At 38.0% G+C, this 72,089-nt stretch overlaps 1 protein-coding gene across 3 annotated transcripts; it reads right to left on the reverse strand.

Moving 5' to 3' along the window:
* Positions 1-14,101: 14,101 nt before the first annotated feature.
* Positions 14,102-28,242, reverse strand: ARRDC3 (arrestin domain containing 3). Of its 3 annotated transcripts, XM_007197430.3 has the most exons (8): positions 27,751-28,242; positions 23,724-23,805; positions 21,636-21,783; positions 20,481-20,583; positions 19,873-20,129; positions 19,382-19,544; positions 18,957-19,111; positions 14,102-16,847 (listed from the first exon to the last, which is right to left on the reverse strand). In XM_007197430.3, the coding sequence occupies exons 1-8, from the start codon at positions 28,028-28,030 to the stop codon at positions 16,791-16,793; spliced, it is 1,245 nt and encodes a 414-aa protein (XP_007197492.1). In that variant the 5' UTR covers positions 28,031-28,242; the 3' UTR covers positions 14,102-16,790. The 3 variants fall into 3 exon arrangements, with proteins under 3 accessions (XP_007197492.1, XP_028018468.1, XP_007197493.1); XM_007197431.3 differs by lacking the exon at positions 14,102-16,847 and having other exon boundaries at positions 18,963-19,149; XM_028162667.2 differs by lacking the exons at positions 21,636-21,783; positions 27,751-28,242.
* Between the last annotated feature and the right edge of the window lie 43,847 nt (positions 28,243-72,089).

The following is a 72,089-nucleotide window of genomic DNA, read 5'->3' on the forward strand; positions in this document are numbered from 1 at the left end:
TCTTGTAAACAGAAAAAGGAAAATAGAAGCCAGATAATTAGTTAAGGTATTCCTAAAATTTTTTGGAGTCAGCCTTTCAGATTCATTTTAAAAAAAATTTTGTTTATTTTTGGCTGCATTGGGTCTTCGTTGCTGCACACAGGCTTTCTCTAGTTGTGGTGAGTGGGGGATACTCTTTGTTGTGGTGCACGGGCTTCTCATTGTGTTGGCTTTTCTTGTTGCCGAGCATGGGCTCTAGGCATGCGGGCTTCAGTAGTTGTGACACGCGGGCTCTAGAGCGCAGGCTCAGAAGTTGCAGTGCACGGGCTTAGTTGCTCCTCGGCATGTGGGATCTTCCCGGACCAGAGCTCAAACCTGTGTCCCCAGCATTGGCAGGCGGATTCTTAGCCACTGCGCCACCAGGGAAGTCCCTTCAGATTCACTTTTGAATCAGATTTGTCAATTCCTATGGATGTTGATGCAGCATTTTCAAAAAGACTGCTTTACTGTTGTCATTATACATTTTTCCCCCAAGCTTCTGACACCTGCTTACAAGTTTTTATGCTGTAGCTTTTTTCATCTTACCAAAAGACATCAACAGAAAGTTTTTAGACAATAAGCACAACTCAAGTGGGCCTAAAATGACATGAGTTTAGAACTTTTCCAGTCTTGCCATCAGAAGTAACTAAAAGTCTGTGCACAGTCAATAGCAACTGCATCACAGTTCCTGCTTGGCCAACAAAAATTGCAAGATACTATCCAATTTCAAAGACTGTAAAATATGAAATAAAAGTGTGTTTTTTAAAAAATTTTTTAAAAATAAATTTATTTATTTTATTATTTTATTTATTTATTGTTTCTGGCTGCGTTGGGTCTTCGTTGCTGCACGGGCTTTCTCTAGTTGCGGTGAACGGGGGCTACTCTTCGTTGTGGTGCACAGGCTTCTCATTGCGGTGGCTTCTCTTGTTGTGGAGCACAGGCCCTAGAGCTCGCGGGCTTCAGTAGTTGTGGCACACGGGCTCAGTAGTTGTGGCTCGCGGGCTCTAGAGCACAGGCTCAGTAGTTGTGGCGCACAGGCTTAGTTGCTGCATGGCATGTGGGATCTTCCCAGACCAGGGCGTGAACCTGTGTCCCCTGCATTGGCAGGAGGATTCTCAACCACTGCGCCACCAGGGAAGCCCAACAGTGTGTTTCTTAAAATCAAAATATGGATTTAAAAACCTAAATGAGGTTGTTGTGAGTCTGTAAAATGACTTAGTAAATTTTAAACATCCTGTCTCTGTGATGCTTTTTTATTTAGGTATTCCTGTGTTCACTGAAATAATAATAGAGTTTGCCATTGAGAATATTATGCCTGCTAGGTTTTGGAAGAGAAATGTCAGACTCAGAGTCCAAGGCAGCTCCTTGAGGGTTGCTATTATTAGGGATCAAAGTGGTCACCTTGCCCTCTAAGTATCTCTTATATCCCTGATAGAGTCTCTGAAATTCCAAAGTATTTAAATTCGTTTAGGGAAGATGCATGTTAAAAACATAAACAGTCTGAAAACAGGGGTATGTTAATCTATTATTAGTCAATAACACCTTGGATTAAGGTTGTTTATCAGAATAATTATGAACTCGACAGCCCAGTTAGAGAGAAACTAATCCATAGACGTGTAATAAGAAGAGAATAATAAGTAAGCAAGTACCAAGTGGCAGAGTGTGGCACAAAGTAAATATGTACATGCTGTGCATATTAACAGGATCACAACCTACCTACCCCCAACAAATGATCATCTTAACCCACCTTAATGGTCTTGAGATGGACAACTGATTCTGGAAATGTTTTCCAAATGTATCAATTCATAACTTCAGGGTGTTTAAAGAAAATTATTATGTATTTTTTAAAGATGAGGATATGGTAGCATAGTGGATAAAGAATAGGTGGCTTCCTTAGTGTGACTTTTGGAAATTTCCTATACTTGCTTGATCCCTCACCTTCCCCTTTCACAGTGGAGATGGTAACCATACCTACCTGCGTCCACGTGCATGCCTTTCACTTTGTTCTCTTTGGCTTCCCTCATGGTTGCCAAATGAATGCTGCAGTTTCTGGCATCACATCTAGCCATAACAACAGACAGTGCAAGAAGATAGGATGTTTCTTTCTTCTGTTTTACTTTAAGGGAGAGGAAACACTTCCTAGATGCCTCTTGGTTCACTGGTCAGAGATGAATCACATGCTCTTCTTTAACCCATCGCTGGCAAGGTAGGAGGGTTTATTGTGATCACCTTACCAACTAGAATTCACTCCTGAATCACTTGTAAGGGATGGATGCCCTGAGTAGATAGGAATTCTGTCAACAAAGAAGTAGGTGGGAACAGGTGTAAACTGGACCACCTAACAGTTCTGCTATACTATCCCACTGGATTATTAGAAAGCTAAGTGATATGACTCCTACGAAGTACTTAGTAATAATAATGACAATGACAAACACTTCTATGACACTTGCTGTGTGCAATACGTTGTCCTACACATATTCAGATTTATATATACAGCAATCCTCACAAGAGCCCCATGAGGCATTTGTATTACTGTTATCTCTGTTTTACAGATGTGGAAACAGAGAAGTTAAGTAACTTGCCCAAGTTTCACAGCTTTTAAGTGGCTTTGCTGGGATTAGAATCCTGCAGTCTTGTCCAACAGCACATGTGCTTAACCATACTCCTAAAAAATAGAAATGCTCAACCCCTGTTAGCTATTACTATCATCTCTGCTGATCTACATTCCTCCAGCAACATTTACAGGGTTTTTTGTCTTCTTGTTCTGTTCTTTGAAGGATGGAAAGATACATTAAAAAAATGTAATATAAGGGGTTTGAATACAAATTTAGTGGAAGTGTTTTTCAAGCTTTGTATCATCACTTATTAGTGGGTCAAAATAATTCTTTAATGAGTAATGATCAATATTAAAAAAAATACAATAGGCTAGAATAAAACAGTGGAATCGGATAAAAATATAAAGGTACACTCCATAAAATAATCTTTGTCTCTGTTTCAATTATATGTCTGTTTTGTATATGTTCTAGGTTGCCAAGTAAAATGTATTTCTTATTTTAGACTGTGGTCAAGAAAAGTTGGAAAAACCTACTCTAAAATCTTGCTACTCAAAGTGTGAACCAGCAGCTTTGCAACATCTGGGAACTCCTTAGAAATGTGACTCTCAGGCTCCGCCCTAGACCAGTCAGAATCTACATTTTAACAGGATCCCCAGGTGACTCTCATTTGCACTTTGGAGGTCAAGAAGCCCTGTTCTGGGGCTGGCTGTTTTCTGCCTAATGACACCTTCGAGGGCGACTCTCAGGTGTGGGGGAGAGGAGATGTGAGAGTAGTTTGAAAATGATGCTCAGATGATCTGTTCCTCAGTCTCCTTGAAGATGACCTCTCCAAAGGATACCTTACACTGACTTTCTTTTTTCCCCTCTTTCTTTTCTTCCCCCTCCTTCCTTTTTTTGGAATGAACACTGATTTTCTTTTTCTGATTAGTTACTTTTACAGACACACACGCACACACTCCATATACGCACATTTTCAGCTTCTCTTGAAAAAATTGGAAAATCCGACAACACAAGGGTAACATTTCTATAGGGCAACAAACTTCTAGAGCTCAGTAACCCCTGTGCACTTTGAACAGAGCACTAACCTCAGCCCTCTCCACTCCCCACTGCTCACAATTCACTCATGTGCAATACCTGCCTGGTCACTGGTGGCATTTGATTTTTGTGATCTCTGAGCTACATTATTCCGGTTTTAAACTTTCCTTCGTAGATCTTCATCTGCAGTCGTTAGATCCTCTTTGGACTTTATTATTTTTTTAATTATTATTATTTTTTAAAAATTATTTTTAAAAAATTAGGCTTCTGACCAATGAATCAGCAGCAGAGTTTAGTTAGTGTATTATTGCAACCATGACAAAAGTATATGGCTCTGGACCTCTTGTGTTTGCAATTGGCTTCCACAGTTTTTACACTGCTGACTCCCATTTTGCTGCTAAGAAAGCGGGACCCAGGCCTTTCTCAATGGTTTTACAATTATTTCTCAATTCTTCTCCATGGAGTTTCGGTTCTTCTAATATATGCCCCTGCTTTGCTTCTTCAATTGTTCATTCGGTTGTTCTATTTATTTTATCAGAGACATTAGTTTGTTCTGAGAGGACAAATTAATGTAATTTCTATCTAGTGTACTCAGTAAAGTGCCTCAGGCTCTGGGATGGGCCAACACTCACAGAGATACAGTATTGGAGGGTTAGGACAAATGTCCTTACAAAAACAAAACAAAACAAAAAATGTCCTTACAAAGCATTTGGGGGATGAATTGGATCAGATTGAGATACAAAGTGAGGTCTGAATTTTCTCCTGTGGATAATAATTTCCTAATTGTAATGGGCTTAGCTCTCCTTTCTATAAGAAAGATATTTCTGGTTGCAAGTATTTGAAGGCCAGGCTCACACTGACAATGAAGGAAATTTATAAGCTCACAGAACCAAAAAGTACAGGGGGAGGTCAGGCTTCAGGTGTCATCTGATCAAGGCTCCAGCTCTACTTCTCTTCTCTCTCTCACCTCTGCCCCTCTCTCTGGGTCTGCTTCATTTTTAGCCTACCTTCCCACACAGTAAATAAACAGTCAAAGCAATTCTACACACAACAACTTAATGTGAAGAAAGAATAGCTGTTCTGACAATTCTTTGTTGAGAGCAAGGAAGTTTCCAAAAAATTCTCACAAAATTCTTCTTATGTCCCTCTGGTTGGTATTGGATCATTTCCTCTTCCTTGAAGGATTCACTGTGGTCAATGTAACAAGACTAAGCTAACCAAGGCTTACTCTTTATTAGTTTATTCATACCTTGTGGCTAAAAGGTGTTGGGTAGCAAAATAAGATAGACTGGGTGACTTAAACAACAGAAATTTATTTTCTCACAGTTCTGGATGTTGGGAAGTCTAAGATCAGGATGCCAGCATGGCTGGGTTTTGGTGAGAGCTTTCTTCCAGGTTTGCAGAAGACTGCCTTTTGGCTGTGTCCTCACATGGTACAGAGAGAGAGAGAAAGGGGGCAGGAGGGAAAGAGAGAGAGAGAGAGAAGGAGAGAGAGAAAGGGAGAGACACAGGGAGAGCCCTCTCATCCTCTCATCTCTCACCCTAAGGCCAGAGACCCATCAGAACAGAGCCCGACCCGTAGGACTTCATTTATCCTTAATTCCCTTCTGAAGACCCTATATTCAGATAATGACATTGGGTGTTAGGGCTTCAACATATGAATTGGAGAGGGCGGGGCACATTCAGTCCATAGCAGTGCCCAGACATTAACCATTGCCTTGTATTTTTTGAGCATCTGTCCTGGACCAGCCTGGACCAGGCATTGAGAAAGTTGGGAGTGGGGTGGAGTGAAATACTCATTGGAGAGGTAAGAGCAGTAAATCACAAACTAGAATAAATGCTGAGGGAACTCCAGAGCAGCAGAGATCAATGAGTGTTTGGAACAGTCCAGAAAACTTTATGAAGGAGTTGAAGCTTAAGCTGGGATTTTCAAATGGGTGGAAGGAAGAAAGAAGTGTGTGACAGGATGAAAACCTAGACCAGGAGGGTAGCAATGTGAATGGAGGAAGAGGGACAGGGACCTTACCCACGTCTTACCATGAAGACCTTCTTGGTCTTACCGAGAAGACCGAGAAAACTTCATAACTTACTGGCCTGCAGAAAACCTCAGTAATTGAGGCATGGAGTAAATGGGTGAGGAGAGTAGTTCTTTTAACAGAGATCAGAAATTCCAGAAAAAGGGAGGGTAGGGGAGTGGTGGTAGTTAGCTACCTGGGGAAAGATGACTTCATTTTAGAAATATCAGGGGTTTTTTGTTTTTTTTGTTTTTAATTTTTTCATTTAATTTAATTTATTTTTTTATACAGCAGGTTCTTATTAGTCATCAATTTTATACACATCAGTGAGAAATACCAGTTTTTAGGAACTGAAGAATTTACTAAGTAAAATAACTGTAATGTCTTTGAGATTAAGAGCAAAGAGATGAGAAAAAGTAGATAATGGAGACCATAGATAATGGTTATTTGAATCATTATCATAGAGGTGATAACTGAAGCTAGGGGAATGAAAGGTTTCTTTGAGAAAATATGTAGAGAGATGTATGGAAAGCAAAGAGCTATTAGCCATCATCATTACCCTTAAAGATCTAGCAATAGCAAATGGCGTAGTGGTGTAAAACTATTGAAAATTTAATGGACTTAGTTCTGATATTTCTCAGGACCTACACAGCACTTAGTGCTACACAGAATGAATATTTGTTGGTTGGCTTGATGATTGAATGAGTGAATGTTAGAGGTTTAAAATCCAAAATGCCTAGTGGGCATCAGGGATGTTTTGAAGTCAAGCAGCTTTCCCACCTCCATTGAACTGAGTGTTCTGAGCACTATTTATTATTTATTACTCCTGCACTGAAGAAATGATTAGCTGAATGAAATGAAATTCATTTTCGAAATTAGCTGAAGAAATGATGAGTTCTGCCATCACATGAAGGGATTAATTAGCTCAGTTTTCAAAGGAGTCATCTGACTGTCAGACGAGTCCAGGTACATTCACTGAGGCACTCCCAGCGGGCAGGGAGCCTGGGACCTAGTTTTCCCCTTGGAATCAGGTCCTGTCTCCTGGGCCTACTGTGGTCTCTCCCCCTGGCAGTTCCGCTCTCACTGACCTTTCTCCTGTACTAGTAGCTGCTGCCGACAGTCGGGCTCTGGTTCCCTCCGTGAAGACAGTGTGTAGTAGTCTGCCCTTAAACTTCCTATTCCTCGCCTAGGAGCTCAGGGCTGCCTACACCTGCACCCAGCATTTAGATCCCCCAACCACTTCTGCCTTCCTACATGCAACATTTACCCTTCTAGTGTCTAGTTCTTCAGGGCTCCTGGTGAGGATGAATGCTAACTGGGAGCTTTCTGAAGACAAAGCCTTGGTTCAGATAAGGGGTTAATTAATAATATACGTAGTGTTATAGCAAAATGCCAGGGCTTTAAATCCAGACAATCCTGGATGTGAATCATTGGTCTTTAATGTGACAGGTGTGTGGATGGAGAGAGTTGCTCAAACTTTCTTTAAAATGGTTTCCCCAACTAAAAAATACTACATGTAATAATTATCTTTGAAAGTGGCTGGAAGGATGATTAAGATAATATACATAAAGAGACCTTGCACAGTACCTGACACATTGTAGGAGCTTCGTAGGATGGTATTTACAAGACAGGCCAAAGAAAAATACACGTGTGCCGTTTCTACACTTCACAAATCATTCTACACAGGTTTAGGAAAAAGAAGATTAAGGCAGACAGACATACAATCTTTCCCCTAATTTAGGAATATGTACTCCAGGTTCTACCTGGTCAGAGATTTTCGATTTCTATGATGTTCTTTTGTAAGCTAGTGCTTCGGCATACAGAAGAATAGTACCTTAGAGAATGAAACGAGTTAATAGATTTTCCTTGAATTGGAGCAATTTTCTTCTCCTTTATTGAATCAAGAAAGCTAACTGTCAAAGAGACATAGAATGGTGTAGATAATGCCCTAAGGTAACAAAACTCTATTATGCTGTATTCCACCGAGCCAAGGGTATTTTGGAAGGAAATTTCGCTGTGTAATAAGGGGGGATTGTAGCTCAAACTTTATACTGCATTTTTCCAGGTTTTTCTACTTTGTACCATAGTAACATTGTCCCAAATGGAAATGTCCCAGGTTAACTTTTTCCTCTTGAAAGAATCTCATGTTAACACTAAATTGGATATTATCTTTGAAGTAATCTACATTAAGGTGAACAGAGAAATATTCAATTTCCCTTAGAAGGAATGTTTCGACTTATCATCTTCCTCCCTTCTTTTATGGAAGCCAGGGTCACCAGTGTCTTCACCATAAATAAGCAGGCAGGTGGCCTTGAAGCTGCTCCTGAGTACTAGCCAAATCTTCTCGGGAAGTTTTACTCTCTTCTGACTCTTATACCAACTAAGACTCAATGGCTCTTTCTATGAATTAATGTTTGCTGTCATAAATCTTATAAAACCAAATATATTTCTTATTTAATAGTCATATCCTAAAATTTTAAAAATTATATCCCTATCTTAGCATTAGGAATACATATTAAAATTGCTCAATGCTAGGTAAAAACACACATCGTTGTGCTGGGATTGGGAAGATTCTAGTTACCTTAAGTAAGAAAGAGACTTATGCCTTAATAATCGAACCCATCCCAAATCACACAGTTTGATTATGTGGTACTCTGAAAGCAGGGTCTCACCCGCATTTCATACCCACTGAATAAGAAAGAGGTATGTCTAGAAGAAATGGCAGAAGTCATGGAAAAGTTTCACTTTTACTGTTGGGGAATGAAGAAACTGAGGTCCAGAGAGTTTACTGATGTGTGCCCTGTGATCATCTAGCTAGAGGAAGACTAGGATCTAGGATTCTCAATTCCTGACACAGTGTGCTTTCTAAACACAGTGGCTATTCGATGATATCCTGGCTAGCTTTAAAAGAAAATGGTGAGTTTTACTGTTTTGAAATAAAGTAGTGGCCTACATACTACTACAAATTATTTTTGAGAGTGAAATTCAATTGTATAAGTTTTAAGCTACAGTATTGGTTTAAATATATGGAAATTATAAATTTTGTAATAATTATAAAATCTTGAACACCAGAGCCTGAACACAAGGCTAGGTATTTTCACTCCGTTATATCAGGTAACCCAAGTAGAAAGGTATTGTTGGAAGGGCCCCAAAAGACTTTTGTTTCTTAAATGAGGAAACAGGAAATGGGGGCCCCAGAAAACTCAAATGACTTGTTCAAGTTCATTCAGCTACTTTGTGTCTGTGGACCAGAATTTAGGTTTCTTATCTCCCAGATGAGTGCTTGCCTACCACAGTATCTAATCAGGAAAAAAAAAAAAAAAAAAAAGTAGTAGCTTTTCCTTATAAATACTGCATTGTTATTATGGTTTCATTTTTGAATGGAAGGAAGATGGTATGGGTTGAATTGCATCTCCCAAAAAGATACGTTGAAGCTCTGATCCCCAGCATCTCAGAATGTGATCTTATTTGGAAAAGCGTTCTTGTAGATGTAATAGTTAGTATAATAAGGTCATACTGGAGTAGGGTGGGTCCTTAATCCAATATGACTGTGTCCTAATGAGAAGAGAGAGTCAGAGAGAATGCCATATGAAGAGACAGAGATACACAGAGAGAAGATGGCCATTAGATTACAGCGGCAGAGATTCCAGTGATGCATCTACAAGCCAAGGAAGGCCAAAGACTGCCACCCGCTACCAGGCAAGGAAAGATTTTCCTCTCCAGGCTTCAGATAGAACTTGGCCCTGCTGTGATTTTGTACTTCTAGCCTCCAGAACTGTGAGCGAATACATTTCGGTTAAATCTGGTTTGTGGTACTTTGTTAAGGCAGCTGCAGGAAACGAATACACAGGGCAATGTAACAAGGCAATTTATTTGGCTTTTTCAGATCAGTCTGCTCAAGGCACTCATAAAAGCTCACCAGCCTGAGGCATTTGTCTACTGCTTCCCTACACAGCATGTACTCCTATGGCTATTTCTTCACAAGGGTTTTGTAGAATTGGCTTTCCAAATGGGAGGAAGAATAGTGAAGGGGAAGGAACATTTTCTCTTCTGCTTTTGTAATTTTGGAAGGCAGCTATGCTCACCACTATACCACCAACGCTGCTTTTGTAATTTTGGAATTGACAATTTGGAGAAGAATGTCTGTGTAATTTTGTTGTAGGTTCTGGGTATGCTTTTGTAGGCTGCCAGCATACTGTTTTGTTTGCAAGATCCATGTGCTGTATTTGAGTTTCCTATTATTTTCCTAATATTCTAAACATCTTGAGTACTACTTTTTGGGATTCAGACCTGTCAAGATGTCTAGATTATCAAAGTGGGCCTTGTACTAGAAGATGGAAATATTGATTTTCTTTAAAAAAAAAAAAAAGGCAGAAACTGACTGCTTATTCTAACATGTTTTTGCATTTCTGTCATTGTTTAAGCTACTAATTCATGTGACAAAATTGACCTAATAAATCCAAATTCCTATACTCATTAAGAATCAGATAGCTTTTGCTTTTGACAAAAATTCTTATCATCTAAAGTAATAACAGTGTAATACTTTGACTTTCACTAGTTGTATCATCACTGTTAGACATACAAGTTGGCAAACGTAACATCATCTTACAAGGTTAAAAATTAGGGCAGTATATTTTAATTTTTCACAACCTTCTGCTCACTGTTAAGACTGTTCTGTGTAACTGGTAAACAGACCTCTAAATTATACAAAGTGATGTTCTAACTCATTATTTTAACTTTATTAATGTTCCCAGAGACTTACCAGTGCCAGAGGTAATAATTATTTTGTTTAGATTGGAAATTAATGTTGAGAGCGTATGTAAGTCTTGAATTTAGAACTAGCAAAAACCCATTTCCGGTTAGAATTAGTTATGATGTATCACAAGTTTTTAATATAGGTGTCAAACATATTTGTTTTCTTGAATCACATTAGACTATACACTTTTTTTAAAAGGGATGATTTTTTAGAACTAATTTTTAAAAATTATTTATATTTATTAATATTTAGGCTGTGTCAGGTGTTAGTTGTGGCACGCAGTATTTTCATTGTGGTATGTGGACTTCTTAGTTGCGGCATGCGGATTTCTTAGTTGTGGCATGTGGACTCTTAGTTGCCACATGTGGACTCTTAGTTGTGGCATGCATGTGGGATCTAGTTCCTTGACCAGGGATTGAACACCAGCCCCCCCTGCATTGGGAGCGCAGAGTCTTACCCACTGGACCACCAGGGAAGTCCCTAGACTATACACTTTTAACATATAAATGCTATAAACTATTCTAAAGCATCTTTATTGCTTTTTGGCTCTATATATTACCTTGACATTATTTATCTAAGTTGATATTTGTGAAGCTAGTTTGAAAAAAAAATTCTTCTCCTTTTATGTTTACCTTTGTGCTGTTCAACAGTCAAAGACAGCAATACGGGTTCCATTTCTAGTTGGGCATGTGCTTTTGGATTTTTAAACTACTAGTTGTCTTGGATTTGAGGTGACCTTTCCATATTCATGTGTTTACCACATCTCTGGGTTATTTCCCTAAAATTTTTTTCTTCAGAAGATTGCAGACTTACATTCCTCAAAAGTCAAAAAAAAAAAAAAGTCAAAATAAATTTTCTTATATCAGTAATTCTTTTCTCATGAATTGAAAAATGTATTTCCCCTCTGTCTTGATTTGATATCAAGAAATGAAAAGGCAAATTTCATTATTCGGTCATGCAAGTTTTGAGAAATGCCGATTGTTGACATGGGAGTTCCAAAGGTATAATAATTGCGACCAGGGACTTCCCTAGTGGTGCAGTGGTTAAGAATCCACCTGCCAATGCAGGGGACATGGGTTTGATCCCTGGTCCAGGAAGATCCCACATGCCGCGGAGCAACTAAGCCCGTGAGCCACAACTACTGAGCCTGGACTCTAGAGCCCACGAGCCACAACTACTGAGCCTGTGTGCCACAACTACTGAAGCCCGCATGCCACAACTATTGAAGCCTGTGTGCCCAGAGCCCGTGCTCCACAACAAAGAGAATCCCCCGCGATGAGAAGCCCGCACACCACAACGAAAAGTAGCCCCAGCTCGCTGCAACTAGAGAAAGCCCGCGCACAGCAACGAAGACCCAATGCAGCCAAAAATAAATAAATTTAAAAAAATAAAGAAAAAAAAATTGCCACCATCTCAGTAGTTACAAAGTTCTATCTCAAAAATATCAAGCCGTAAATATGCCTTGGGATTTTAAATGGCATGGTTATTTTTCACGTATTAAGTGGCCCAAATCCTCAGCTCTGTTACACCTTGGGATTCATGAAAACAAAGTTGCCTATTGTTTTCATCTCATACGTTTGTTTGGTGTGCTGCAGTTTCTCAAACTTTGCTGTACTTATTGTACAAATCACCTGGGAATCATGTAAACAGGTGTTTTGGGTCAATATTCTGTGATAGATCTTGATATTTTCCTCTTCTAATGAGCTCTCAGGTGATGCCATTGTTGCTGGTTTGGACAACACTTGGAATAGTAAGAATATAGTGATCTCTTTTCTCCCTTCTTCTGGAAAGAGAACTCTTTTTATTGGGAAATCCATTCTAGGTAGCATGAAACATGACCCAGGTACTGGCCAACCAGGATTTTCCGTAACAAGTGATTTGGGGGCTGAGATAGTATTTCTTCTGTGAGCTATAAAAGCTGAGGTCATCTTTCCTGACCCATCTAACATGAAAGAATAGGCTGATAGGAAAAAATAATGCTGATATGAAAAAGGGTAAGTGAATGGAGATGAGAGATGAGTGTGTCCCCAGAGGATTATTTGGATTTCTGGATCCAAATGTGCTTAATATAGTTCATCCCTGGAATTGCTATTTAATACATTTTACTTAAGCTAGCTTGAGTTTCTCCCTCTGTTACACTCAAAAGTCCTGATAAATATACCAATGTTGGCCATTCAATAAATTATAATTAATGACAAAGGGAGTTTGATGAGTATAGGTGATGTAACGCAAAAATTAGACCCAGATAACTGTCTTTTATATAATTTGAGACATGTACTTAACTGTCTAAAAGTATTCAAATGCAAATTTAGAAGCAGCATGGTTAATTTCCAACGTTTTAATAATTGACATAGAGCATTCTTTCTTTACCTAAATATGTATTATAACCTCATATCTGCAGTCACGAAAAGGACTTTGGATAGCTACTTTTCCACTTTGCAGATGAAGAAATCAAAATTCACACGTCTTGTTCAAGGCTACATCTAAAGCCATAGAACCCAGAACCTAGGTCTCCCCTTCTCATGCTGATTCCTCTTCTTCTAGTCATTTTTCTTTTCTTATCGTATTATTATGTAGATTGCTGTTAACAAGGTTGATAGTATAGTATTTCTATAAAATACAATATAAATGTCTGTCTCTAAATGTCTTTGTAACACTTTTTTCCACGTGTGTATACATTTAAGACTGGAGAATCATATACTAAGGCGCATATACAACTTGATAGCTCATCCGTGAATGTATAAACACTGAAAGAAGAGAACTTCTAAATGTGATTCCAAATGTACTTTTTTTTTAGAGATGGAGCATGTTTTGGTTTTTTTTTTTTTTTTAATTTATTTTTTTGGCTGTGTTGGGTCTTGGTTTCTGTGTGAGGGCTTTCTCTAGTTGTGGCAAGCGGGGGCCACTCTTCATCGCGGTGCGCGGGCCTCTCACTATCGCGGCCTCTCTTGTTGCGGAGCACAGGCTCCAGACGCGCAGGCTCAGTAGTTGTGGCACACGGGCTTAGTTGCTCCACGGCATGTGGGATCTTCCCAGACCAGGGCTCGAACCCGTGTCCCCTGCATTGGCAGGCAGATTCTCAACCACTGCGCCACCAGGGAAGCCCCAAATGTACTTCTTAATGTTACAAATCACTATAAAATTCAGACATTCTTTGAGAAAAAGGACGTTTTAAAATTTAGAAAAATTGTTTTAAGATTAGATTAATACAATTTTTTAATTTATGTGCTCTTAAAATACTAGAAACTTGGACACATCACAGAGAGAAGGAATTAGTACCTGAAACTATACCTGGTTAAGTTTGGTTCATATATAAGATGGAAATTTATATATCTAACTTTATTTTTTTCTAACTTTTAAATTTTATTAAAAAAATCCATAGCTTAATGAATCATTAAGTAAAACGATAATTTGTACTAAAAATTCCTTTAAGCCTTCAGTAATTTTCTTTAGCAGAGAGCTAGAAACAATTCTTACCCAGAATGGCTTAAAATAAGAGTTTAATTGTAGTCTTCATTTTATTTTTTAAAAATTTTTGGTAATGCTGTGTGGCTTGCGGGATCTCAGTTCCCTGACCAGGAATTGAACACAGGCCATGGCAGTGAAAGCACTGAATCCTAACCACTAGACTACCAGGGAACTCCCTAATTGCAGTCTTAATTGTGTCTGCATGTATGATGAGTTACTGATATGATCAAGATTCAAATAAATCTCCAAACAAGTTTACAAAAAGGAAAAAAACCGAAAACACTTTTATTTTCCACAAGGAAGAGCAATAGGAAAAATTAAATCATTTCCCACATATTGTTTTCTTAAAACAGCCTACAAGGACATATTCAGCACCAAATAAAAAAGAAAAAAAGAGAGAAATTACGAACAGCCACAGAATATAATCTATAAAGCAAACATTTAATATTGCACTTCGTTTTGCTAACATTTTGGATTTTACTTTTCCTAATTGAAAAATCAGGAATCTATCTTGAATACTGGAATACACCTGTGAACCTCACATCTTGTATCAAGAATTGACCAATATTTAGAAAGGAGTAATGCCTCTAAGTAAGAAAGTAAAGGAATACTTTAATGGGGAAAATAAAACTTTATTTGATAAAGTTTTATATATTTAAAATTTTATCACATTTTGTGACCCAGTGCCAATTATCAGAATATTGGTCATTCTTTCCTCATGTGTTATTTATAAGAGTATATGGTGATAAGTATTCCAATGCTATGCATATCAATAATTGTTCCCTAGTCAGTTAGACATAAGAAGAGAAAAGAAAAGGGATTTTCTGACAATCCCCCCGCCCCCCGCCCCAACAAAAATAAAACCACCAAATGCCCTTTATGCCAAATATTCCATTAGCTTCTTTTGAGGGGGACATTCACAAAATGATTTAACAACAATAAAAAAATATTTCACCCCCATTTCCTTATTATCTAGTATTAGTTTGCTACGGGAGCCCAAACCCTTTAACTGAATCACTTAAAACGCGATTCATTTTTACATGGGCTTTCTTCACCCTGTCAGCATTTTTCAAACATGAATTGTCTTCCATGTTTTCTTAAAGGCCACTTATGGAAAAGCCTATTTGTTTTGTATGAAGCTTTAAGACAGTATTTAACCAGGTCAAGCACCAAGCCAGAGTTACTATCATTTTCAGCCACTTTATTAACTGTGGGATTAAATGGCAGGATAGATGTAAGACCCATTTCACGCATATGTTGCAACACCAGAGATGCTGATTTTCATTAAGATACATCAGAGCTGAATTCCTTCTAAAATAAGACAATCAGTACAACTTGGTTCCTTGGAAAATGCAGTTTTAAGTGTCTTCATGAATGCTGGTATATTTATGAGCCAACTGTAAATTATCTTTAATATAAGCTATAATTTACTGATGTGATCGTTCTTCATAACTATATATACTCAAAGTGAATGATTTCTTATGCTTAGCAAAATCTTCTTTAGGTAATGGAAGAAAATACTTTCATTAAAAGAACCACAAAAATATAAAAGTTATTATTCCAGCACATATTCTAGTATTTGTAATTTTGAAGTTACACACTTTTAGAATAAACTTGGGTTTTCAAGCTCTGTCAAGCTTGAGCAGGATAGGAAATGTATAAATTGAGCTCTCTGATCATAATCTGAACATATATATTCCTGCTCATGAAAATACTCTGCACCAGCAAAAACGATTTCCAACATATGTGTTTTGGAGGTAATTAAGTAACTCTGTATAAAAATAAATGCACTTTCTCCTCCTTTCCAGTGACTGGAAAACTTCCATACTTTTAAAATAATAATAAAAAATAACAATAATTTTTAAGAGCAACAGCCCTTAACTCTTTGCTGGTGCCTGCCATACTGCCTCTCTTTACTCCATTCTTAGCTCTGCTAGTTTCTTCTCATATGTAATGATAAAAAGGCAATGCGGGTGGGTTATCACTTTTGTGTATGTCCCTTCTCCAAATTTCCCTCTCCAAAAAGCCAACCAAACAAACAAAAAAACTCAACAGTGCAACAAAACACAAATAGCATTCCAACAGTTTGGCAAGTGATGCGTTCACCTGAGATTAAGTGATTTTAGGCAGTCAGTAACAAAATGCTGCTTTGCTGTAATAGTAGAAAGGCAACAAACTCTTAAAAGAAACCAAGAAGGTATACAATCTTGACAAAGTCTCTTATTAGCTTCCTCCTCCTATCTCTTTTCCCACATATCTGTTGCGTATCTACTACAGTAGGCTGCAAAACATACAGCAAGAAGGATTGGCTTGAAGGCATTTGATGTTTGTAAATAAATCCACAATAGGATCCAAGCTGAAGAGGTGATACATGGTCAGCCTAGTAGGACAATTCTGAGCATGTGCATACGCAGGTAAAGTCCAGGCTATATTAAATTAAAAAAAAAAAAAATGTCAGTGCGTTTTTTTCATGTTAAAGTTTTTTTCAAAGCTTTCTTTTGTTCCTTGTTGTGCTCACTGCAAACAAGTTTTAAGAGTATCAAGAGTCTGGCATAAATGGAAAAAAAAAGCTGTAGTGACATGGAACCGCACAATGTAAGCATTGAGCATGTGCAAATTTTCAAATCAAAAGAAGGAAATCATCCCTCTTTACAACGTGGTGTCTTGACACGTATGACCATAGGCTAAGAAGACTGCTCTTAGTATGTGCCAGTTTTAAAGGAGAAAAGCTTAGATCTTCAAGCATGTTGGAGCAGTCCCAGAATGTTGCTGTAGGCTTCTAAAGCATGATCACTGGTTGTTTCATGTATTCGCCATTTTTCTGGGCAAAAGCAATTCCACTTCCTCTGAAAACGTGTCTCCTATATACTTCTCTGTCCTCAGCCGGGAAGGGAAGAGATACAGTTCGGAACCCACATCAACTTGATTTAATCAAGTATTCCTTCAACGAGACGGGCAGGATGGTCTATCATCTGCTGACTGATCAGGATTTGGATCAATCTAGAAAGAAAAGAGAAAAAAACCCCAAAACCAAAGTTAATTGATAAGGTTTAGTAAGAATGCAGCAAATAGGGTAATGTTTTGAGTACTGGTTGAGAAATGTAATCGGAAAGAACATACAGAGTTTGTATGGGGAAGAAAGGGTATTAGTATCATCTATAAAGTACTTGCTATTCAATTACTAGATTAACAAATTTAGAAAGGTATGCCGGAATAGTTTTATTTGATAAAAGCTAAAGGTAACGTTCTATCAGAGAATGGAATTTTACTCAGCACTTAGTCACACTTAAGACTCAAATACACAATTGGCCAACATTTTCATAGCAATGATTTTCTTCTGTAAAGTATCCATTTCATCCTGTTACAGAAAAGTCAACTCATCTTTTCCCGAGTGGGAAGAATGTAGTTGTGTAAACAAAGTTCTTGGTGCTTACGTGAGGTAATAACTCATGGGTGTAAAGGCCTAGGGAGGGCCTAGGAATACAGTGTGTATCAAGAAATAGGAATGGTGAACCCAAAATGCTCTAGAGGCTTCCCACCTTGCCTCTTTCTGTAGTGACTTTCATATGCACATACACTTAATAAAAGTGAACATATTTCAGTTGCTTCTCAGGTACAAAGAGAATGGGCACAGGAAGGCAAATTGTTGGGTTTAATACATTTCTTTTACTGAAAGATCTTTTGGACAAGACCCATTTACAATACTTTCCCCCCTCTATGTGGCTAGATGTTAAATAATTAAATCACACCCTGAACCAATTTAGGGTTTAAAAAGTTATGAATTCTCTTAATTATCTTTAGTTCATTTTAAAAGAAGGAGGTAGATTTTATGACAAATTGCTTAAAAGTGGATACTTAGATTGCCATTCTTTTAAAATGCCTGTCAGATCAAATCACAAATGAGGGACTTAATAAGCAAGACAGATATGTCAGAATAAAAATGTAGTGACAATGTTTCTAAAAAGTGGGAGGACATTTTTAGCATCTAATAATTTTATGAATTGAAATAGTGGGATAGAAAAAATTATGTCCAATCAAGAATCTGCAGAGAACAAAACAGATTCTCAACATCCTATAATCAATGAATAAAGTGGATTTCATATTAATCACATCCAAAGGAAAATTGACTCTTCTAGTCATGGTATTAAGGGGGAAAAAAAAAAAAAAGCAATTCGTTGAAGAGTGAAACAATCCTTTTATGTCTTTCTTGGGAGTAACATTTCACTGTTAAATAGCTGTCTCAACTACAGCAACCAAAAAGAAAAAGCTGATGCTAGTGATTTACAAAATCATTTGGTATTAAATTGGTATCAAGGCCAACTCTAAGGTCCCTACAATGTGTTATTATGTATATATATATTCTGAAGTATCCTGACATTGCTGGATTGCGCCCTACCTCCTTTCCTTTGCACCTATTTTTCTTCCTGTCTGGAACATTCTACATTTTGAGAATACTTACTCTTCAAGAATTAGTTTAACAATCACCTTCTTAGGGAAGCCCCTCCTGATTCTCAAGACCCAGCAAGCTGCTCCTCAAATGAACTGTGCATTACTATTACATTGTTATGTAATATTTTGCTTCTAAGTTTGTTTTTCTCACCAGTCTGTACGCTTCTCCCAAGGGCCATATTTTATTCATGTAAGTGCTTAGTTACTTGAGATGAATAAAAACAATCTAAGAGTACAGGAATGCTGTTTAAGATGTTATTACAAATGTTATTTTCCCTTATGACTGAGAATGTTAAAATATGAAAATTAAATTGGAAAAGGATGATGAATAAGATAAATTCTAGCTATTTAATCAATGACTGTAAAATGCCAGCTCTATAGATGCTTTAAAAGATGAATTATTCCTTTAACTGGCATTTTGGAAGTATGAGGTTAGATCATTATCTTTATTTCCCCAATAATATAAGAGACCAGTCCTACCTCTGGGTCAAACTTAGTAAATAGTGACAACCTTATGATCAAACTTTTAATCTGTTGTTCAAAATTATTTGTTTTTCTCTTATCATGATAATCAAAACCTAACTGTGTTTTTAAAAAGTCTGCAATACTGTTTACTAAGAGAGTCACAGCCCATTTTGTACTTGAGGGTTTGATGCTTACCTCTGAATAAAGAGGTGGAGGCAAGAAACGAAACTCCTGAATATATGCAAACAGTGGTCCCTGAAGCGCTCTCTCAAAGTCATCACAAGCACTCACTGGTGCAAGATTATTCCGCCTTTGTTCCTCTGTTACCACTTCTGCATAGCTGGGTGGTGCTGAAGGAAAAAGATACACGCAATTCGAACAGCACGTTCTTATGCATGTCAAAATACACAGAATAGAAGGTATTAAAAAGGAATGTCAAGGTAACATAATAATAATTTGTCTTGTGATCAAAACTAGGGGGATATATGTTTTAAACCTAACATTAGGGGCACATCTACTCTCTTCAAGTATAGACAAACTTTAATCATAAAATATCAGAAGCAAAATTATGTTCTTGAAAATAATAGATTAAGCTTAGATATGCATTATCAAATTATTACCTTCAGGTCTTTCAGGTAGGGATAAACCAAGCCAGTTCATATTCATGCTACACTGACTGCTTACACTTGAGGTTCTGCTACCAAACGGATGTAGAGGAATGGTACCAATGACAAGTGGCAAATTAAGAAATAAATCCATAGCTCCAGGAATATCCACATATACCTAAACAATGAAAGGAGATGTTAGGTTTAGAATGCCAAGTACTATTTCCTTTAAAAAAATGAATAACCCAATCTAATGTTATTTGAGGCTCTCATTTACTTCATTTTTTAACTTATATACCTATGATATACTTGAAAAGTTTCTCCATCGTGTACATTTACCTCAGGTAAAATTAGTAATTATATTCCAAACCATATAAAGAATTGCATATAATTATATATATCACACATGGAATAAAAAAAATCAAATCCTGGATAAGACAAAATGATACCCTTACGACTTTAAAACCTCAAAAAACACCACCCCAAACCCTTAAATCTATACATACCATTAGTGAATATTCCACACGGATTATACTACAGTCGAGGATAGAGGGAGAAACTGGTGGAATTTTCAGCAACTTGCCATTCCACGTCTCTGTCTTTCCAGATGATAAGGATTCCCCACGCAAGTTAGCCACGAGCTGTTTGACTTCCTTCATTTTCCCTTTGGCATAGAAGGCCTGTGTTTGGTAAATGGCTGCCTTTGGCACCACCATTCGGGAGGAGCAGTTCTCAATCTCAGCAAATATCTGAATTGATTCACCTACAGGAAAAAAAAATATTATCTACTGTTAAAAACCAACCAACCAACCAACCAACCGCAAAACAAATGTAGACTCTCAGGCTAAAGTCTGAAAGTTCAGTGAACTACATGGATAAAAAGCTTATCCTAAGAGTGGCAAGTAACTTATAAAAATAAATTACACATTTACAGTAGCAATTTAAAAAAGAAGACTACATTCCAATTTATAAAAGGAAACTGAATAAGCACAATTTATGATATTTTACCAAAGAATACTGTATCATGTTTGCATTTAGTAGAAATAATGTAAATTCATACACAAGAGTTAAGTGAAGAAAGATCGTTTTTTGTGGGAATCCACCTCATACATACCTGGCGTATAGCCCTTCCTTTCAATTTTGGCACTTAAGGATATTGGGCCTGAGGTACAGAACCAGCAACAGAGAGTCTTTTCTTTTGTGCCTGCTTGGGGTGACTGTAAGAAATAAATTTACAGAAAAAGATCAATGTATGAATTGAGACAGTAATAGAATGCTTTAAAATACAATCTTAAATTCTTGAAGAATTTAACATTAAAAGTAGTGTTGGTTTTTTCTTTCAGTATCCAAATATACTTTTCCACTAACCAATGGCTTCTGATTTATATTAGTATTTTTGTCTTTATACAAGTTTCCATTCAATTAAAGAAAAAAGGGTGCAGGGTTTAGCACCATATTTCATAAACATAGTTTTAGCCCAGGTTATTTACATACACAGTAATTAAAAACCAACCAAAAAAACAAACAGAAAAAAAAAAAACCCTTTCCACATTCCATTTAAACTGCCTTAAAAAAAAAAAATTAAAAAAAATAAAGGCAGTTTGGAAAGCAACTTGGTTATAATCCCAAATGATAACATCTTTCTCTGAGAATGTAAAACTCAATAAGTAAAAAAAGAAAACTGCTCATTTTTAAGATTAATTTTACTTGCTTAAAGATGTTATTATTTGTTTAAACCAAGTAAAGTTTTTGAAGTCAAATTTGAATCTTATGAAAAAATACAATTAAAAAAGATTTCCTTTAAAACAGAATTTAAGTTTTTTCATGAAAATAATAATCTCCCCATCATTAGACAACTATCCCTATATTGGAATAATGCAATGCAGTACAAATTTTAGATTATGATATTTTCAAGTTAAGTGATATTGTTATAATAATAATTGATACTACTGTTCCTTTTCCACTAAAGTTATTTAGGGAACAGATCTACTCTTTTGTTATTGCTGTTACCTTCTGAGGAAGATATTTCATACCAAATACTGGTCTTACTTTAAAAATTTACTTAAAGTTATTACAGTATCAGAAAATGTGAGCATATTCTGCATTAATTTGTGTGCTCTTAACTATTTTTTTTTGAAAATGGTATTTATGTAATTCAAAAATGAAGTTACTATTTAAAAATTATAAAGAATGTGTATGTAGTTTAGGTGATTATTCTTTAGTATTTATATGCCAAAAACAAAAAATGAAGAATTCAGTTAATTCTTACCAGTAATGAAGGAGTGTTGATATCTATATGCTCAAAGACTGTAAATTCCTTCTTTAATTTTACTGGTAGAAGCCAAGGCCTGTGCAATTCGGCTTTCACCCAATAGCGCACACTGCCATGTCGGCCTTCGAATGAGGTAGCAAGTGGTCTGTGCAGAATATAAAGGTCAATATATTAATCTTACACCTCTTTTTAATAATTATACAGTAGCTCAGCATAGAAGTGTTAATATATTATATGTTTATACATCAATGAGTTATCAAAGGCATAATTTATATTTCCAAAGGGATAAGTCATTGGGGAAAAAACCTTCTGTTTCCAAATAATAATACATAGTTGTTAAATATTACAGAAATTTGGTTAAAAAAGCCAGAAGAATACAATCTCTTTAAACTAAGAAGAGGCTACTTTTAATGCTGGTGGCAAAATTACGAAAGTCTGGAAATGAACAATTCTTGAAAAGGTCAAGACTTTAGTTTAAAAATAAAGTTAAGAATGGTTTAACTATTTCTATTGAGATATTCTGGACACTGGTTAAACAATCAGACCAAACGACTCCCTACGGCACTCCATTTTTCATTAACTAAGAATTATTATTATCTCTTATTATAGTAACTAATTAAGATTTAGAAAAGGCCTGGAATAGTCGTTATAGTTTCAAAAGTTTTTCACATTTCATTAAATCCACTGAAACTCTAAAAAAAGACTTCTACATTTCCCAGTTTACTTATGTTCTAACTCTTTTTGGCCATGCTTTCTAACTATACTATAGACTTAAAAAGGAAAAGAATCTTTTCTGTTGACCTGTATCAAGAGAATCAGAATTCTTTTTCAACTCTCCCAGATTTTATTACTTGTGGAAGATTTTATTTTAGTGAATTTAGTCTCTTTTTCATAATTTCATTAGAAAAATGCACAAGGTTCATTTATTTACAAGGTAGAGTGCTAGCTTTTTATGAGGAGTAGTGGTGTTTTACTTTTTGTTTTGTATTTTAGACTTCTGTATTAACTTGTATAGCAGAGAAATAAAACGCAGGATCTATGCTAGTCTTCTAGAGTTTATTTTAAATGACTTTGGTTTATAGATAGAATTTTTAAAAAATATATTAAGTTACTTCCATCCTTTGAAAACATTCAGGCCCAAATGTATTAGTCCTATTGTACTGAGACTTAAAATATTTCTCTCAGAAAGTAATTAGGGCATTATATTAAAAATCATGTTCTTAAGCAATGATACACAGGATACTCTGAAAAATACCCTTTATGAACTCTATCCATATATAACAAGTACTAGAATTTAAAAAAATACAGAATTATGTACCTTTGGCACTTGAAGTTCTTATGTAATGCCAAGTTTACCTTTCAGAACAAACAGTACAAGTGCCACTTCGCATGTTTTAATATCTGTTAAGGCATTATTTCAAAAATTACTCTTTGTATAATTTCCTCCAATGATTTATTATTACATTAAGAATATACTACTTTCTTTCTTCCTTTCATACTAGATTCCAAGCCTTAGATTAAGGTATCTCTGATGGATGTTTCCTTTTAAGTCCAGGTCATAATATCTCAAGTGACCTTCTCAATAGCTCTTTGCACAGAAGCTAATGAATTCTATCAGAAAAAAACACATCACTTCTGAAGTTAGGATATTCTTAATTATTTTGACTTTCTTAGCTTACTGCTGTTGGGCAGCATCAGTAGAAAAAATGGATCACTGAATTTTTATAAACTACTAAATGAGAGACTTGTTATGTTCTACCTTTTCTGCTAATGCTGATGATAAACTAAGTATTAAGTGCTTACTATTTCACTGGCACCTTCCAATTCACTCACTTTAAATGAAATACTATTCAAGTTTTAAAAACCATATAAAACTTGAGATAGAATACTAAGAATTGAGCTTTGCTTTCTATAATATTGCCACTCTAGATTAAAAAAATAGCTTCTTTTTTGAGTATATGTTTTCCTCTAGCAAGTTTCAGTAATGAAAAGGGTTTTTTTTTTAAACTAAAAATATTTAAATTTAGTACGTTTCATTTTAAAAGAATGGATGTTTATGAAAAATGCGTGTCACAAAATACTTACGTCTGTGGAAGCTCGAAGCTGAATGCATATTCATGCCTTCCTGAATGAATAGTGTTGAAGCCTTCTTCGGAATTATCATCATCTAAAACAAACAGAAAAAGAAAACAAAAAACTTGTTAATAAACCTTTACACTCTCTTCCTGGTGGCAGAACTTTAAAGATGCTCACATAGTAATTAAGGCCACAAACTTTAGAGTGTGAGAGATCTGAGTTCTAATTCCAACTTCATCACTTCCTCTGGGTAAAATAAAAGTCCTGTCTTCAGTTGCTTCATCTGTAGAATGGGGATAATTAATACTTATACCCCATAGTTGGTTTTTCAATGGAAAACAACCTAAACTGCAAAGCATCTATGTGTGACAATACAGGCTCAACAAAAGATTCAGATTTCAAATCTCATACTAAGATGTTACCTTTCTCTTCATCCACTTACTTAAATTTATCCTATTAAGACTATATATAAAATGAAAACTGTTCATGTAAGCCTTTTAAAATATGTCAGTTTTGATACGGAAGATGTGAATGTTAAAGCCCTAAAACCATTAGAAAACTCTGTCAAATAGATGTTGGAGTTAAAAAAAAAAAAAGGAACAGTGATTTTAATGTCAGTTTCATAGCTAAAAATAAAAATTCTTATTGAACCTAAAATTATGACCTCAGTCTATCCTAGCAACAGCTAAAAATTCGCATATATATAAAATATACCTTAGATTTGAAAGGTGCCTGCTTAATGGGAAACTGTCACACATCCTTGAAAAATGAAGACTAGGTTTGTTTCCCATTGCTAGAAAAAACGGAATGACTTTATTTTACAACCAATTTCTTTTGCTCAAATAGGTTATCTCCAAAACAAATATAACGAAATGTGGGAGGGTTTTCTGGATTCTTAAAATGATTTTCTAAAGCGTTCTGACCGGTTAATTTAATTACATAAACGTCTATTAGAGCAGTTTTCTCGGTGTAGAAACCTTTATCATTATTAACCAGGAGACTAAGAGAAACGGGTATTATCATATTTAACTTTCCCTCACCAAAGTAATGAATTCACACAAAAACCGTGATGCTTCCCTTCCATCACAGGAGAAAAGGAAAAAAGCGCCTATATGTGGAAACTTTTATTCAAAAAAAAAATCACCAAGACTCGCTTCTATCTCAGTAGTGTTTTCTTCTCCCCCCGTGCAAATCCCCTCTACGGGATTTCAGCACCGAAAGCCCGCTGATGAGCTGGGGGCCATTTAAAATCGCTCCCCCCGACGGCGCCCAAAGTTTGTCTCTCTCTCCCTTTCTTCCCGTCTCGCTCCCTTTTTTGTGCCAGCTCAGCAGTCTCATCGAGGCGAGCGGCGGCGGCCGCGCCGTGGTAAACAAGTGCCGGGCTGTCAATCAAGAACTAGACCGGAGCAGGAGAGGACCGGCCTAAACCGGCGCGAGCAGATCCCAGCCGGCCCGCCCGCGCGCCGCCGCCGCCCGCGCGCCCCGCTATACGTACGGCATATGTCACACAGCGCTCGCGCTCGCGCTCGCGCAGCCTAGCCTGCTGGCGTGGGGCGGGGCGAGCACGCTGCGGCGCTTCCGCTTTACACGCCCCGGCCGGTGACCGGTTCGATCTGGCTCGGGCCACCCTGACACCTTTACAGTTGCGGCGAGGGAAACTGGTGGGGCGGGGAAGGGGGTTGCGGGATGCAACAGCCCCAAAGAAACAATGACAAGGGGGCAAGGAATAGTCGCCGAAGCCCCCACCCCGCTTTCAATGATAGTGTCACTTTCCCTTCCCCGTCCCAGCCAGTCTTGGCGCGCTCTCTCCCCTCGGGTCATATCAAGGTAGCCAGTCTGGTGACTGCATAGATCGGGAAACACGCTGTTTCAGCTAAGAGGAAGACAAGCGTTCACAGAAACTGCCTGACAGCTTCCACCCGAAAACGTGGAAAATGGGGTCCTGCTAACCCTGCCCACCCAATTTCCCCGTGAATGGGATTGTCAGCTAAAAAGTTGCGCCCAGGGCCATCCGGCACCTGTAAGGCCGGCGGAAGCTTCTCCTCTCCACTCTGTTGAAACCTGTAGTCGTTCTTTTCGGGGCTGCAAGCGGGCCCAGGTGAGGGGCAACAGAACGGTATGTGACATGAGCCCCGCGCGCCTCCAGAAGCCCGGGCAGGGATGCGAGTAGGGGCGGGGGCCGCAGCTCAGGAGGGACCTTTACCGGCGCACGCCGGTTCCAAGCCTCGCCCCAGCCGGCGAGCCCACTCTCCCCACCCGCCCGCGCCCAATCCAATCAGAGCCTGGCATCGCCTTAGCAACAGGCTAACAAACCCGGCTCCGCCTATCGCCGGCCGCCTGGGGCGGGGTCTCAGTTACCAGGCTAGTTTGAGAGGTCCCAGTTTTAAGTCATTGAAACTATTCCAAGCGAAGCTCGTTCAAGCTTGCAGGGGTTGAGGGGTGTCTCGTGGGGGTGCGGGGCACATAGTGTTCTTTACTATGAAATCGTGGCGCAATTAATGAAATTGTCCCCATAAGTCGTTATTCTACTTTTACCCCACTGCAAACCTCAACTCCTTAAAAACCTTTGTTTCTTCTCACTCATCTTATAAAAAGCTGCCAGTCCAGGAAGGATCAAATACAAACTCTTGTGTGTCCTGTTCAACAAATACCAGGACTGTCATTAGGCAGTTGCATTTCTTATCACTGTCACTGCTTGGAGAGGTTAACTAAAAATTATTTAAGGATGCAAATTACCTATGTGTAACTGAAAACCCAACTAAAGATTGATTTCATCTTAATATTTTAAAAATAATGCATTCATGCTGTAACTCAAAGCACCCTACGTTTCTACACTTGCCTTAGTTCAATTAGCACTTCCTCGTGGATGTGTATTTTTTAATTAAAAATGGAGGTAAAAAGTGCTCTACTCTTTGAAAAATCAAACATTCGAGTTAAATACTGCATTAAAAAGGAGAAGGACAAAATTACATAACCAGTTTTAACATTATATTCTTCTTGGGCTAGGAATTAAGTCATCGCCACCACCTGACGCGTGTAACCAATCTGCTGAGAGCAGAACAAGCGCCCCTCCTCACCACCCCCCAGAACTGGTCCGAAACAGGATTGAACCGCTTCTAACAAAGGGTGGAAACTTAGAAAAACAAGCTTAGAGTCTGCTATATTTCCACAATGTAACCATTTAAACAATAGATTTGAAATCTCAGGACCCCTTCTCCCTTGGACAACCCTTTATCTCAAGTTTCTAACCAAAAATCAAATCCAATGAGCCGAATACTTTTCAATTCCATTTGACTGGCACGGGTTTCATTGAATGCACGTTCCAAAGTTAGGCATGATGCTTGGAAAAGAAAATTTCTGACCCTAAATGGCTTCTAAAACTGATTTTAAACATATCATAATGATAGGTGCTGTCCTTTAAAATAGAGAATGCTTGATGTAAATTTCTAAAGGAACTGGAAAGAATAGGGAAAAAACACGTGGGGTGTTGATACCATATGTCAAAATAAACCACAGAAACCCATTATCAAAGAACAACGATCAATTCTCTGAAGTCTTTTGCGTGTCAATATTAAAAATGAAATACACCTATTAACCCACTTAAAAATGTTACTCCATTTCTTCACTGAAGCTTAGTTTTTAAGATCTAAGGTTGCAGAGTACAAGGAAAAACCTAATATTGGACTGCAGCTTTTAGCAATTCATTTTAAAACATATTAGTAAAATTACTGAATCGGATATAAGCAGAATTTATACGTAAGGTGGAAATGGACTGCAAGTGTGTATGGCACAGACCAAGCCGGGTATAGAGGTAGTGGAATAAGTGCAGTTTGCAGTCACTTTGCAGATGCCTGCATGCATTACGGCTTAACACACGATGAATGTCAAGGAGAATTCAAATCTTCCACCTTTCCAACCTTTATCAAACAGCTATACGTTATGGTAGGAGTAGGATTACATTAATTCAGAAAAATTGAAAAGGTATTTTGCCAAAGAAAACAGGTCTAATAATTTCTGAATAATGTAAAAAACTTACCTCTTTCGTGTCCAATTAAGATGTCTTTATGGTTGAAATATTCTACTTCTTCAGTGTAATTCTGTGTATAGGCAGTATTGGAGCCGGCGTTTCTCGATTCGGTCCAGCGTACTTTCGCATGTCCTCTTGCATGAATTTTAAGAGATTTTACTCTGATTTCCCCAGTAACTTCTAAATTCACCCTTCCTGAGACTGTATCCCCACTAGAATACACAGGGACATTGCTGTCATTAAGACAGTCAAAGCTTATTGTCAAACTCTTTACCTTTCCCAGCACCATGTTTATAACAAAATCTATAAAAAATATAATGTAAGACAAAAAAGTCAAGATCACATATAAAATGTGATCTTCACTTAACACTGATCGATGTCTTTGCCGTGCAAAGAGCTTGCAGGCAGGATCAGTGATTCTTTACAAATAGTTCATTGAGATTTCTTAAAAAGTCAGGGCAGCACAGAGGCTGCTGCTCAGCGATCCTGCTAGTCTCAGTGGTCTCCTTACAAAGACGGGCGGCTGGAAGCTGCCAGCTCACTTTAAGAGCAGCTTTGTGAAAAACAACCCCAGTGCGCATGCGCACGCCGCGGCTGCTGTCGGCCCTCCCTGCGCGCCCCCTCCCGCGCCCGGCTCGCTCGCGGGTACAGTAGGTGTACAGCCAGGGGAAGAAGACACTGGGGCTGCTGGGAGGCTGAACCTGACTTCTCTTCATTGTAGGCTCCTATTGGTAGGCAGGCTACCGTAAACCCTCGACGTGCTAGCTGGAGTCCCTTACTGAGCACAGTCTAGTGGAAAGATAATGGCCGAGGGAGGGAACTGGGGGACAAGGTTGGGTGGGGAACTGTTTGCAAAGCCAAGTGAGGATAAACTGCTGAGTGACCGGTCCGAAGCGTGCGTTCCCGGCACTGCAGTGTTTTGCCCACTGCCCTGATGGGAGGAGGAAAAAGTGATGTGTGTAGAGATGGGGGAAGGGGAGAAACCGGTTGGGCAAGGGCTGGTTGTTGAGCATAATCTAACGAATTTCAAAAGAAAATGTAATAAAAACCAGAGAAGAGATAATGTTCATAGACAAGAGCATTCTTGGCTTGGGTTTTTTTCTTTTTAAAACCAGTGCTTTGTAGGCAGGGTGGAAATGAGCCCAGTCGAGGTCAAGTCGAGACCTTAAAAGAGAATACTATAAGGAGCAAGGAAGAGAAGCAAGTATAATTTAATCAGTATATTTTGCTTTCTCCTGTGCTTTCTCTTCCATCTCTTAATTCGATAGCAACGAAAAACAATCAAGTTTTTGCCTGATGACAAGAGGGAAAAAGAAGGTTTGACCACTTCCTAGAAGGAAGAAAACGTCCTTTTTTGAGACACCACCTACCGCTAGATTTGCAGGGTATGACATGATTACAACTCCTGTGTCCAGAGGATTAAGAATAGGATTCGGCCTAAAAAAGTATCACCTTATAAAAGGCAGCATGACATAGTGTTTTAGCTGACATAATGTTTATAACAGCGTTGAAAAATCTTTGTTAGAAGTTAGTGAAGTGCAAAAGATGGTTTTTTAAAAAGCATGGTTTGTTATATAAATAGGGCTTAATTCTGTAAAGCTTTAATTTTAATTTTCAACATAATAATTCTCATTATACATCTTTCTTAAGGACAGGTACATCTGTCTCTTTACTGTGAACGTTTTGGTAACAAATTGCAGTGCTTTCGTAAAATCACCCTGGGATTCAAGACATAACAGCATAATTATCTAGATTTTTTTACAATCAATGAAATTGCTTATAGGAGAGAAATATAGGGAAAAAGAATATGAATCTGGAAGTATATATACATAACCAAATACACTTTGGAATATTCTTGGCTGTCTGTGTCTAAGCCGTTTTAGATTCTTTTGTGCAGTGTATTTGGATAGGTTGAAACTATGAGTCACAATACATTGAGCTCATTCATTGGTCTTGCTGTTTTTTTGTTGTTTTTTTAAAGAAACTAAATTTTACTTAGCTGTGTTTTAGTTGAAAGGCAGTATCTTGGAGTCAAGAGCATTGTATAAATTATATAGAGTATAAATATGCAAACTATTTAGACAGTTAATGGACAGGGCATTTACCTCTGATAGAGCTTAGATGGTTGTGCTTAAAACTATGAATTTTTGTATTTGAGTGGGGAGAATAGTCTTTTTTTTTTTTTTTTTTTTTTCCTCTCTTGGATGACACCTGGTGGCTATTTTAGTTGTTCAAGTACTTGGGATCTTGTACTAGCTTTGTTAACAGATACTATTTGGGTTTTTTCGCCACCTAGTGGTAAAAGTGGTGAATTTGTTAAAGTGTTAGCGTTAAAGTCAAATATACTAACCATTCAAATAACTTTGGGCGTGGATTTAAAAGCGCGGTTCACAATGATGCCTTTATCACCAAAGTTGTTTTAAATTATTAAGGGCTAGTGAACAATTGCTGAATTCTTCAGAATTTTTAGTAAAATCTCTCCAGTCGGAATAACTTATTTGTGAAAAAATAAGAATCAGCTGTTTAAATCAAACTAGAATTCCATTTAACCAAAAAGTACTCTTAAGAGATTTACTCGTAGTTTGGAAAATTGTTTTAGCACATTAAATGATTCAACCCTGTCACTCTATTACATTATTCCTTCTGTTTGAACCCTTTAGGATATTATAAATCATTATCATTATTTATTTTTCTACTTCTCTTTATTTTCTTTTTACAATGTCTTCCTAAACACTTTAGTAACTGACAAGTTGCCAAGAAATTCTTATCCCCTATCATTTTTACTTAAGATCCTCCTCACTTACCCTAATTATCACCTTTTTTCTCTGGATTCAGTCATGTGACTATTTCTTAAACACCTAAACTTGAGTCTACTTGCTTCATTTTGTTTTCCTCCTCCTATTTATTCAAACTATGAAAACATCAGAAACAACCAACCAACTCTGGCACCTCTAAATCCCTGCTTGTGTTTTCATTTCTATGAAAACACTTGGACTAAGTTTTGAATGTTTTATCTCATGACTTTTATAACCTCCCCTTTTCAAGACTCCTTATCTAAATATCTACCCTGTAGACAGCTTGAAATGCTGTACTGTAGCCATTATTTGCGGCTTCTGGACTTGCTTTACTGGGCCTTTATTGTATTTTGCGTGAAACTGAAGCTGTTCATCTTTACCACCAAGGCTCTTTCCTACCACACCCCAGCCTACGTCTCATATGCCATCTCCTCCTACTCATCTGCTAACCCTCCCTACTGTCAAGTACATCTTCTGTCCCCTTTGTTAGCCTGTCTCCCCATTGCCAACATGCAGTTACAGGCTGCTTTCCATGCCGAGAACAGTATCCCACGGCTGTGTTGTCTCCCTCCTTCTAACCCTCCACTAGATCACCTGGCACAACTGAATAAAACTCTGACTAGGCAGAGTAACCAGTTCCCCTCCCCTTTTTATAGCTGCTTCAGAACTTATATGGGAAGCTCTTCTTATGGTATTTGTTTCTTGGATTTTAAACTCCATGGCTGTTCCACCTTACTGTATAAAGGTTTAAACTCAATCTCAAGAACTCTGTCAAAAACAGACAAATGATAATTGCTATCACGGTATATAATACTGAGGCAACATGTCAAAACTACTGCCAAGTCTGGAGTTTTTCACATATTATATCAAAATGCTCAGTATCATTAAAAAAAAAAAATCCATCTCAACTGAAAGTTTCACTGTGTGGTTGTGAGAAAAACCGTATCAGCAGTTGGAACCTATTTCTTTTTTTTTTTTTTTTTTTTTTAAAGGATTTTCTTATTTATTTATTTATTTATTTATTTATTTATTTATTTATTTATTTATTTTTGGCTGTGTTGGGTCTTCGGTTCGTGCGAGGGCTTTCTCCAGTTGCGGCAAGCGGGGGCCACTCTTCATCGCGGTGCGGGGACCGCTCTTCATCGCGGTGCGCGGGCCTTTCTCTATCGCGGCCCCTCCCGTCGCGGGGCACAGGCTCCAGACGCGCAGGCTCAGCAATTGTGGCTCACGGGCCCAGCTGCTCCGTGGCATGTGGGATCTTCCCAGACCAGGGCTCGAACCCGTGTCCCCTGCATTAGCAGGCAGATTCTCAACCACTGCGCCACCAGGGAAGCCCCTGGAACCTATTTCTTAAGGAAAAATATGAAATCCATGCTTACTCCTTATTTTAACTAACACCTGACAGGCTTGAGTGCTGTAGAACTAAGGGAGGTTTAGTTTGTTTGTTTGTTTTTTAAGTCTTAACTCTGCCTTTCAAGATTTTGCAACTCTGGCTTAACTCTTTAACATCTTCAAGATGCAGCAAATTTGACTTTGATGTGGAGATTAGAGGTAAGATGTGCTATACATAGTATTAGCAAAATGAGTAAGATTTGTTTTTTATATTAATTATATATATGTTTGTTACATTCTTTGTACTTAATAAATGTTTTAATGTCTTGTGGATTTTGTGATAAAATTCAGTACCAAATTTGGTTTCTGTTTTCCGTCGTTAAATAGTGTAGTATGTGTTATGTGAATGCCATTTAATCTTCTTATTTTTGATTTTTGATTTAATATAAAATCATTCGTAATTCTACTATTCACCCGGAGATGCCACTGTTAACATTTTGGTACATTTCCATCTAGATGTACAACTAAGAAAGAAAAGCATTACCAGTTAAGCAATGACAGTGCTTCTTATCAAGTACACTTTTTAAACTTTAAAAAAATTACATAAGTTTTAGGTGTACAGCATTATAATTTGACATCTGTACACACGACAGAGTGATCACCACCACAAGTCTAATTACCATTCACCACCATCCCCTTCCCCATTTTCACCCACCCTCCAAACCCCCTTTCCCTCTGGTAACCACTAATCTGATCTCTGTATCTGAGTTTATTTTTGTTTTATTTTGTTTGTTCACTTGTTTTGTCTTTTTAGATTCCACATGTGAGTGAAATCATAAGGTATTTGTCTTTCTCCATTTGACTTATTTCACTTAGCATAACGCTGTCCAGGTCCATTCATGTCGTTGCAGATGGCAGGATTTCCTTCTCTTTTTATGACTGAGTAATAATCCACTTTGTATATATAACGCACCTTTATCCATTCATCCATCTGTGGACACTTAAGTTGTATCCATATTTTGGCGATTATAAACAATTCTGCAGTGAATATGAGGGTGCACGTATCTTTTCAAATTAGTGGTTCCATGTGCTTCGAGTAAATACACAGACGTGGAATAGCTGGGTCTTATGGTAGTTCTGTTCTTAATTTTTTGAGGAATCTCCCTACTGGTTTCCACTGTGGCTGCACCAATTTACAGTTCCACCAACAGTGTATGAGGGTTCCTTTTTCTCTGCATTCTCTCCAACATTTGTCACTTCTTGTCTCTTTGATAGTAGCCATGCTAACAGGCGTGAGGTGAGATCTCATTGTGGTTTTTGTTTGCGTTTCCTGATAATTAGGAAATTATCTGCCTGTTGGCCACCTGTATGTCTTCTTCGGAAAAATGTCTGTTCAGACCCTCTGCCCATTTTTTAATCGGGTTGTTTGTTTTCTTGTTGTTGAGTACAGTAGACTATTTTGACAACAGATTTGATTAGTGTCTCCAAGGGTATAGTCTCTTCAATTAATTTGTAACACTTAGGGCCTGCTAAGTTAGATGAGTTGAAAAACTTTATTCATCCAGGCTCAAAGTGGCATCAGGCCTACAAGAAGGATCAGAAATGCTAAATTTCTGTTCTGAACTATTTTATGAGTTTTGACGAGGCACAGCATTATGTAATGAGGGTAAAAGAATTCTAATTATAATAACTAATATTTTCTGATGGATATTGAGTTTTAGTGGCAAAGTGTAATTGAAAGGAACGAGTTCTCAGTTTTTTACATCAAACTCATATTTGGCTAACTGGAATTTCATGTTCAATATCTTACTTGGAGAATTTTGCCCTTCCAGTCATCTACATTTTTGCTTTTGATGTCGAGGATCATTATGAATGATTTAAAAAACCCAAAACTTGTTATTTACTGCCACTACCTTCTCAATACTGTTTAATGGAGGCATTTTCCAAAGGTCTGCCATCTAAGGTTAGTTTTATTTACTGTGGTTAATTATTATTAATATCGTAATTTAAAAATTGTAAGAGAATTCTTGCTTCTCACCCATCTGTAATCAGCTCAATTTTCATGTTACTTTCGTTTCTCTTCTTGGGGAATTTTACTTGCTACCACATTGAAGAAGTAGCTATGATGAAGGAAGTGTTTCCTGTGAAAAGCTATAAGGAGGAGGGGCAATTTAAGCTTAGAAGTTTGCTGAGGACTCACTGTCTCCAGAATTTTACGAGTTTCAAATGACCTTTTGTTTCAGGATTAGGGAACAGGTTAGGTGATAGGTAAACCTTAAAATCACAGTTTCAGTCTATGACATAGTAAATTCATATGTGGATCACCAGCAATTAGCTTTATATTTGTTGTTTTTGTAACATAAACATCTTTGTAGTTCTTGTATAAACTTCTTAATACATTTCAGTGGAAACATGAGGCAACTAAAATTTTCTGCCTCAACTTGCTATAACATTTTTGTAGTCAAGTAAGAATTTCAAATTATTTTGCTGCAGAGAATCTGATTGAAAGAAATTTAATGCTTTAATATTTTGGACTTTGAAACATATATGAAGGATTTTGTTGGCATGGAGGTACACATGCTGTTGTGAAGATGTATAAAGCAAAGTATCCAAAGTGAGGAACAGAATTAAATCATGAATAATTTACAAATTAAAATAATACAGTCTGTCTTGGTTTTTAGAAAGTGGGAGTAGTGCTTAGATAAAGCCAAAACAATTTTGTAAGGTATCTGTTAAAAACAAAATTTGGAAGCTAGAGTAGATGCCCTTTTACCCGATACTTATAATGTCCAAATCATATCTTTTGCACTCTTAGAAATAAGGAACACTTAGTTCTACCAGTGAGCCACTTGAATAGGGAAACATCTTTTAACTTTAATTTGTCATTTATTATTATTATTATTTATTGCTATCATTTGAATCTGTTTTGGTGAAACTTGGTAAAAGCCGTCAGAAAGGTGAATGTGTAAGAAGAAATTGAGTTGAGCCCTGCCCCTCCTGTAGGTCTTTCTGCAAATGAATAGGAGGGAGAAAACCTTTCGGAAAGGGTCACTTGATAGACAACTGGCCAGTGGGAGATTATCGCAGGGAAAGACCTGATTGTAAAATAGAGTCATGATCCTAAAGAGGATAAAGTAGGAAAGAACAAAAGACCCAAATGTTATTCTTGGGCTTCCCTGGTGGCGCAGTGGTTGAGAATCTGCCTGCCAATGCAGGGGACACGGGTTTGAGCCCTGGTCTGGGAAGATCCCACATGCCGCGGAGCAACTAGGCCCGTGAGCCACAATTACTGAGCCTGCGCGTCTGGAGCCTGTGCTCCGCAACAAGAGAGGCCGCGATAGTGAGAGGCCCGCTCACCGCGATGAAGAGTGGCCACCGCTCGCCGCAACTAGAGAAAGCCCTCGCACAGAAACAAAGACCCAACACAGCCAAAAATAAATAAATAATAAAAATAAATAAATTAAAAATACACACTAACTTGTTGGAAGCCCTGAGAGGTTTAACAGGGAAAAAAAACCCTACTTATTTAAAAAAAAAAAAAAAAGTTATTCTTTTTCTAGCACTAGCTTTTCTCAACCTCACAAAGCTTGATGATTTTGTTCTAATCACATTTTTTTTTTCCTGTCTCTGCAATGATGATAACTCCAAATGAAATGAAATGTTGGCCACTGGCTTGGAGACAGTGGTGGCCAATAGTTAGAGGGCAAAGCTGATTAAGTGAAATGCATAAAAATCACCAAAACACTGGTAAGAAAGACCCATCAGAGACTAGTGTGGGGCTGAAAGCCAAGAGATCTGTCTCCTGGTGGATATGGGGCACAGTAAAGGATGAGAGGAGAGTGGTAGTGGACAGGTAGTCCAGAGATGCCTCAGTGGCCAGACTCACGTTCAACGAATGGGCATGGCACAGGCATGTCTGGTAATGACAACAAGTCAAGCAGACTTTTCAGGGGACTGGGAAGCCTGGATGATAACAGAAGATGGGGGTGAGGATGGAGCAGTTTTTTCTTTTATAGCTGTGTGGCACATGCATACATTGGCCGAGAAGTCCAGAAACTACCAGGTTGTACACTGAGTGGGGTGTGTATGTGAGAGAGAAAGAGATCATCATTATAACAACCAGAATACTAGCATATCTTACGGCAGCCATTGTGCTTTCTACTCTTATTTGGTGTTTCTACTCTTACCTTATTTGGTCCTCTTAACAGCCCGATGAGGTGAATACTATTATAGCCATTTTGTAAACAAGGAAACAAGCTTGGGATGATGAAGTAAGTTGTCCAAACGTATGCAGTTGGTAAAAGATGGTGCTAGGATTTGAACCTGTGCTCTTAAGTCATTAGGCCATACTGCAAGCAAGTCAGTAGGCTTATTTGTTAATAACTCCTCCAAGAAGGCTCCTGTAACCATCCTTTCCTCCCCTAGTTTGGGTTATATATTTCTCTTCTTTGTACACATCACCTTTTAAGACCCTGTTCCTTAACAATCTTTTATATAGTTTGTACATTAATTGTTTCTTGCATAATAATCCAAACCTCTCAAGGGCAGTCTCCATGTCTTATCTAGTGCTCAAGTGTTAATCATTTTTATATCTCCAGCACTTAGCATAGTGCCTGGCACATAATACACGCTCAATAAGTATTTATTGATATGTGATATATTGATAATGGAGTGTTATCTTTAAGCAATTTTCCATTGTAAGATTGTAGAATCTTTTTTTTTTTAACATACAGATAGCAAAGTGCACAAATCTTAAATTTACAGCTTGATTTTTACTTATTAATTGTTTATTTAAATTTATTTATTATATTTATTTATTTTTGGCTGTGTTGGGTCTTCGCCGCTGCGCACGGGCTTTTCTCCTATTGCAGTGAGCGGGGGCGACTCCTTGTTGAGGTGCGCGGGCCTCTCATTGCGGTGGCTTCTCCCATTGCGGAGCACAGGCTCTAAGTGCGCGGGCCTCAGCAGTCGTGGCACTCAGGCTCAGTAGTTGTGGCTCATGGGCTTATTTGCTCCACGGCATGTGGGATCTTCCTGGAACAGGGCTCGAACCTGTGTCCCCTGCATTGGCAGGCGGACTCTCAACCAGTGCGCCACCAGGGAAGCCCCTGTAAGATTGTAGAATCTTATGGGAAGTTTTCCCAGACGACCACATGAGACTGAAGAATTAAAAATAAGATTTAAATTTCAAACCATCATTTTATAAAAGTATGCCGATTGCCACAAAGTCACCATCATGATGTATTATCCAATACTAGTTAAAGCAAATAAGAATTACTATTTGCTAAAGTTTTATGGTTATAAAGTAATAATCATATTAAAATTCATATATCCTCTTTGGGCATTTTTCTACTTATATTACATTTGGTACGTTGTTTACAACTGATGAACAAAGAGTCTTCCAGCCTGCTTTTGATTGCTTAGGAAAAATCCAGTTGTGTGCCACAGCAGAGAGCAAAATACAAGACTGGAAGAATTTGGGAAGTTAAATGAAACTTGTAATATTGTTTATCTGTATTTTAACACTGTTTCACAGCTGGCATTTACTAAAGTATTCTGAACAGATTTGCAAGTAGGTAATAGGTTTATTTCAAAGGTTTCAATTATGTAATATTTTATTTGCTACATATATTTAGATTATGTATAGGTGATGTCTCTCTTAGAAATTAAAATCACTAAAAACATTTCTGAAGACAAACACTTCTTCATTCATAGGTTTGGTAAATTCAACAGTCTGGTATGTGAAACCCTGGTCATTAAAAATATATATTGTTTTAAAATGATTACATATATTGTTGACTGTTGACCAACTTGAGGGTTATAGGCACGAACCTCCTCCCTCCCCTGTGCATATAATCTGTGTATAACTTTATAGTCAGCCCTCCGTTTCCCAGGTTCCTCCAAATCCAAGGTCCTGCAGCCTCTGATTCAACCAACCCTAGGCAACCTCGGATCGCCTAGTACTGTAGTATGTATTTAGTGAAGAAAATCCACATATCCATGAAGTTCAAACCCATGTTGCTCAAGGGTCACCTATATTTTTAAGTATGTTTTTGTTTTTAAAAATAATGAAATAATTAGGTGGAAAATAATGCAATATTTGCTGTGGAGAAGCAGATTTTTATGCATTTATGACTTGAGATGTAACATTCTAGATACTTGCAAGATATCACAAAGCATGAGCAATGGTTAGTGCTGTGGATTAAATTTGTTTGTATAAATTTAACTCTGAAAATATGAATTACTTTTCCTTTAATAATGAAAAGAAAAGCTTTAGGGATGTGGTTAGTGTATTATCTTATATGCTTTACTGAACAAAGGGGATCTATGATTAAATCGTATAATTAACAAAGATAAAACAATGATAGTTAAATTTAGAGAAAGAGTGTAGTCAGTGAGTAGAAATATACAATCATGTAATTCTGAATTTTCACTTCTGGAAGACGAAACACAATATAAGGTAGAGAGCTTCAAAATACCCACATATTTTTCCTCACAATTATGAGACTCCAAAGAGCTTTAAATATATTATATTCAATGTCCAGTCTGTCAATGTAGGACTCATTGTTTTTGTTGAATTGTTATTCTTTTTTACAATAGGGCTTTCTTTCCCAAAACAATGTTTAGTTATTAATAAACAACTCTCTAATTGATTGAAAACATTGTTTTCCACAAATTTATACATTTGGCACTCATTGTTTTGTAATATGTTAAAAAGTGTATTTTCTTATATATATATATACATATATATATACACACACATACTATATTTGCTATACTATATATATGTAGAATTTGCTGTGGGGACTTACATGTGATTACTCACTAGAACAGGGAGGAAAGAAATATCCCATTGCCTGAGCAGAGCTAATAGTTTCTGGTGTTATCTCATTTCCCAGAAGATAACTTTCTGTAAGAACATGTGTTTTCTTTAAAAAAGGAAATAAAATTAAAAAGAACTCTATCATAGAGACTTGTGATATTTGTGTTAAGAAGAAACAATCTGGGCTTCCCTGGTGGCACAGTGGTTGAGAATCTGCCTGCCAATGCATGGGACACGGGTTCGAGACCTGGTCTGGGAAGATCCCACATGCCGCGGAGTGGCTGGGCCCATGAGCCACAACTACTGAGCCTGCACGTCTGGAGCCTGTGCTCCGCAACAAGAGAGGCCGCAGCAGTGAGAGGCCCGCGCACCGCGATGAAGAGTGGCCCCCACTTGCCACAACTAGAGAAAGCCCTCGCACAGAAACGAAGACCCAACACAGCCATAAATAAATAAATTAATTAATTAAAAAAAGAAAAAAAGAAAAAAGAAAAATAAAATCACTGTGGAAAATGAGAAGTGAAATGAGCAAAAACACAGGAAGATTTCTGTGTCGTATGGAAAATGTAACTGAAAATAGAAACTGAAAATGAGTGAAGACACTAACCCGAACGGTTGCAGTATTTTCTCCAGCAGTCCCAGCACTAGGAGTGGAGAAGGCAGTTTTTATCAGGCAAACAGTTAAATAGAAAGACATGGTGCAAGTAAGTTGAGGATGTTGGCTAGAGAGAGGTTGACATGAAGGAAATGAATATTGAATGTTGAATAGTTCTTTTGTAAAGAAAAATTTATTGAAGTGGAGTTGATTTACAATGCTGTGTTAGTTTCAGGTGTACAGCAAAGTGATTCAATTATATATATAGTTATGTATATTTAGATTCTTTTCCATTATATGTTATTACAAAATACTGAGTATAGTTCCCTGTGCAACAAGTATGTCCTTGTTGGTTATCTATTTTATATACAGTAGTGTGTATATTTTAATCCAAAACTCTTTTAATTTATCCCTCCCCCTCTTTTCCCTTTGGTAACCATAAGTGTGTTTTCTGTGTCTGTGAATCTATTTCTGTTTTGTAAATAAGTTCATTTGTATCATCGTTTTAGATTCCACATACAAGCGATATCATATGATATTTGTCTTTCTCTGTTTGACTTACTTCACTTGGTATGATAATCTCTAGGCCCATCCATGTTGATGCAAATGGCATTATTTCATTCTTTTTTATGGCTGAGTAATAGTCCATTGTATACATATACCACATCTTCTTTATCCTGAAATGAATAGTTCTTTAAACTGTTAGAAAAGTAAGGAAAGAAAGGAGGGTTCTGGAATAGGGACAGTAGATGGGTCATGCCTATCCCAAGGTCCTTGTGTGATTTGGTCCCAAACAGTAAGAAACCAACTCTGTCTAACTTAAAGGTATGTGTGTAGAGGTGGGAAGGGAAAGGATTTATTATATGTATATTGAGTAACTCACAGAATTAAAAATCAGGCTGAACAATCATGCCTCAAAAATACAGGAAGCATGCAGCTTTGGTGTTGGAGGTTTTAGGAAGCCTCTTCAGATGACCACTTTGGGGATGAATCTGCTCTACCATCATTTATTCTTATGTTACTGCTCAGGATTCAAATACTGAGGGAAAGGTTAAAGTGTCATGGCTTTGCTTGGGTCGGCTAGGTGGTTGAGGGTTCTACGAAGACTGCCTGAAATGGAATAGGGGTAGTTCCTCAAAAGAAAACAAAGGTGCTGTTAAGAGAAGGAGGAGAATGGATGCTATGCCGGCAAAAACAAAAGATGTTCAACACTAGTAGATTGCATGTGTGGTATTCAATTTGCGCAGGATAAAGCATGATTTGATACAGAAGGGAAGATGATGAATAAAATACTAATCCTTTTTTTACTTTTATTTTTCTTAATCACAAGAATAATAAATGTACATAGTAAAAATAATTAAAACTATCTCCTTTTCCCCACATCTTTTGAGACTGTGTGACAATGACCAAGATATGACAGCAAAGGGGAGAAGTGGGTAGAAGGTGATAGATTGATTTGAAAGTCATGGCTTGAACATTTTCTGTGGTTCAGGTCTGTCAGGTGCACTGTGGATAGGAAAGTGCATAATGAGAGTTTGGTCTCTTGCTCATAAGTTAAAGTACAAAGCAGTGCATTGAAAACTTTAAAGTCAATACAAATCCAAAGTTGGTTTTACTAAAAATGTCTCCTTTTGGAAAAGACGTAAGTAAGTATGTGTCTTCAACTTATATAATAAAAGAAATTTATATGATTTTTTATTCTTTTAAAATCTCCTTCCATAATCCTTACATTTAAGAATTGACTTGTTTTTTGTTATCTTTGTTCTTTTTATTGTTCATTATTTTTGAGACAATGCGTAACCTCCTTCCCCCCCTAAAACAACCCCTCCCAGCTTGCTTTCAAAAGTCAACATTTTCGTGCAAACAGTTTATTGAGTAGACTCTACATTGTGCATATTAACGCAGTAATGTTTTTATTTTTCTCCAATCACAATTCCCAATAGTGCTATATAGAATCTCCCAAGACAATTTCTTGGGTACATTCCACAACTTTCTCATCACTTTCAGTTATTAAAAAAACAAAGCAAAACCAGACTAATTTCACTCCAGTGTAAAAATCCAATCTCAAATCTGATTCAAATGTAATCCTCTCAATTCCCTCTACTAGCATCTAACTCCTTTTTTGGGGAGGAGGACTATGAGAGATGGCAGGGGTTGCTTACTGGAGATGAGGAGTGCCCCTCCCCATAAGACTACATGATTCTGTTGCTGCTGGTATTCTCTGAGGATGTGGTGGTCTCCTCATAACTTTGTGCAATTTTTAGAGTTGTTGAGCTTCACCTTGGGTCACCACATTACTGAGGACACCTGCAGAGGGAGCACCCATGTCCTCCTGTAGTCTTGCCTTTGGTCCACGTCCCAACCAATTCTCCTCTCTTCTTCATATTCCTTCATAGGGTGTCAAACGTGGTAGTCCTCGTCTGCACCCTCTGAAAGACGAGGAGACCTGGAATGGGTTGGAGGTTTTCTCACCTTCTTCTTAAGTTCCCTATAACATGGTCTCTTTTTGTTTCACTTTCCTGGGCTCAGACAGCAAGTCCTCTTCCTTCAAAATCTCCAGAAAAGAAGCAGGCACAATTCTTGGTGTTCACATATGTTCCCAAATTCCAAAGGACACAAGTCAAATTCTCCCCCAGACTCTCTCACGGGGCTCACTGCACTTTGAAGGCAGGCATCAGGTTGGTCTCTAGGTACCTGACTCTGCAAGTCTTCAGCCAGGTAGCAGGCTGTCAACCTTCCCTCTTTGCCAGTACTCACTTCTGTATTCCATTGAAACTCCACTCTCTTGGCTTCTGGAGGGTTGATGGGAAGTACTTTTCTGCTGACCTAGGACTGAAATGTTGGTTGGGAGGAGCAGAGGTGGTTCTGAGTAAGTCCTTCAGGAGGCTTTTGGTCCCAGTGGTTGGAGAAGCCTTTTTTTTTTACTTTCGAATTTTATTTATTTATTTTTTTCTACAGCAGATTCTTATTAGTTATCTATTTTATACATATTAGTGTCAATTATATGATATATGTCAATCCCAATTCATCTCACCCCCCCACTCCCCCCTGCTTTCCCCACTCGGTGTCCATACATTTGTTCTCTACAACTGTGTCTCTATTTCTGCCTTGCAAACCGGTTCATCTATACCATTTTTCTAGATTCCACATATATGCGATAATAAACGGTATGTGTTTTTCGCTTTCTGACTTACTTCACTCTGAATGACAGTCTCTAGGTCCATCCACATCTCCACAAATGACCCAATTTCGTTCCTTTTTATGGCTGAGTAATATTCCATTGTAATATATGTACCACATCTTCTTTATCCATTCATCTGTCAATGGGCATTTACGTTGCTTCCATGACCTGGCTATTGTAAATAGTGCTGCAGTGAACATTGGGGTGCATGTGTCTTTTTGAATTATGGTTTTCTCTGGGTATATAGTGGGATTGCTGGGTCATATGGTAATTCTATTTTTAGTTTTTTAAGGACCCTCCATACTGTTCTCCATAGTGGCTGTATCAATTTACATTCCCACCAACAGTGCAAGAGGGTTCCCTTTTCTCCACACCCTCTCCAGCAATGGTTGTTTGTAATTTTCTGATGATGCCCATTGTAACTGGTATGAGGTGATACCTCATTGTAGTTTTGATTTGCATTTCTCTAATAATTAGTGATGTTGAGCAGCTTTCATGTGCCTCTTGGCCATCTGTAGGTCTTCTTTGGAGAAATGTCTATTTAGGTCTTCTGCCCATTTTTGGATTGGGTTGTTTGTTTTTTGAATATTGAGCCACATGAGCTGTTTATATATTTTGGGGATTAATCCTTTGTCCATTGATTCATTTGCAAATATTTTCTCCCATTCTGAGGGTTGTCTTTTCATCTTGTTTGTAGTTTCCTTTGCTGTGCAAAAGCTTTTAAGTTTCTTTAGGTCCCATTTGTTTATTTTTGTTTTTATTTCCATTACTTTGGGAGATGGGTCAAAAAGATCTTGCTGTGATTTATGTTAAAGAGTGTTCTTCCTGTGTTTTCCTCTAAGAGTTTTATAGTGTCTGGTCTTACATTTAGGTCTTTAATCCATTTTGAGTTTTTTTTGTGTATGGTCTTAGGGAGTGTTCTAATTTCATTCTTTTACATGTAGCTGTCCAGTTTTCCCAGCACCACTTATTGAAGAGATTGGCTTTTCTCCATTGTATATCTTTGCCTTCTTTGTCATAGATTAGTCATCCATAGGTGCGTGGGTTTGTCTCTGGGCTTTCTGTCCTGTTCCATTGATCTATATGTCTGTTTTTGTGCCAGTACCATACTGTCTTGATTACTGTAGCTTTCTGGTATAGTCTGAAGCCAGGGAGTCTGATTCCTCCAGCTCCGGTTTTTTTTTTTCCCCTCAAGATTACTTTGGCTATGTGGGGTATTTCATGTCTCCATACAAATTTTAAGATGTTTTGTTCTAGTTCTATAAAAAATGCCATTGGTAATTTGCTAGGGATTGCATTGAATCTGTAGATTGCTTTGGGTAGTATAGTCATTTTCACAATATTGAGTCTTCCAATCCAAGAACATGGTATATCTCTCCATCTGTTTGTGTCATCTTTGATTTCTTTCATCAGTGTCTTATAGTTTTCTGCATACAGGTCTTTTACCTGCTTAGGTAGGTTTATTCCTAGGTATTTTATTCTTTTTGTTGCAGTGGTGAATGGGATTGTTTCCTTGATTTCGCTTTCTGATCTTTCATTGTTAGTATATAGGAATGCAAGATATATCTGTGCATTAATTTTGTATCCTGCAAATTTACCAGATTCATTGATTAGCTCTAGTAGTTTTCTGGTGGCATCTTTAGGATTTTCTATGTAGTGTATCATGTCACCTGCAAACAGTGACAGTTTTACTTCTTCTTTTCCAATTTGTATTCTTTTCTTTTTTTTTTTCTTCTCTGATTGCCATGGCTAGGACCTCCAAAACTATGTTGAATAATAGTAGCAAAAGTGGACATCCTTGTCTTGTTCCTGATCTTAGAGGAAATGCTTTCCATTTTTCACCATTGAGAATGATGTTTGCTGTGGGTTTGCTGTATATGGCCTTTATTATGTTGCGGTAGGTTCCCTCTATGCCCACTTTCTGGAGAGTTTTTATCATAAATGGGTGTTGAATTTTGTCAAAAGCTTTTTCTGCATCTACTGAGATGATCATATGGCTTTTATTCTTCAATTTGTTAATATGGTGTATCACATTGATTGATTTGCATATATTGAAGAATCCTTTCATCCCTGGGCTAAATCCCACTTGATCATGGTGTACGATCCTTTTAATGTGTTGTTGGATTCTGTTTGCTAGTATTTTGTTGAGGATTTTTGCATCTATATTCATCAATGATATTGGTCTGTAATTTTCTTTTTGTGTAGTATCTTTGTCTGGTTTTGGTATCAGGGTGATGGTGGCCTCGTAGAATGAGTTTGGGAGTGTTCCTTCCTCTGCAATTATTTGGAAGAGTTTGAGAAGGATGGGTGTTAGCTCTTCTCTAAACATTTGATAGAATTCACCTGTGAAACCGTCTGGTCCTGGACTTTTGTTTTCTGGAAGATTTTTAATCACAGTTTCAATTTCATCATTTGTGATTGGTCTGTTCATATTTTCTATTTCTTCCTGGTTCAGTCTTGGAAGGTTATACTTTTCTATGAATTGGTACAGTCTTGGAAGGTTATACTTTTCTATGAATTGGTGCATTTCTTCCAGGTTGTCCATTTTATTGGCATAGAGTTGCTTGTAGTAGTCTCTTATGATGCTCTATTTCTGCGTTGTCCATTGTAACTTCTCCTTTTTCATTTCTAATTTTATTGATTTGAGTCCTCTCCCTCTTTTTCTTGATGAGTCTGGCTAAAGGTTTATCAATTTTATCTTCTCAAAGAACCAGCTTTTAGTTTTATTGATTTTTGCTATTGTTTTCTTTGTTTCTATTTCATTTATTTCTGCACTGATCTTTTTTTTTAAAAATTAATTAATTTTATTTATTTATTTATGGCTATGTTGGGTCTTCGTTTCTGCGCGAGGGCTTCCTCTAGTTGTGGCAAGCGGGGGCCACTCTTCATCGTGGTGTGCAGGCCTCTCACTCTCGCGGCCTCTCTTGTTGCGGAGCACAGGCTCCAGACGTGCAGGCTCAGTAATTATGGCTCACGGGCCCAGCTGCTCTGTGGCATGTGGGATCTTCCCAGACCAGGGCTCAAACCTGTGTCCCCTGCATTGGCAGGCAGATTCTCAACCATTGCGCCACCAGGGAAGCCCTGCACTGATCTTTTTGATTTCTTTCCTTCTGCTAACTTTGGGTTTTGTTTGTTCTTCTTTCTCTAGTTCCTTTAGGTGTAAGTTTAGATTGTTTATTTGAGATTTTTCTTGTTTCGTGAGGTAGGATTGTATTGCTATAAACTTCCTTCTTAGAACTGCTTCTGCTGCATCTCATAGGTTTTGGATCGTTGTGTTTTTGTTGTCATTTGTCTCTAAGTATTTTTTGATTTCCTCTTTGAATTCTTCAGTGATCTCTTGGTTATTTAGTAATGTATTATTTAGCCTCCGTGTGTTTGTGTTTTTTCTTTTTTTTCCCCTGTAATTTATTTCTAATCTCATAACATTGTTATCAGAGAAGATGCTTGATATGATTTCAATGTTCTTAAATTTACCAAGGCTTGATTTGTGACCCAAGATGTGATCTATCCTGGAGAATGTTCCGTGTGCACTTGAGAAGAAAGTGTAATCTGCTGTTTTTGGATGGAATGTCCTATAAATATCAGTTAAATCTATCTGGTCTATTGTGTCATTTAAAGCTTGTGTTTCCTTATTAATTTTCTGTCTGGATAATCTGTCCATTGGTGTAAGTGAAGTGTTAAAAGTCCCCCACTATTATTGTGTTAATGTTATTTCCTCTTTCATAGCTGTTAGCATTTGCCTTATGTATTGAGGTGCTCCTGTGTTTGGTGCATATATATTTATAATTGTTATATCTTCTTCTTGGATTGATCCCTTGATCATTTTGTAGTGTTCTTCCTTGTCTCTTGTAACATTCTTTATTTTAATGTCTATTTTATCTGATATAAGTATTGCTACTCCAGCTTTCTTTTGATTTCCATTTGCATGGAATATCTTTTTCCATCCCCTCACTTTCAGTCTGTATGTGTCCCTATATCTGAAGTTGGTCTCTTGTAGACAGCATATATATGGGTCTTGTTTTTGTGTTCATTCAGCAAGCCTGTGTCTTTTGGTTGGAGCATTTAATCCATTCACATTTAAGGTAATTATCGATATGTATGTTCCTATTACCATTTTCTGAATTGTTTTGAGTTTGTTTTTGTAGGTCCTTTTCTTCTCTTGTGTTTCCCACTTAGAGACGTTCATTTAGCATTTGTTGTAGAGGTGATTTTGTGGTGCTGAATTCTCTTAGCTTTTGCTTTTCTGTAAAGCTTTTGATTTCTCCATCGAATCTGAATGAGATCCTTACCAGGTAGAGTAATCTTGGTTGTAGGTTCTTCCTTTCATCACGTTACATGTATTGTGCCACTCCCCTCTGGCTGGTAGAGTTTCTGCTGAGATATCAGCTGTTAACCTTATGGGCATTCCCTTGTTTGTTATTTGTCGTTTTTCCCTTGTTGCTTTTAATAATTTTTCTTTGTCTTTAATTTTTGTCAATTTGATTACTATGTGCCTTGGTGTGTTTCTCCTTGGGTTTATCCTGCCTGGGACTCTCTGTGCTTCTTGGACTTGGGTGGCTATTTCCTTTCCCATGTTAGGGAAGTTTTCGACTATAATCTCTTCAAATATTTTCTCTGGTCCTTTCTCTCTCTCTTCTCCTTCTGGGACCCCTATACTCTGAATGTTGGTGCATTTAATGTTGATCCAGAGGTCTCTTAGGCTGTCTTCTTTTCCTTTCATTCTTTTTTCTTTATTCTCTTCTTTGGCAGTGAATTCCACCATTCTGTCTTCCAGGTCACTTATCCATTCTTCTGCCTCAGTTATTCTGCTATTGATTCCTTCTAGTGTAGTTTTCATTTCAGTTATTGTACTGTTCATCTCTGTTTGTTTGTTCTTTAATTCTTCTAGGTCTTTGTTAAACATTTCTTGCATATTCTCAGTCTTTGCCTCCATTCTTTTTCCGAGGTCCTGGGTCATCTTCACTATCATTATTCTGAATTCTTTTGCTGAAGGTTGCCTATCTCCACTTCATTTAGTTGTTTTTCTGGGGTTTTATCTTGTTCCTTCATCTGGTACATAGTCCTCTGCATTTTCATTTTGTCTATCTATCTGTGAATGTGGTTTTCATTCTACAGGCTGCAGGATTGTAGTTCTTCTTGCTTCTCCTGTCTGCCCTCTGGTGGATGAGGCTATCTGAGAGGCTTGTGCAAGCTTCCTGATGGGAGGGACTGGTGGGGGTAGAGCTGGCTGTTGCTCTGGTGGGCAGAGCTCAGTAAAACTTTAATCCACTTGTCTGCTGATGTGTGGGGCTGAGTTCCCTCCCTGTTGGTTGTTTGGCCTGAGGCGACCCCTTACTGGAGCCTACTGGCTCTTTGGTGGGGCTAATCGTGGACTCCGGGAGGATCACACCAAGGAGTACTTCCCAAAACTTCTGCTGCCAGTGTCCTTGTTCCCAAGGTGAGCCACAGCCAACCACTGCCTCTGCAGGAGACCCTCCAACACTAGCAGGTAGGTCTGGTTCAATCTGTGGGGTCACTGCTCCTTCCCCCTGGGTCCCAATGCGCACGCTACTTTATGTGTGCCCTCCAAGAGTGGAGTCTCTATTTCCCCCAGTCCTGTCGAAGTCCTACAGTCAAATCCCACTAAGCCTTCAAAGTCTGATTCTCTGGGAATTCCTCCTCCTGTTGCCGAATCCCCAGGTTGGGAAGCCTGACATGGGGCTTAGAACCTTCACTCCAGTGGGTGGACTTCCGTGGTATAATTGTTCTCCAGTTTGTGAGTCACCCACCCAGAGGTTTTGGGATTTGATTTTATTGTGATTGTGCCCCTCCTACCATCTCATTGTGGCTTCTCCTTTGTCTTTGGATGTGGGGTATCTTTTCTGGTGAGTTCCAGTGTCCTCCTGTCAGTGATTGTTCAGCAGTTAGTTGTGATTCCGGTGCTCTCACAAGAGGGAGTCTGGAGAGACCTTTAAAAGCATGAAATCCTTGTGCCTTTTTGTCATCATTTTTCAGTCAGAATAACTAATTTCAAGACAACAGAAAAAGTCCCATTCAACATTCTATTATTATAAAACTAAAGTAAATGATAACCTTTATTCTTATTTGATACTGCAGTTTACAATGAAAAGAAAAAAAAAACAACACAAACTCTAGCCCATAGGATATGGCAAACCAGATCTTTTCAGTGCCTAAGATTTTTAGTTAGGCATGTTTAAAGTGCCATTGATTTTCCACCGTCATCAGAAATATTATTAATGAATAATATTATAGTTGTTTTGTCTGACTTCCTATTGGAATATGGCAGGTATAAGAGGGGTCAGTGAGGGAGAGAAGTTAGGCCTATTATTAATCATTTGTCAGTCAAGAATATAGATCAGGAACAATGTTTAACTATTTTTATTAGAAGGGCTTTGAATATAATAAGTAGAATTGGTGTCAGTTAAAAAAAATAAATGGATCTTCGTTTAAGACCTTTGAAAGACTTTTTTATTTAAGTAGATGTTAAAATGTACTTGTTAATCTTACACCTCATAGTCCCCTTAAGAGAGGTTTGAATAAAGAAGTATTTTAGGTTCTGGCTTAAATATGAAGATGATTTTTAGTGTTCCCAGTGGCCAACAAATATAATGATTATCATTCCCAGAGTGGTACTGTCTTCAGACTGTCTCAGCTGAATTCTTTCTGAGTGACATTTCTGTTATCCATATCATTCTTGTTAAGGATTCAATAAAGACTAGGTTAATTAGAGATAGGTAATCTTACCTTATATTAATCATCCTTTTGTCAGAATAAATTAACCTTTTTAGCTCCTATTTTGTGGAATTCCCAGCCTCTGCAGACTCTCTTCTTGAGGCATTAGTCTCATAAAATTTTAAACTCATTTGAATTTAGAAATACCCATTACTGATAGAGTTATTACACTTGATAATCAGAGCATTACTCTGAGATCACTGAAGGTAAGCCTAGTTCATGCACCTCACAGCCTTGTTCCTTCCTAGATGTGTGATCTGGGGAAATTCAGTGATCATCTCTGAGTCTTCATTTCCTGACTCAGAGAATAGGGGTAATTATAGCCAACTCAACTTGTGGAAATCAAATGGGATAACACCTACAGTAGATTCTTAATGCCCTGCTGAAATGTTCGAGATTATTTTGAAATGTGATCAAGTCAGAGGACTTTACTTTTTCCAGTGTTGGTGTTAACTGACCCCTGATATCATGGAGTCTTTTTCACTGGATCCCCTGTATCATTGGCAGGGAGAAAAATCATGGTAAAATGTTGTGTGAGAGGGTATTCTGACCACTTGTGGCTCCCACAATTCTTTGGTACGTGTGTGGTCCAGGGAACAGGTGTGTCAGTCCATCAAAGACTAGAGCTTGGGCCAGCTGTGGTAGAGATCCATGGCACCCCACGACAAACACACTGAAAACTAACACGCATTGAAATAAATCTATTAACAATGTACATATAAGTTCATCTGCTTTTAAAAAGCAAAATTTGCAGTGAATTTCATCAGAGGTAGTTTGGGATATATTGAAACATTTGGCTTTAATTAGAAAGCAGGAAAATATATCAGAACTAGATTCCATTTGGAGAGGATTTGTTTATCCTTCTCATCTTGAGTTTGAGCCCCAAATCCTAAGTTTTGACTAGTTCTTAAATGTTTCTCCCAATTTGGGCAGAGCCTTTGGCTTATTTAGATGTAGATGAAACTTAGTTCATGTTGGATAAGAGGGATGGTGGCCCATGCATATCAGGACCCACCAAAATGAAGAGCAGGGGCGAATAATGCTGTGTGTGTAGACAGAGGGTCACCACTAGTGGGTAAATGAGTACTTCACGAGGTGGAGAAAATCCCATTCGTTGGAGTTTCTCTTGGGCAAAGAATGTATGTATTTAGAAAAAAATGCTTTGATAAACTACTTGGGAGTAGTTGTCAGAACCCGCCTTCCTCCCCCTACCATTAAGGGAGCATCATTGCCTTCCACATAGGGCCCCTTGTTTTGGTCACTTCCCTAAAGAGTTGGTAAGTAGGTTTGGAGGTAGAATTTAGGAGAGGGCTGAGTTTTGGGGTATATTTGAGGAGAATGGAATATGAGTTTCTGAGGAATACTGGGAGGAGTGAAGAGCCAGCTTACCGGACCCTTTAGAGAAGGAGTAAAGGGAAGTAGCCACTAGGTTAAAAGAAAGACTTTGAAAAACAAAAATGTTTAATGAGGGATTTTTAAAATTAATTTTTTGAATAGAAGATAGAAACACATGTTTCAACAGAAGTATAGAAACACGGACCATAAAGTTTCCTTAATATCCTGGTCCCTCAGTGCTCACCCCTCTCTCCACCAGCTAACCACTGTTATTGTTTTTTTATGTAAGCTTTCAAATTTCTTTACACACATAAAAGCAAATATGAATATTGATTTTTATTTTCCTTCTGTGCTTTTTTTAAACACCGAATTTAGCTTATTACATACATTGTTCTGTACCTTAATTTTTTTTCATTATACTGTATATTTTGGACATCTTTCCTATCACCACATAGAGAGCTTTCTAGTTCTTTTTATTGTCTCACTGTATTCCATTTTCTTGATATATCATAATTAACTGAACCTATTTGTGGACATTGGCTTATTTCCAATGGTTTGAATTTACAATATTGAGTACACTTATATAGAGCTTATTTTGCATTAGTACATGCATACCCACAGAATAAATTCCCATTGTTGGACAACGTGTATGATATATGCAGTTGGAATTTTGATTGACATTGCTACATTTCCCTCTTAAGGAGTTGTATCAATTTATACTCCCAACAGAAATAAATGAAAGTTCCTGTTTTCTCAAAGCTTTGCCAGCACAATGTATTGTCAGACTTTTACATTTCCACAAATCTGGTAGGTAACAGATGGCATCTTGGTGTCTAGGTTCAATTCTCAAGTTCAATTTTTCAAAAATTTCAAGCTATCTCAAACTTATAGAAAAGTTGCAAGTACAGAAAACTTTTTTTTCCATATTTAAGAGTAAGTTGCCAACATGATATCCCTGCACTCTGGAAAACTTTAGGGTATATATTTTACAAACAAATACATTCTTTTTGTAACCAAAATAAAGCCATCAATCTCAGGGCATTAGCTTTGATAAATTACTACCATCTAATCCTCAGACTCCATTTATGTTTTGCTCATTATCCGTAATATGTTCTTTATGGCAAAAATATCCAGTGAGAATCATGTGTTGTGCTTAGCTGCTGGGACTCTTTAACCTCTTTCAATCTGAAATGGTTCCTTCTGTTTTCTTTACTGTGATACTTTTAAGACTATAGGGCAGATATTTTGTAAAATTTCTCTTAATTTGGGTTTGCCTGACGTTTCCTTTTGACTCAATTCAGATTATACATCTTTGGCAGGGATATCACAGAAGTGATGCTGTGTTCTCATTGTAACCTATCAGATGGTGCATAATTTTGCGTTATTGCATTAATGATGATGTTCATTCTGGCCATCTGATTGAAGTCATGGCTGCCAGGATTCGCCACTGTAAATTTAGTCTTTTCCTTTTGTAATAGGTAATGTTTTGTGGTAGGGCACTTTGAAATTATGTAACTATCTCTTTCAGTATTAAAATTTTGATTTATTAATTTGTTTCTTTTAGTTATATCACTATGGACTTATTAGTTTCTATTATGTTCAATGGATTATAATCTGTTATTATCATTATTTATTTTGTTGGTCAAATTATCCTAGATTTGGTCAGTGGGAGCTCCTTCAAGCTGGCTCCTCTGTCCTTTTGACTTATTTCCATCATTCTGTGAGCATTTCCTTATTTTCTGATTCAAAGAGATGTACCAGGGTCATCTTGTACTTTTTCTGACCCGGACTTGGAATTATTAATTTCTTCAAGGAAGCTTTTAGTGGAGAATGGTGTTTGGAAGTCAAGATCTGGTGTTAGGTGTGCTCCTTCCTATTGGGGTGTCTCTGTTCCCAGGCCCTCTTAATAAACAGACACATATTTACATCTATATTTGTTTATTTTCTTCTATATTAAAAATTATGAGTCTATACCATACCTTCAATTCTTATCCGACACCACATGATTGATTTTAGTTTTCTCCCTTTCCATATTTTTAATTCCCTTCTCTGACAGTGAGAAAGCTAGCTCACGTTATCCTTACATATTTACTTACTTGATCATTCCCCTGTGTGTAACACATCTCACATCACTGCCTCTCTCCCACATAAAGACTTCCCGCACTCCACGTGGGCTTTTTGTTTCCCCTTCCATATTCCCTCCCCCCATCTCCCGAGGAAGTTCTCTTCACTCCTCATTGGCTCCTTAAGCTTCTTGGTGTAGTTTTTTTTTTTTTTCTCCTATAAATTTATTTATTTATTTATTTTTGGTTGCGTTGGGTCTTCGTTGCTGCACGCGGGCTTTCTCTAGTTGTGGCGAGCAGGGGCTACTTTTCGTTGCGGGGTGCAGGCTTCTCATTGCGGTGGCTTCTCTTGTTGCAGAGCACGGGCTCTAGGTGTGCGGTCTTCAGTAGTTGTGGCGCATGGGCTCAGTAGTTGTGGCTCACAGGCTCTAGAGTGCAGGCTCAGTAGTTGTGGCGCACGGGCTTAGTTGCTCCGTGGCATGTGGGATCTTCCCGGACCAGGGCTCGAACCCATGTCCCCTGCATTGGCAGGCAGATTCTTAGCCACTGTGCCACCAGGGAAGTCCCTTGGTGCAGTTTTAATTTATATTCTTTTTGTTGTGAGTGAGGTTGAGCAATTTTTAATGAAGAGTACCAATATAAATCCTATCTTCATTTCCCATACAAAATGTTCAGGAAGGGACTTCCCTGGTGGCACAGTGGTTGAGAATCTGCCTGCCAATGCAGGGGACACGGGTTCGAGCCCTGGTCTGGGAAGATCCCACATGCCACGGAGAGACTAGGCCCGTGAGCCACAACTACTGAGCCTGCGCGTCTGGAGCCTGTGCTCCGCAACAAGAGAGGCCACGATAGTGAGAGGCCCGCGCACCGCGATGAAGAGTGGCCCCCGCTTGCCACAACTAGCGAAAGCCCTCGCACAGAAACGAAGACCCAACACAGCCATAAATAAATAAATAAATAAAATTAAAAAAAATAAAAGTAGGTAGTCCTTTAAAAAATAAGTATGATGTTACTTTAACTTCATAACTTAGGATTAAGATATGTAGTCATTAATTTAAAAAAAAAATGTTCAGGAAAATCAACATTGCCCAATAGTATTTTTGTTTGAGTGAATTATTTAGTAGTTCTTGAATCAGAGCTGAGTTTTATGCTCAGCTGCACAGAGTGAGTACAATTATTTAAATCATTTATTCATTTAACAAATTATCTGTTGAAATTGCTGTACATTCCAGCCACTCTTGTAGACACTGAGGAAAAAATGGTAAAAAAGAGAGACAAATTGCCTTCCCTCATAGAATTTATATTTTTAATGGTGGAGTCAAATAATGAACAAGTTAACCTATCAGCTTAGAATGTAATTTCAAGTAGTAAAAAAGCTACAGAGAGAATAAAGCATAGTGACAGCATTTACAGTTGCAGGTGCCAGAGCAGCAGGGAAGCCTCAATGGGTACCCAGTGACAGAATGGAAAGAAATGTTTTGTGCATACATCCCCAAGGATCAGCATCTGGTGAATCACGTCTACCTGGAAAGAATAAGCCAATTTCTGGGTTTCAGAGCCTGGGTCAGAGATCCAAACCACATAGGAGGAAAGCTACTCAGTAGTCTGTGGACCTCTTGCTAATTAACCCTGGAGTCACTTCCCAGACCCAGGCCTGTGCAACACTGCCTGCTCAGTTTCAATTCTAACAAAAACATCAGAAACAGCAACTTCATAAGAAACCAAGAAAACTATGTCTTAAAAACGTTTTAAACCTATTTCTAATCTTTAGGACCTCATCCTTGCAAGTTAGAAGATATTACTTCCTTCTTACAGATGAGGAAACTGAGACTTTTAAAGATTAATAACTTGCTCAATATCATACAGCTAGTAAGACACTGAGCAGTGATTAATTCCAAAGCCCAGCTCTTTCAACTGTTGACAAGGGTCAGACCCTTTCCTGTTCTTTTAGGGAAGTGCCTTGCAGAGGCAGCTCCACTGTAAGGTAAACTAGGGCCTTAAAAGAGCCAGGATTCTCTAGACTATGGGCCTCTTGCTAAAACTTAATTAACATCCTCCTGTCATGTAGATCTGTCTCCATTTCAGTTACAATAGAATGTGAACAAATTTTTATTCACCTTTTTAGGCTGAAACATTATCCTCTAGTGTCCAGAATCCAGGGTATATTAGATGGTTCGTTATATACTTGCAATAAACTAAAAGCATACATCCTTGTAAGATATAAAAATGCATATTATTTCACAGCAAGTGCAGCTACCCCATCTGATACTCTTGTAAATGTGCATCTCTGAACTGTATTGCACCAATGAGAGCACAGATAAATTCAGCCAATCAACTCAGCAAAGCCCTGATCACAGATCAGTTACTTAAATAGATTTATTTGGATTAGATACGAGAACTCAGTAATTAAACTGTAGTGGTGGTTAATACTACACTTGAAAGCATCAGATAATTGAAAAAAACCAAATTGTTCATAATTGGGGACTGAATAAAATAATAATATTATACCCATCAAAAATCAAGTTAAAAAAACCCAAAACATCAAGAGAGGTAATAAGAGCAAAATATTTGAATCACTTTGTGTATACTGAGAAAGACATGTCACTGTGGAAGAATGAAATTTGCCTCATCTGTGCTTTAGGTGAAACCTGGGAGGTTGTAATCTTCCTGGTCATCGGCAATCACTTGGGAGTGCCTGCCTGGAATGCTGTATTGAGAGACTGTGAATCCTAATCAGGTCTCAGCAGCATATAGTGCAGGGATTGAATAGTGATGTCTACCTTGGGAAGGTGAATAAGGAGTGGTGGCTTTCGTTTTGCCTGGGGCTACACAGGCCCTGAAGCCACCGCCAAGCCCCCTTCCGGAGCTAATTCTGCGGCTCTTTCCTCGTGGTAACTGCAGAACACAATGAAAATAAGCACGAGACCTAGAAATGCTGGCCACCCAAATTTACTTTAACTTATAGTCAAATAGCTTAGTCTAGCACCCACCACCCTATAAGAAGAGTTTGTCGGTATACTCATCCTGTTAAAGGGAAAGAGCTGGAGGAGTCTCCGGTGCTGGGGAAAAGGAAATCAAGACCGTGTGAGGAAATGGCCTGAGAGATGGAAGTATTGCTAGGGTCTTCAACAGCTGTGCCCTCTACAGGCCAGTACTAGTGCACCGGTTACAGCCCCGCAAGAGAGGCATGTCTGCTTAGGAAAACGAAATCACGCCAGAAATAGTAGCAGTTGGTGAAATGAAAGGAATCACTTGGCAGTATCTTTTTCAACACAGAAGCACAATGATTAAATTAAGTACATTTCTGAAGCATAAAACTGAAAATTAAGATAGGATATTGCAATATTTGGAATCTTTTCTGAATTCTGACTCTCCTGTCTGTGAAACCTTGAACCCCAGTTCTTTATCAGTAAAGTAGAGATAATAATTACCCTTGTGGGTGATCAGGGAAACCCATTGAATGATTTCATAGAAATGGAACACTACACAGCCATTGAAAAAAGGGAATGATCTCTAAGATATGTTGCTGCTTGGAAAAAAGCAAGGTGCAGGACAGTATTACTGTATGCTTGCATTTTTAAAAAGGATATTTAAGCACATGTATACTTGTATCAGTATGTACATTTTTGGGAGTGATACTCAAGAAACTGTTAGTACTTGGCGAGGGGCAGAATGAGTGGTCCATAAGCCTCATTTTCACTATGTACCTTTTTGTACTGTTTGATATTTTAAATCATGCATGTGTACTTTTTAATTGCAAAGAAAAAGTTCAAAGTTAAGAATATATAGAGGTAAATATTCACTCAGGGCAGACATTTTTCCAAAATATTGTTTCACCTATTGAAATAGAAAATTTCCATTGGTAAATTATGAAAGTGAGCTACTGCTAACAGAATGATCCTTAGGAATTCCAATAGGTATGACTGAATACTGAAATATATATAAAATTACCTGTAGTCAGTCATGATCTATAACAATTTATGGTATATTATGGTGAAATATTTGTTGGATCTCATTTTAATCCTCATCTTTAATTCAGTAATTTGGATTAGAAGTGTATTCTAATTAACTGAAACTAAATCATAATAGTAACTTATTTATCATTTATAAAGCCTGTAACACATTTCAGCCAATAATAAGCATAGACTTTTAAAATGACATACGAGCGGCCAACAGTTGGCTTTAAAATGAGTAACAACATGTAACTTTCTTGTTTATTAAAATCATGTGTATTCATTTTAGAATATTTGGGAATTGTAGAAATAACAAACATGCCCCCACACATGAAATTTCTGTCTGGTACACCTACTTCTGTGAGTGTATTTTCTTCCAGCCTTTTTCCTCTTAGGTTTTATAAATTGCATAAGAAGTTTCTGGGAAGGTAGTATATGGAAAATTTTTTGCTTCATTTTCACTCCCAATTCCACTCTATGTGCTTCTCCTGGATGGAACTGAGAAAGCTGAGTGCAGGTAGGGTGTGAGGCCAGTGGCTGAGTGGGCAGAGGAGAGCCAGAAAGCAGTGGTTTCAGGGGAGACTTTGGACCCTGGGGGACAGGGTCAGTCCAGGCTTAGCATGAGTAAGCCCAGTCTCCTTGGTTTCTATACAGTCAAGAAGGAGTTGGGACTCAGAAGCCAGAGGGAAAATCAGGCAGAATATTCAGTGAAATAGAGCTTTTGGATGGAGAAAAAGGAAATCCTGAATTCAAAAATAAGAAGAGCACCCAAGGAAATAAACATGCAGCACAAAAGAGGCTTTCTGGAGCCAAAAACAAAACAAAACAACCAAACCAACCAAATAAATAATTTATTAGAGGAACTTGGGGAGAGGGTGCTCATTGTTGAAATATGAAATTGTCTGAAAATCAGCACCAAGACATTTCTCCAAGTGCAGAGTAAACAAAGAGCTGGGAATCTGAGGAAAGCAATTAGATACCTAGAAAATGTGTCCAAAAGGTCTAACAAGTGAATAATGTTAGTTCCATAAGAGGAAAAAGGAAGTCAGACAGTAATTAAGCAAACGAAGTCAGTTTCCATAAAATGAAAGAAATGAGTTTGCAGATTATAATATCTCACCAGGCTCTAGGCTGGAGCGATGAGGGAAAACACTTAGTATATCATGATAAAATCTCTGAACTCCAATCATTAATAGAAAATGGTACATGACTTCAGGCAGAAAGAGCAGGTTCTACAAGGAGGAAGATCTCAGACTGATAACAGAGTTCTTTCTTACCACACTGGAAGCCAAAAGACAGTGGAATAGCATCTATTGGCACTTGTACTTCTTAAATACCGTAGAAATATTATTTATACTAATTCATTTATTCTTCACAACAACCCTGTGAGGTAGGTATCATTTTAATCTACATTTCACCAGTGAGGAAACTGGGGCACAGAGAGGTTAAGTAATAGGACCAAGGTCTTACAGCTAGAAAGTGACAGGCAGGACTCAACAAAAGCGGTCTGTCTCCAGAGGCACCTTGCTTTTTCATCACAAGTTGGGTCTCAAATGGGGTATCAAATTTAAGGAAGATGCATGGGAAAGAGTCGAAGCAAACAGCCGATGAACTAGAAGAGAAAAGAAACAAAGTAAGCAATGAACCATGGTGTGTGTGTGTGTGTGTATATGTATGTATGTGTGTGTGTATGTATGTATGTGCGTGCACCTGCACTTCTCCCCCCAACCCCCGCTTCTCTCTCTTTCTCCTTCTCAGCAAATTCTACCTTTGTGGACAATGGTTCATCTCACTGCCACCCCAGGTGGAAGGGAAAAAGGGTAAACTTGGAATTGATTGTTCTGACTTGAAATGATCATAAGAATGTGAAGTATTTCTCAGGGAATCAGAGTTTTGTGTTAAAATTTATGCTGCTAAGTGTTAAAGTATACATCTATTTTATTAAGTTCATTTCTCAGTCTTTTTGAAGATGTAGTTGTAAATATTCTTGTAATTTACACTTCACCTATAGAAAAAAAATTCAGATAATGAGTGATAAAAGTTAGATAAGGCTTTGTTCTTTGAAAATTCCCTAATTCTGGGAAAGAATACAAGCTCAGAATCAGATCCTCACACATATAGAAAATTGATAAATGACAGAGATATTATAAAAATCAAGGAGAAAAGGATGCACTGTTTCATAAATGATGCCACAACAATTCTTGGCCCATATGGAAAAAAAATTAGATTTTTATCTAACATCATACTCAAAAATATATTTTTGGTCTATTAAAGTCTTCAATGTGAATGAAAAACTTAAAAATTTTTAGAATAAAATATAAAGAAGTATCTTTACGCCCTCAGAATAGTGATTATTATTTTAAACAAGACACAAGATATAAAAAGTACAAACCATAAAACAAAGAGATGAAGCTGCCAGGTAGGTATTCCTCATATTACTTTATGTGCATTAAAAAGGAAAAAATGAGCCACAGATGGAAAGAAGATATTTGCAGTGCTTATTATTGACTTTCAAAGGAATGATATTCCAAATGTACAAAGAATCCTACAAAATCAATAATAAAGACATCAGCAACTTGATAGAGAAATAGATGAAGATATGAAGAGGCATTTCACAGATGAGAACAACTGAATGGCCATTAACACAAGAAGAGATGCTTAACCTCACTTGTAATCATGAAAAAGGAAATTCAAACCTCATTGCAACACTATTTCACTGTCATCAAACTGGCATAAAATTAGAAAATTTCATTTAAAAAAAGTTTTGGTGAGGAGGAGAAACAGAATTCACGCCGCTAATGAGAGGCTGTGTCAGGTCAGCGATGTACCTTGAAATGTGGAATTCAGACAAAGTCTTGCATGTGTGTACGAGAAGACTGGGGCGAGAAGGCTGATGACAGCATTGTTCATAAAATAAGTATGGAAAAATATCTAATTCCAATAATAGAAGAGTGGGTAAGTAAATAGTATGTGGTAGAAAATCTGAATGACCTATAGTGTCATATGTGTCAATTTGTAGCTAAATCCCAACATTATATTGGATGAAAAAGCAAAATGGGGAAGCATCTGTACAATAGAATACAATGTGTATAAAGTTTAAAAATATGCCAAATAATATTGTACATTGTTCGTAGGTGCTTATATAAGTAGTAAAGATATAGCAACATGCAGGATCATAATGATAAACATCAAATTAAGATAGAATTTATCTCTGGGATGGGATTAGGGTGTGTGTGGAGGTACACAGGAAATTTAATTTTCTGTTTCATGTTTTAAACTCGGGGGGGTGCTTAGCTATTTCTGCTGTTACTGTCTGTATGTTTTGATAAGCCTGACAATTTTTACGTTTAAAATGAGGGAAGATACACTCTTGGTGTTTTTTAAAAACATATGGCAACAGGCATTTTCCAAAATGATGCATAACATTATAATGAACTTGATTGGATGTTGGATTTTATTCATCTTTTAAAAATTAAGGCATCTGTCAGTTTATTTGCAGTGGAGAAGAATGCCCTGTGTAAAGAAATATGATTTTAAAAGTTAATGCAACAAAGCTTTTATTTTTTTAGAAAAATAAAGCATTATTTTACCTCAAAGGAAAACATTGTGATTTAGAGTTAGGTTAAAACTACTTGAAGATAAACAATATACTCATGGTTTCAATAACTCCTGATAAATACTTGTAGTCTAATCTAAGTAATGCCTTCTTTCTCCAGAGTTACACACATATAAATAACTAACCATTTAGTGCTTAAGTAGTATTGTTTTCATGGAAGTTGTGGTTGAATGGGTCACAATGAAAGTAAAAACACAAGTGAGATTAGCATTATGTAAACATGATTAGTTTGCTGCATTCCCCTGGGGCCAAGTCTACTAGATGAAGGTTTAAGTGATAGCACCAGAACAGTGGAGGATTGCCTAGTTATAGCTTTGTTTATATAGCATTTTTTTCAGGATCTATGGAACATTTTGATGTGTCAGACATTTAAGAACTCTGTTTATTATACAAACCATTAGAAGAAAACCTTCCTGGATAGGGAGATGGGAAGTAGCAGGGTGGGGGGGGGGGGGGAGAATAGGTTTATTTATTTATTTTAAATTAAAAAAATATTTTTTATTGGAGTATAGTTGCTTTACAATGTTGTGTTAGTTTCTACTGTACAGCAAAGTGAATCAGCTATACATATACATATATCCCCTCTTTTTTGGATTTCCTTCCCATTTAGGTCACCTCAGAGCACTGAGTAAAGTTCCCTGTGCTATATAGTAGAGGTGTGTTTTTATTTATTTATTTATTTAAAAAAATAAATTTATTTATTTATTTTTGGCTGCGTTGGGTCTCTGTTGCTGCACACGACGGACTTTCTCTATTTGCAGTGAGCGGAGGCTACTCTTCGTACGGTGCGCGGGCTTCTCATTGTGGTGTCTTCTCTTGTTGCAGAGCACAGGCTCTAGGCATGCCAGCTTCAGTAGTTGTGGCTCGCGGGCTCAGTAGTTGTGGCGCACGGCTTAGTTGCTCCGCGGCATGTGGGATCTTCCCGGACCAGGGCTCAAACCTGTGTCCCCTGCACTGGCAGGCAGATTCTTTTGTTTGTTTGTTTGTTTTTTAATATATATATATATTTTTAATTTATTTATTTATGGCTGTGTTGGGTCCTCGTTTCTGCGCGAGGGCTTCCTCCAGCTGCGGCAAGCAGGGGCCACTCCTCATCGCGGTGCGCGGACCTCTCACTATCGCGGCCTCTCCTGTTGCGGAGCACAGGCTCCAGACGCGCAGGCTCAGTAATTGTGGCTCACGGGCCCAGTTGCTCCGTGGCATGTGGGATCCTCCCAGACCAGGGCTCGAACCCGCGTCCCCTGCACTGGCAGGCAGATTCTTAATCACTGTACCACCAGGGAAGCCCAACAGTAGAGATTTATTTTTAAGGTCTTCTCTTGGTTTCTTTCCACCATGCCTCTCCTTTTCCTCTGTCTGCATCCTAATCCAGGTCCCTGTATCTTTCTGAGTTACTGCAGGTCATTTTGGATGTTCTTTCTTCTAGGCTCCCCCTTCCACCTCCACACCCCAATTCTAGTTGGCCCTCTACTCAAAGATGTACAGTAGTTACTGGTTGCCAACCAGGTGAAATTTCTCAGCTTTGTTTTGAAGATGTGCTCACTTTCTCATTCATCTCAATTTGGACTCTCTGTATTCAGGTCAGTTACTCACAAAAGCTGGCTTGTGACAAAGTTTTCGCTGGCCCATAGTAAAATGATAAAAATATGGAAAATGTGGTTAGAGTAGTATACTCAAATTAAAAAATTTGAGATTATTTTTCCTGCTTTTTGTGATAAAATGTTCATTCTTCATAAAATGCTGGTAGTTGATGGCAGAATTTTAAAAAACATCTTCCTTGGGAAACGTACAAGTTGGCAACTTTGATGGTTGCCTTCTTCCCACCTCCCTACTCCTCTACTTCTCCCCACCATAAAAACACAACACAGGGCTTCCCTGGTGGCGCAGTGGTTGAGAATCTGCCTGCCAATGCAGGGGACACGGGTTCGAGCCCTGGTCTGGGAAGATCCCACATGCCTTGGAGCAACTAGGCCTGTGAGCCACAACTACTGAGCCTGTGCGTCTGGAGCCTGTGCTCCGCAACAAGAGAAGGCCGTGACAGTGAGAGGCCCACACATCGCGATGAAGAGTGACCCCCACTCGCCGTAACTAGAGAAAACCCTTGCACAGAAACGAAGACCCAACATAGCCATAAATAAATAAATAAATAAAAATTAAAAAAAAACACAAAAACCAGGAAACTAGAATAAGATAAAAGTTTAGGGGAAAAAAACCCTAGCACAGATACACACACACTCTCTCTCTCATTCTCACTCACACACACACACACACACACACAACATACTTATTCTGTTAAATTTTTTTTTTTTTGCAAGTCAGGGAAACAATGATCTTAGTCGTTTTACATAATTCATACTCAACAGTTGTTTATTCCCACTTCTCTGCCCTTTCTCATGGTCATTCCTGTTGTCTCAAATGTCCTCCTGATACTTCAATACAAATTCTACACTTCCTGTAATGCTCAGATCAAACCTCCTCTCCTTCAGCTAGTTTTCTTTATCACTTTGTGACAGTTTTATTTTATCACTTTATTTATTGGCATGGGTATTGGTTGTCATAAGAATTTTGTTTTTCAAATATGTCTTTTCTATCCAACCAGTTTTAATGCCTATGAAAGAAAGACCTTTTGCATTTCTTTAACACTAGGAAGATTTGGTAAGGCCATAAAAATTCATATAAGATGTTTTATATTATAGTAGTCCTAAATCTGTTATATATGGTAGAGTAATGTAATAGTTATGATTTGCATATAGTGTCTCTTCACCATATATTTCCAGCTTTCTGCTTTATAGGTCTCCTGGTGTTAGTTGTATCCATGTGACTGGTTTTGGCCAATGAGATGCGAATGAAAGTAGAGTGTTACTTCCAGATGGAAGCTTTTGAGCAACTGTAGGAATATTCCAATTAGCAATTGATCCCTAGCTTGGGTCCTAGAATGAGTTTGATGCGAAAGAGAGCCCCAAACAGCCTGCAATGGACTTGTAGTGTGAGCAAGAAATAAACCTTTGTTTCTTAATCCACTGAGATTTTGGAGGTTGTAGATAATAGCAGCACAACTTAACCTATCAATGCCGATACAAACTTTAGTTAAAAAAGATAAAATTTCTAATTTTCTTTACTGATAATTTAAAAATTCGTTTATAATGTTAAATATCTACAGTTTCAATATATTCTATTTCTTATGTTTAAAAATAAAGAAGAGACTGGGCTTCCCTGGTGGCGCAGTGGTTGGGAGTCTGCCTGCCAGTGCAGGGGGCACGGGTTCGGGCCCTGGTCTGGGAAGATCCCACATGCCGCGGAGCAGCTGGGCCCGTGAGCCACAATTACTGAGCCTGCGCGTCTGGAGCCTGTGCTCCGCAACGGGAGGGGCCGCGATAGTGAGAGGCCCGCGCACCGTGATGAAGAATGGCCCCCGCTTGCCGCAACTAGAGAAAGCCCTCGCACAGAAACGAAGACCCAACACAGCCAAAAATAAACATAATAAATAAATAATAAATTAAAATTAAAAAAAAAAAAATAAAGAAGAGAATATTGAAACCTGAATCATGTTAATGAGATCAATACCAAAGTCTCAAAATCTCATAGTATCATCCAGAAACATGTAGAACGGATTTTAAAATATACAATGGAACATTGAAAGTGTCAAGTTGAAAACTAAAATACATATGAGGAAGAAGATTCATCTGTAGATTAAAATATTAACAGCAAAGCGAGAATCTGGTAAGATCGCATAAAGGAGTCTTGACCCTTAGGAAATAATTTCCCATGACTCTTCAAGGTGGTGGTGTACGAAACCACAAAAGTCAGTAAGCAACTATCTCACCTTCTAGACCTAAATTAACTTTTGAATACTGTTTTGGCTGCCTGCTACAAAGATTTTTGGCAGCTTGGCGCCATCTTCTGGTCAAATACCAACTTTTTGGATTTCCTTTTGCGACTTTTCAAGAACTACTGTGATTATACTTTCTAATAAGTACCATTAAGTAAATAAGTAAAAGTCTTTCAAATATAAATTTCAAGAACTTATGCACATAAAACAGACATATTTCTGTGCAATATAAGCTACCTATATTTATATGACAGAGTTTCAATCGTGACTCTTTTTAATATTTGTACTTGATTTGTTTTTGAGAACCTTACACAGATAAAACTGCCACCTTTTTCTTAATATAAAGAAGACTCTTTTCCAAAAAGAATTCAGATTTGTCTCTGTTCGATAAGATTTAAATTTATTTTATCACATTTCTGTAAAAGCTTGAGCTAGGGGTGGGGTGTGTGTGTGTGTGTTTTATTTCAGAAATTATTTTTAAAATACAAGAAAGAGAAGGGGGGGTGCTGCAAATAACTTTGTTAATTGTCTGCATTGTATTCAGCCTTGTGCTAGATGCTTTCAGGAGATAGTCTCATTTACTTCCCACCCTTACCCCTCAGGTTAGGCAGTGTTGCCTCAGTTTTATTGCTCAAGAAATAAGTCTAAAAGGTTAAGGACATAAATGCTAATGTTTTGGAAGAAAGCAACTTTATTTTAATAGAATGATTGCAATTGCTCATTTATTAAGCTGTGCCAGAAAAACTGAATTGACAGATTTTTTTTTTTTGGTCTTTGTTTTTTTTTCTTCTGTAGGGACTGACTTTTGTCATTGTTAATTAGATTAGGTAGGCATTTGATTTAATTCTATTTTTAGGATAAGGAAAGGCACAGGGTTGTTTGTGTTCTTCCCTATTACACTTTTGTTCACTTCTGTCTCCAGTATCTAAAGGAAGTAGCAACATTAAGTGTAAAGTAGGCATTCAATTTCTATTTCAACAGAAAGAGAAAAAGGAAGGGAGAAATATATATAATATTATTATTATTTTATATATTGATATCAATATTATATATTGATATATATATATCAATAGAAAGAGAGAGAGAGAAAGAGAAAGGAAAAGAAGGGAAGGCAGGAAGGGAGAGGAGATAATCCTCTACTTGGCATGTAAAAGGCTTCAGTAAAAAAAAAAAAAAAAGGTACAGTTAGAAGTTTCACCCATGGCATTGGGGTGTTGTGGACTTGGGGTGGTGGAAGGTTAACACTTATTGGAATTTGCTATATGCCATGCACTGTTAAGCACATTATACCCATAATTTCATTAGTCCTAAAACCAACCAAGTGAGCTATTTATTATTATTTCCAGTTTTACAAATGAGAAAATTGTACTTAGTGTGGTTAAGTAATTTACCCAAGGTCACACAGCTCGCAAGTGGCACAGTCAAGATGTAAATCTATATCTGTCTGACTTATAGACATTTTTTAATGGGCTGTTTACCTATTCATTTAGCAAACATTTACTGAATGGTATATCACTCTTGTCAGATAATCTCATTTCTTCTCATACCTTACAATATCACATGTAAGATAAATACTCCCAAAATATTTCTTCATATACCCAAATGCCTTTTGACATTCCTTACTCTGCCATCTGTACATACTTTCACCTAATATGTAAAATCAAATTCTAGATTTTAGCCTCCAATTTGTGTTTTCCTGTGTCTCCATTTCCTCTGCAGATTATACAACATCGATATAGTTAATAAAATCAGAAAATTGGGAGTCATCCTTAACTCTTTTCTTTTTTAAAAACTCTCAAATCCTAATCTCATGTTTTACAAGACTTTATAAGGCCTGTCCACTACCCCCATCTCTACTTTCATTTCTCTCCTGCTTCTTATCTGCTAGTCATGTGGGCATTCTGGCAGTTTTGAGAACAAATCAAGCTCTTTCTTTTTTTTAAATTTTTTAAAAAAATTTATTTTATTTATTTATTTTTTGGCTGTGTTGGGTCTTTGTTGCTGTGCATAGGCTTTCTCTAGTTGTGACGAGCGGGGGCTACTCTTCGTTGTGGTGCGCGGGCTTCTCATTGCGGTGGCTTCTCTTGTTGCAGAGCACGGGCTCTAGGTGTGCGGGCTTCAGTAGTTGTGGCGTGCGGGCTCAGTAGCACTTATGTTGAGTTGTTGTGATCTGTCCATTACATTTTGGACCTTTAAAAGACAGTGTCTGACCATCTCCAGCATCTAGCAAGGTGCTTTTTGCATAGTTTCAGTTGGTGTTTAATGTCTGTTTTCAAAATGAATGATGATCAGAGAGGTCAGGTGGGTTCCCCAAGGTAACATGCCTCTCTGTGGAAGATTGAGCTTAGGTTCTCTGATGCTTTTGCCTGCTGTAGTGTTGGCATAAAGAGGCACTTTGAGGAGAAGACTTTACACCCTTTTGTAATCTACAGTCTTTCTTCCCTATTTATCAATCCCACATAAATGTACAGTGTAAAGAAAAATAACATGGTTATTTTGCAAACATAGGCCAAGACTAGCCCCACCTTCCAACCAGTTCACCTAAGTCCCTTCTATAAAAATGACATTCCGTACTTGCTTATTTAGATTGCACTACATAGACTTCATAGCTGATTTAAATATGCAGATTAGCACAATGCACTTATGACTGATGACAAACTGTCTGTGATTTATTAATTCATGTATTTTTTTGGTAGTCATCAGACATGAGATTACTCTGACAAAAGAACAGGTTAATGACAAGTCTGAGATCAATTTGTATCACTTGGATTTTCATGTACATGTTCACTACATTTAGTAACTCATTAGTAACTCCAGCATAGATCAGTAGACTAAAATGGAAATACACTATTTTTCAAAACACTAGGGCAGTTTTTGTGTTAGATTGGTTATTAAATACTATCACATGAAATTCTTGCAAATTGAATGTTATCTCCCATGGGATTTTTTTTTTAAATTAATTTTTATTTATTTATTTATTTATTTATGGCTGTGTTGGGTCTTCGTTTCTGTGCGAGGGCTTTCTCTAGTTGTGGCGAGCGAGGGCCACTCTTCATCGCGGTGCGCGGGCCTCTCACTATCGCAGGCTCTCCCATTGCGGAGCACAGGCTGCAGATGCGCAGGCTCAGTAATTGTGGCTCACGGGCCCAGCCGCTCTGCAGCATGTGGGATCTTCCCAGACCAGGGCTCGAACCCGTGTCCCCTGCACTGGCAGGCAGATTCCCAACCACTGCGCCACCAGGGAAGCCCCTCCCATGGGATTTTATAAATGTTTGTTAAATAACTTCATAGTCTGAAACAGGGGTTGGCAAACTGTGGCCACTGGGCCAAATACAGCCTACCTCCTGTTTTTGTATGGTTGCACACTAAGAATAGTTTTTGCATTTTTAAGTGGTTGAAAAAAATTGAAAGAAGAATGACATTTTTTAACACATGAAAATTACATGTAATTCACATTTCAGTGTCCCTAAAGTTTTATTGAGATGCAGCCATGCTCATTTGTCTATGTATTGTCTATGGCTACTTTTGTGCTACAGCTGCCCAGTTGAGCAGCTGCAACAGGGATTGTAATGGCCCACAAAGCCTAGAATGTTTACTCTTTGGACCTTTACAGAAAACCTTTGCCTACCCCTGGTCTGAAATATAGCAGAGACTGTCCAAATCCCATCAGGTCCCACCCACCCCTGTAGTACAAAGTCCTTGTCACTGTCTGAGGGCTTTCTCTGGGCCTGAGGCCCCTTGCCTGGGTTCTCAGCAGGTTGGAAACAGCCACAAATCAACACCTTTGGGGAGTAGCTTTGCATCAGTGACTATTAATGGACAGATACCCAGGCTCCCTTGTCCCTCGATTGGGCATGTTCAATACTGACTGTCAGAGTCCTCTTTGGTTGCCCACAGTGTTAACTGCCTCAATAAAACACCCTTCACTGACTTCTACTCCACCACACTGTTTCCTGAGTTCTCCTTCCAGATCAACTAGTTGTACTAGAATCCTTGTTGCAGAGTGTGCTTCTGGGGGAAATTCAAACTAAGACAAATGTGAATTATTCGTGTATATATATTATTTAGGGTGTCACTTTGATATGTAAGCTACTCAGGTGTGATGAAAAATTTCTAACCAAACATTTGGGCCATTTTTTTTTCTTACCACTAAAGGAAATGCAGGTTTTATTAATTGATAGTTTTATTCTGTATGACATTTATCGGCCAAATTTATCCTGAAAGATGCAATTTGATAATTTTCTCATATTTTTGAACATAATGCTTATTCCAGGAGAGTGATTCTTGAAGTACTGAATTAATCTTTCATATTACAAAATCTTCCTTTTATCTTTTGTAAAATTTATATTTTCTCCTTTTGTACTAATAAAACTTTTCTACTTCCTCTTCAGAAAACTTCAGCCCAAATTTTATTTTGCATCAATAATAGATGGAAGGAAACTCAGTATAAGAGGTGGCTAAGATAATTTTTTTCCATATGATAATTAGCTATAGGTTCAGAATGTTTAAAAAGAAATATTTCATAACTCTGTGGAAGATGTCCATATTTTGTTCTTTGTATACCCCTCATATTTTTTTTCCTAGTGGTTAGTTAAAATTAATTAAATAGCGTCAGACCTAAACCTCTGCCATTTACGCTTTAAGATTCTGTAGGTGTCTATTGCTTGAATAAAACTTTAATTTTACCACTTAAGTTACGTTGCCTGTTTTTTTTTTTCATTTGCTTAATGAACATAGTATTTGTTGCTCCTAAACTGTTTCAAGGAATAGAACACATGTTTAAGAGATTTAATTTAAAAACCCTGGGACTTTCCTGGTGGCACAGTGGCTAATTAAGAACAGGGGTTCAAGCCCTGGTCGGGAAAGATCCTGCATGCCGTGGAGCAGCTAAGCCCGTGCGCCACAAGAGAAGCCAGGGCAATGAGAAGCCCACGCACCCCAACGAGGAGTAGCCCCCGCTCGCCACAACTAGAGAAAGCCCGTGCACAGCAATGAAGACCCAACGCAGCCAAAAATAAATTAAAACAAAACAAAACAAAACAAAACCCTGAGGAATAAAGTATTCGGTTTGTTTTTACCACATTAATGTTTTATTGTTTAAACAATTATACTGCCTCAAATTACTTTGATATTTTCCAGTTTTTACCTCTTTTTTTTGGTGTATATGTTAATGTAGTATATTGTTTAACAATTTTGGAGACATGGTTATATGAAAAAAAGTTGAATTACTGCGTTTAAAATACTACCATTTGTGTAAAAAAAGATACATATATTTGTATATGCCGAGGATATATTTAGAACAATACAGGGGAAACTAGTGGTCATATTTTTCTTTGAGGATGGGAATGGGAGACCAGAATCAGAGGTGAAAGGGAGACATACTTTTCACTGTACATTTTTTACACTATTTGTGGGGGTGTTTTTTTGACTGTTTATATGAATAACTTTTAAAAGGAAGTTAAAAAGAAATAAAAGAAAGCAGGAAGAAGGCAAGCAAGGAGACTCTGGTGTTAGAGGGATCCAGGTTTGAATACCAGTTAAGTCACTTACTGACCATATGATTTTATTCACATCACTTAATCTCTCTGCTCTTATTTATAAAGTGCAGATAATACAATTATAATACATTCATAAAAGCACTTTGCACACTGCCTGGTACCTAGTAAGTCTCCAGTAAATGGTTATGTGACCATATGCATTATTAATATTTAAAGTAATCTTCTGCCCTGACTTCTACACAGAGTAGGTTTTTGTTTATCCACTCACTCAACACATGTTTTCTGAGCATTCTCTTATTGACAAGTACAGTAAGTAGCCTGGGAAGTCACACTGCCTCACTTCTGCTGTACTCTGTTGGTCAAAGCAGTCATAAGATTCAAGGGGAGAGGCTGTACACCATGTTTCAATGGGAGGAGTATAAAGAATTTGTTGTCATCTTCAGTCTACCTCAGTCTGCTTTCTGGTTGTAGATTATTTATATCCCTCTCACTTGCAAAATATACGTCCCCCTTCCAAGGTTTTCTAAAATGTCATTCTACTACAGCATCAGCTCATAATCCAGGAGCTCTTTATCTAACTCAGATCCAGATGTGGCTGAGGTTCCTCACATGTGGTAACTTGAGTACAGTTCCTTGAGTTCAGATCCAGTTGCTCTGAAGACCTGTTCATTAAAGAGACTGATTATCTGTCCTCTTCCACACTGTTAACCCTCCCCACCCCCCGAGCATACCTTGGTGAGACAGAGATAGGATCACTGCAGAAGATGTTCCATTAAAAAGGGGGAGAACAGGGGCTTCCCTGGTGGTGCAGTGGTTGAGAATCCACCAGCCAATGCAGGGGACGCGGGTTTGAGCCCTGGTCCGGGAAGATCCCAAGTGCCACGGAGCAACCAAGCCCGTGCGCCACAACTACTGAGCCTGCGCTCTAGAACCCGTGAGCCACAACTACTGAAGCCTGTGCACCTAGAGGCCATGCCCCGCAACAAGAGAAGCCACCGCAATGAAAAGCCCGCGCCCCACAACAAAGAGGAGCCCCCGCTCACCGCAACTAGAGAAAGCCCATGTGCAGCAACGAAGACCCAATGCAGCCAAAAATAAATTAAAAAAAAAAAAAGCTCAGTTAAAAAAAAAGGGGGGAGGAGAACAGAAGGCTTTTACCCCTTAGTGATTATGGTAGGTAGAAAAAGGCCCCCCAAAGGTGTCTATGTCCTAATCTCCAGATTCTGTGAATATGTTACTTTACATGGCAAAAGGGACTTTGCAGGTGTGATTAAGGTTAAAGGACCTGAAATGGGAAGATTATTCTGGATTGTCCAGGTCACCTGAGTCACCTGAGTCCTTAGAAGTGGAAGAGGAAGAAGAGTGCGTCAGAGAAAGGCTGCTGCTGACTATGAAGGTGGAGAATGGAGGCCATGAGCTAAGGAACGTGATGACCGCCAGAAGCTGGAAATGTCCATCCTTTCACAGCTGGTAAGAAAATAGGAAACTCACTCCTATAATCTCAAGCTACTGAATTTTGCCAAACACCAGAATGAGCAGGAAACAGATTCTGTCTTAGAGCCTCCAGAGAGCCCTGCCAACACTTTGGTTTTAGTCTGGTGAAAATTGTACCTGATTTCTGATCTAGAGAACTATAAGATCATAAATTTGTGTTGTTTCAATTCAGTAAATTTGTGGTAATTTGTCATGGCAGCAATGGAAAATGAGTCCCCTGATCAATAGCAATTCTGAAATCCAGCTGGGCACAGGCTGCCAGTTCCTTGATCAGGCCCTGGTTCTGCCCTGGTTATACGTCTCTGTGCTCTTGGCTCCACACTCTAAGATCTTTGGTTCTGCCCTCTGTATCATCCTTCCTCTTCCATGGCCCATGTGGTAGTTGGGCAGACTAAACCTGCTTTCCACCCTCTGTAGAACATTGGTGGCACTATGGCTCTTCTTCCTTGTCCCCTTTAGTCTAAGTCAATGGTGCTCCTGTTAGTACAATTTTCTTAAAAGTTTTGTGCGGTTTCTATGAACCTCGTTGGGGTTTACTGCATTAGATAAAAGCCACACACACAAGTCTCTTCAAGACAGGTTCCTCTCTGGGTTGGCTGACAGGGTGCTGTGAGACAAAGCCCATATTAGTCATAGAAGCCAGTTGGATTAGTGGAGAGGGTCAGTTTTTTCTGAAGTCTTTAAAGGTTTTATAGTCACATCCTGAAAATAATCTTTACACTGAATCTTCTCACTCTGAGGACCTCTTGCCTGGAGAGGTGGGGAATGACTTTGGTGCTTTCTACAGCTTTTCCCTCTGAATTAAATCACAGCAAATATTCTTGTCTGCTCTTGCCTGCCAGCTCATTACAAATACAGTGTAATGCAGTTGTTGTCACTTTTTAATGCACATCAGAATCACGTGGGACTGATGCCTGGGCCTTATATGCAGAAATCCTAATTAATTTGTCTGGGGTGTGGTCTGGACAGTAGGAGTTTTAAAAGTTCCCCAGGTGATTCTAACAAGGATCCAAGATTGAGCACAGCTGCCTTTAAGCAACGTTTTACTATTGCTTGTAGTCAGAGTTTCAAAACATTTATTTTGTCTTGAACTCCTAAACTT

The sequence above is a fragment of the Balaenoptera acutorostrata genome, chromosome 2 (assembly GCF_949987535.1).
Source record: "Balaenoptera acutorostrata chromosome 2, mBalAcu1.1, whole genome shotgun sequence".
NCBI lineage: Eukaryota > Metazoa > Chordata > Mammalia > Artiodactyla > Balaenopteridae > Balaenoptera > Balaenoptera acutorostrata.

Coding starts and splice junctions, on each gene's coding strand:
- ARRDC3 (XM_007197430.3), bottom strand. CDS start 28,030: ATGGTGCTGGGAAAGGTAAAGAGTTTGACAATAAGCTTTGACTGTCTT. Junction 20,130..20,480: donor AAGGAAGGGCTATACGCCAG/GTATGTATGAGG, acceptor TTTTTCCTGTAG/GTGAATCAATTCAGATATTT. Junction 19,112..19,381: donor CCTACCTGAAAGACCTGAAG/GTAATAATTTGA, acceptor TTTTTCCTTCAG/CACCACCCAGCTATGCAGAA.